This window comes from Rhinatrema bivittatum, chromosome 7, assembly GCF_901001135.1.
Source record: "Rhinatrema bivittatum chromosome 7, aRhiBiv1.1, whole genome shotgun sequence".
Taxonomy (NCBI): Eukaryota; Metazoa; Chordata; class Amphibia; order Gymnophiona; family Rhinatrematidae; genus Rhinatrema; species Rhinatrema bivittatum.
In genome coordinates, this window is record NC_042621.1 from 80,520,668 (window position 1) to 80,592,756 (window position 72,089).

General features: G+C 44.2%; 1 long non-coding RNA gene across 1 annotated transcript; it reads right to left on the bottom strand.

The window, feature by feature from the left end:
- Window positions 1-13,135: 13,135 nt before the first annotated feature.
- Window positions 13,136-33,113, bottom strand: LOC115095199. The gene is made up of 3 exons (XR_003857718.1): window positions 33,020-33,113; window positions 15,461-15,522; window positions 13,136-14,468 (listed from the first exon to the last, which is right to left on the bottom strand). It is a non-coding gene; the product is annotated as an uncharacterized LOC115095199 (long non-coding RNA).
- Between the last annotated feature and the right edge of the window lie 38,976 nt (window positions 33,114-72,089).

The window sequence follows — 72,089 nt, forward strand, 5'->3', positions numbered from 1 at the left end:
ATGCGGGTTACCATAAGGCTTCTTCAGTGATATGCTTGGGCGAACAGCCATGTTTTCAATTTTTTTCTGAAGGTGCGATGACAATGTTCCTGGCGTAGATCTGGCGGGAGAGAATTCCAGTGATGCGGTCCAGCAGTTGATAGCGCTCGTTTTTCAATGTTGTGTATAGCGGATTTGCTAGGGGAACCTGGAGAGAGTCTCTGTATTTATTTATTTATTTATTTATGGATTTTTATATACCGGGAGTTCCTGTATACAATACATATCGCTCCGGTTCACAGTTAAACGGTAATAACTACTGCCGTGTGGCAGTTTACATGGAACAAATCAGAACTTGATCTAATAAGAGTAAGCGAACCAACTAACTAGTTTCAACTTTTAAACAAAAAAAAAAAAAAAAAGGCAATATAAATCTTAATTAAAATAAATAGTGCTGAGAATAATACATTAGAACCAAAGGACAGGGTTGTTATGGGTTGTTATATAAGTTAGTTCTTAGCTCTCTGGGAATGCTTGCAGGAAGAGCCAAGTCTTTAATTTTGCCTTAAAAGTGGTATGGCACGACTCCAGGCGGAGGTCTGGTGGTAGGGAATTCCAGAGGGACGGTCCCGCGGTTGATAGAGCGCGTTTTCTCAGCGAGGATTTTGCGGGCTGAGTAATCATTCTGTTTTGGTATGCACTTCTAGTCGGCTTGTCCGAAGTATGTAGTTGCAGCTTGAAGGTTAAGTTGAGTGGGGATATGCTATGAAGGGCCTTATGCATCATCATGCTGCTTTTGAACTGTATCCTGTATTTAATGGGGAGCCAGTGAAGGTGCTGGAGGATCGGGGTGATGTGGTCTCTTTTTTTTGGCGTTGGTGAGAATTCTTGCTGTGGCATTCAGCACCATCTGGAGGGGTTTGGTAGAGCATGCAGGAAGTCCCAGCAGAAGTGAATTGCAATAGTCTAGTTTCGGGAGAATGATGGCTTGGAGTACTGTGCGGAAGTCTCTGTAGCGTAGAAGTGGCTTTAGTTTCTTTAAAACTTGTAATTTAAAGAAGCATTCTTTGGTGGTGTTGTTGACGAATTTATTGAGGTTGAATCTGTCATCTAATATCACACCCAGATCTCTGACTTGTGGTGAGGTGGTGTATCCTGAGATGTCTGGAGAATTGCTTGAGGTCTGCGCGGTGTGTTTTTCCGGTGCTATTATCAGGATTTCTGTTTTGTTGGTGTTCAGAACCAGGTTGAGGCTGCTTAACAGCTCGTTGATGGATGAGAGGCATTTATTCCAGAAGGCCATGGTCTTGTGTAAGGTGTCCGTTATGGGGATGATAATCTGAATGTCATCCGCGTATAGGAAATGGGTAAGCTTGAGGTTGGAGAGTAGGTGACAGAGTGGGAGAAGATAAATGTTGAAGAGGGTGGGGGAGAGTGAGGATCCTTGTGGTACTCCCATATTGGCTTGGATGGGATGAGATTCCTTGTTATTTATTTTGACTCTGTATGTTCTGTTCTCTAGGAAGGATTTAAACCAGTTGAACGCTGCTCCTGTGATGCCGATATCTGTGAGTCGTTGTAGTAAGCTGGTGTGATTCACGGTGTCGAACGCCGCTGACAGATCCAGGAGTGCGAGGAGGCAAGGATGGCCTTTTTCAAGATTGAAGATGATGGTGTCAGCTAGAGTAGTTAATAGTGATTCGGTGTTCTTATTCTTCCGGAATCCAAATTGGTTATTGGTGAGGATATTGTTGTCATCGAGGAATTCCGAAAGTTGTCGGTTAACCACTTTCTCCATAATTTTGGCTAACATAGGAAGGTTTGCTATTGGTCTGTAGTTAGCCGGATCTGTTGTGGGAAGGTTGGGTTTTTTGAGGAGAGGTTTGAGCCTTGCAGGCTTGAGTTGATTGGGAACTTGGCCTTGGGCGAGAGAGCGATTAATGATATCTGCTAGTGGCTTGGCTACGATGTCAGGGATGGAGCTCAGCAGGTTTGATGGGATATGGTCCAGGGGGTGAGAAGATGGTTTTATCTTCTTGAGAATGTTTGCTATTTCCAAGGTGGACGTGGGTTCAAGGGATGTGAGCTCTGGTGTGTGAGTGTTGGGTTGAAGAGCGGGTGCTGTAGATGCTTGCGAGCTATGGAAGCTGGTGATGTTGGTGTGCGGGGGTGTCCCTTTGAGAGGGGCAACGAGAGTGGTAATGTTGTTGTCAAAGTAGTTGGCCAGCTCGTCAGCTTTTTTAAGAGCTTGGTCGTCTGGGATGCACGGACCAGGAGGTTTTGTGAGGGCTGAAACATAGGCGAAGAGTGCTCTTGAATCAAATGAGAAATGGTGTATTTTTTTGGAAAAGAATTCTTTCTTGGTTTTGTTGATTTCGGTTCTGTATGTGTTAAGACATGATTTGTAGTTGAGGAGGGATGTTTTAGTTGGGTTTTTTCGCCATTGGTTTTCTTTGCTTCTAAGCTCGTGTTTGCGAGACTTCAGCTCTGTAGTGAACCATGGCTTCCTGTTGTCTTTGTCTGGGTTGATGGTCTTTGTTTTCATGGGACATACTTGATCGGCGACCTTGTTGGTGATGTTGAACCAAGAAGCTGTGGCTGAGTTGATGTCTGTGAGGTCTAGGTTCTTTAGTTCCTTAGTCAGATGTTTGCTTAGGTGGTCTCCTGAGCACTGTTTTCTAACCGAAATGGAGATAGTTTGAGTTGTGTGGGGGGGAGGTTCAGATATCTCTAAAATAGATGTGATGATGCTGTGATCAGACCAAGGTACTGTGGAACAGGTAGGAGTGGAGTGAGATGAGAGACCTTCGTTAATAAAGATGAGGTCTAAGGTGTGACCTGCTTTGTGGGTGGGATCTTTTACTATTTGTCTGAATCCCATATGGTTGAGGGAGGAGAGAAGAGTTTTACAGTTAGAGGATTGAGGTTGGGCATCCACATGGAGGTTGAAATCTCCCAACAAGATGGCTGGTTTTCCGGAGTTCAAGTGTTTTGCTGTTAGCTCTATGATAGTGGAAGGGTTTGATTCAAGAATGCCGGGGGGAGCGTAGATTAGTGCAATGATCAGATGTTTAGAGTTAAATAGCGCGAATTCTATGTTTGCTATGGAACTGGATGTCTGTAAAGTCATCCAGTATGCAGATCTGATTGGCCTTGATGAGGAGTGTAGTTCGAGGGGTATGGTAAGTTGGAGAGAGGATTGCTGATATATGGTTTTGTGAATGATGGTCAGTGTCTTGAAGAGTATTCTGTAGTGGATGGGTAGCCAGTGCATTATTTTTAGAATCGGTGTGATGTGGTCCATACGGCGAGAGTTTGTGAGGATTCTGGCTGCAGCGCTTTGCAGCATCTGAAGAGGTTTGGTAGAGGAGGCAGGGAGACCAAGCAGAAGTGCATTGCAATAATCAATCTTTGAGAATAGTATGGCTTGAAGGACAGAGCCGTAGTCATGGAAGTGTAGGAGAGGTCTTAACTGTTTTAGGACCTGTAGTTTATAAAAGCCTTCTTTAGTGGTGGTGTTGATGAATTTTTTAAGGTTCATTCTGGAGTCTAGGGTGGCTCCAAGGTCTCTCACTTGGCTTATTAATGGTATATTTGTGGTGCTGGCTAGGGGGTTATTATCATTGGGGGAGATGACCAGAAGTTCGGTTTTGGACATATTGAGAACCAGGCTGAGGCTCATGAGAAGGAGATTGATAGTGTGAAGGCAGCTATTCCAATAGTTTAGAGTGTTGGAGATGGGATTCTTGATGGGGATTAGGATCTGCACGTCGTCCACATAAATAAAGTAGGTGAGGTTGAGGTTATTGAGTAATTGGCATAAGGGGAGAAGATAGATGTTAAATAGGGTCGGGGAAAGAGAGGAACCCTGGGGTACTCCTTGTTTGGAAACTACGGGGGGAGATTCTTTGTTGATTATTTTTACTTAGTAATACCTGTCGCTTAGAAAGGATTTTAACCAGAGGAGTGCAGAGCCTGAGATGCCTATTTCCATCAGATGGTTGATGAGGATTGTGTGGTTAACTGTGTCGAACGCTGCGGAAATGTCTAGAAGAGCTAGCAGGTAGGATTGACCTTTGTCAAGGCCCATCAGGATGTTGTGGGAGTCGAGATAGTCTGTGAGTCGAGTGTTGACCAGTTTTTCCATTAGCTTGGCTATGAAGGGTAAGTTGGCAATGGGGTGTAAATTTATAGGGTTGGATAGGTCCAAGTTAGGTTTTTTTAGTAAGGGTTTCAGAGAGGCTGTTTTTATTTATTTATTTATTTATTTCGAGGCTTTTTTATACCGAAGTATAGCGGGATGCCTTCACTCCGGTTTACAGGATAAACAACTTATACATAGTGGTGACCAATTGGTAACTTATACAAATATGAATATAACATCTTATATAACTTAAATAACTTGGTAAACAGGTTGGTGACAACAGTCACTGGGGCACTCTAGCAGGGAGCTGAGATAGGGTGGGGGGGGGCTAGGGGGAATCAGCTGAGGCGGGCTGGATAGAGGGCTGTGTAGCAAAAATTGAAGAACAAGAGACAAGGAGGAGAGGGCGGGAGGGGGGGTGAAGGAGGATGGGATGCCATAGGGGTGGTAGGGAGAGGGGAGGGGTGGGAGGTCAGGGAGGGGGTGGGGGAGGGGAGGACGGGGGAAGAAGGTGGCGGTGTTTGGGTATTAGTTAGGGAGGGGGGGTGGTAGAAGGAAAGGAGGGGGGAAGAGGTGGGAAGAGGGATGTGGATGGCTTAGCCGACTCCGTCGCGGAAGGTTAGGTTGAAATACCAGGTTTTGAGTTCTTTTTTGAACGATTTGCTGTCATTGAGTGATCTTAAGTAATGGGGAAGGGTGTTCCATAATTTGGGTCCTGCGACGGAGAATGCTCTGTTCCTCGTGGCTGTTAGTTTGGCTATGCTGGGGGAAGGTATGTCTAGGGTCATTTTGCCTTCTGTTCTGGTGGTCCGTTGTGCTTTGTGAAGGTGAATCATGTCAATTAGGGCGGGGTTGGCTGCATTGTAGATTGAGTTGTGGACAGTTGTTAGCGTTTTAAATTCAATCCTTTGAGCTATGGGAAGCCAGTGTAGGCTTTTCAGGGCGGGAGTGATATGATCTGATTTTTTCTTGCCAGTTAGAATTCTTGCAGCGGCGTTTTGCAGCATTTGGAGTGGCTTTATGGTGGATTTTGTGAGGCCGATCATCAGGGAGTTGCAATAGTCAAGGCTGTTGAAGATTAGAGATTGCAGAACTGTGCGGAAATCTTGCTGGTGGATAAGTGGTTTCAAGTGTTTCAGGAGGTGGAGTTTCAGAAAGCCTTCTTTCGTTTTCATGGCGATGTTCTTTTTTAGGTTGAGGTCGCTGTCAATCCAGATTCCAAGGTCTTTTGTTGCGTTTTTGAGTTGGATGCTGTGGTTGTCAATTTGAAGGAAGTGTGGTGCGGTAGTTGATCCAGGGTTGTGTTTGCCTATGAGGATGCATTCGGTTTTATTCATATTGAGACAGAGTTTCATCTGGCTTAGTTTGTCTCTGATGTCGATTAGGTGCTTGGCTGTTGATTTCAGAGCATCTTCGATGGTGTTTGATATGGGGATGATAAGTTGAATGTCATCTGCATACATAAAATATGTTATGCCCAGACTTGAGATGAAGTGACAGAGTGGGAGTAAGTATATATTAAAGAGGGTTGCAGATAAGGCGGAGCCTTGTGGTACCCCGGTGTCTAGTGGTAGGGGGCTAGAAGAGTTGTTGTTAATGGCGACCTTGAAGAGTCTATCTTTTAGGAAGGATGTGAACCATTTTAGTGTATTGTCGGTCAGGCCGATGTGTGCTAGGCTGTCAATCAGGGTCTTGTGGTCCACCGTGTCGAAAGCCGCAGAGAGGTCTAGAAGGATAAGTAGATGATTTAGCTTGTTGTCTAGACCTCTAATTAATGTGTTTGAAAGGTTGATTAGTAGGGTTTCGGTGCTTCTGTTTTTTCTGAATCCGTGTTGTGAAGTATGGAGGATATTGTTGTCCTCTAGATGCTCGTTCAGCTGAATCAAGGCCGCTTTTTCGGTCAGCTTGGCTAGGAGTGGGAGGTTTGAGATGGGGCGGTAGTTATTTAGATCAGACGGGTCGAGGTTTTTCTTTTTCAAGATAGGGGTGATGGTTGCTGTTTTTAGTTGTGCGGGGAGTATCCCTTCTTCGAGTGATTTGTTAATGATGGCTGCTATAGTCGGGGCGATGGTGTGTGCCAGTTCTTTCAGGTATCGGGTGGGGATTGAGTCCAGGTCGTGGCGTGCTGGGTTGATTTTTTTAATTAAGTTTTCGGCGGCTTTGTTGGAAATAGGAGTGAAGTTTGTCCAGGGTGTATTGGTGTGTTTGATGTTTTGATCTGCTGTGTTTGAGGGGGTGCTGAAGGAGTTGGTGATCTTGTTTGTTTTGTTCCAGAAGAACATTGCTAGGTCTTGACTTAGGTTGTTTTCATTAGGTGAGGTGGTGCAGTGGTTGTTGTTGTTTTCTTCAATCAGGTTTCTTACAATGTTGAATAAAGCGTTGGAGCTGTTTGCGGAGTTCTTTATCTTAAGACTGTAGTAGTCCCGTTTGGTGTTCAAGATTTCCTTTTTATATGAGGCGAGTAGGGTGCGGTAACGCTGAGTGGTTACTGGGCATTTGGATTTTTTCCATTCTTTTTCTAGTTTCCTTAGGTTGCTGTTTATTGATCTGAGGTGAGAGTTAAACCAGGGGTTGTTTTGATGGTTGGTTTCTTTGATGATTTTGATTTTTAGGGGGTTTATGTTGTTGGCGGTTTGCTCCGTGAGGTTGATCCATGATTGAATAGCGTTGTTAGAGTTTGAGAGATCTAGGTTGCTGAGTTGCTTAGAAAGTTCTTCTTGAAGTTGGTCAAGTTGAAAGGGGGGTCGGTATTTGAAGGATGGTCTGTCAGAGGTGTTCTTTAAGATGTTGCTCAGTAGTTGTGTCTGGCATTGTATGATGAAGTGGTCTGACCATGGGACGGGATTCGATGATATTTGTGGGTTGGTGAAGTGTTGGTTGGTGAAGATTAGGTCTAGCGTGTGACCTGCTTTGTGTGTAGGGAGGTTTACAAGTTGGTGCAGGTTGAAGCTGGAGAGCATATCGAGAAGAGTTTGGCAGCTTTGAGATTGAGGGATGGCATCTGCGTGGAGGTTGAAGTCTCCTAGTATAATGGTGGGTTTTTTTGTGTTAATGTTTGAGATCAGGTATTCTAAGAGAGGGGATAGATCGTTTTCTAGTAGCTTGGGGGGGCAGTATATTAGACAGATTTGTAGAGTCTCAGCGTCGAAGAGGGCAACTTCGTACTTCTTTGGTAAGTTGTTTGGTATCAATTTCATGTTGAACTTCTTTTTTATGGTGAGGAGAAGGCCACCTCCCCTGCGGGCCTTGCGGGGGATGGAGAATAAGTCATAGTCGGGGTGGGTTATTTGGTTTGATATTACGTGATCAGTGTTTTGGAGCCAGGTTTCTGTAATTGCGATGAAATCAGGTTTTTTATCTTGGATGAGATCGGCTAGTAGCATGAATTTTTTGGTGAGTGATTGAGCGTTGATAAGGAGGAAGGTGAGGAAGACGAGGTTTTTGGCGTGTTTCTTAAAGGGGATGTTGATCAGATGCCTGTATCCGGGCTGGAGGGGGGATTTGCAAGGTGGATTCATGGTGGGGATGAGTTGAGGATGAGGGGTTGCTGTGTCTTCTCGTGGGATTGATGTCGGGGAGGAAGTGTGGTAACTGTGTGAGGAGGAGATGAGGTTTGGTTGAGGATTGAGGCTGAGCAGCTTGAGGCTGAGCAGGTGATGAGGTTATCTGGGTGTGGGTCTTTTGGAGAGCTGACAAAGTTTGGCTGTGGGGTAGAACTACAGAGAGGAGATAGGACTTGGGAAGTAGGTAAGGATTGGAAGGGTGAGGTCAGGGGGTGAGGGATTTTTGCCAGTACGCTGTGGTTGGTGTACAGGTAAGGGCACTGGGCGGGGTTGGGTCTCTCCGGCGGGGGGGGGGGAGGGGACGTACACCGATGTGTGAGGTGAAGGAAATTGGTCAGGGGCGGCGGAGTCGGAGGATACTGCGGCCAGCGACAGTGTGTCACACTTGTGTGGTTCGTAGGCAAGGTAGAGGGGGGTTACGGATAAGGTGGGGTCTTATGGCCGCACTAGGGGCTGCACGAAGGGGCGCACAAAGGGGCAGGCCCCTTTGTTGCGCTCCTTCGGCGCGCGACGCCAGGCGCGCGATGCCCGAGGAGTGAGCAGGGATTTAAATCCCCTTGGCGTCGCAGGCTCGATGACGTCGTTCGTGCGCCTCTGGTCTTCGGGGGGGTCGTGAGCGGCGTGCAGCGAAGTCGGCGAGGGACGTCTGTGGTGAGTCAAAGCGGCCTCGTGGCCGGCGGTGGACAGTTGGCGGTAGGGCGAGGAAAAGAGGCCTTACCCCGATGGGTCCTTGCGCCGGCTGCGCGGCCCTCCTCCCAGCTCTTCCGGATGGTGCGGCTGTCTTCGGGTTCCGTCGGTCGCGGTGGGAAGGAACGCCCGGGGAGTGAGCAGGGATTTAAATCCCCTTGGCGTCGCAGGCTCGATGACGTCGTTCGTGCGCCTCTGGTCTTCGGGGGGGTCGTGAGCGGCGTGCAGCGAAGTCGGCGAGGGACGTCTGTGGTGAGTCAAAGCGGCCTCGTGGCCGGCGGTGGACAGTCGGCGGTAGGGCGAGGAAAAGAGGCCTTACCCCGATGGGTCCTTGCGCCGGCTGCGCGGCCCTCCTCCCAGCTCTTCCGGACAGTGCGGCTGTCTTCGGGTTCCGTCGGTCGCGGTGGGAAGGAACGCCCGGGGAGTGAGCAGGGATTTAAATCCCCTTGGCGTCGCAGGCTCGATGACGTCGTTCGTGCGCCTCTGGTCTTCGGGGGGGTCGTGAGCGGCGTGCAGCGAAGTCGGCGAGGGACGTCTGTGGTGAGTCAAAGCGGCCTCGTGGCCGGCGGTGGACAGTCGGCGGTAGGGCGAGGAAAAGAGGCCTTACCCCGATGGGTCCTTGCACCGGCTGCGCGGCCCTCCTCCCAGCTCTTCCGGACGGTGCGGCTGTCTTCGGGTTCCGTCGGTCGCGGAGGGAAGGAACGCCCGGGGAGTGAGCAGGGATTTAAATCCCCTTGGTGTCGCAGGCTCGATGACGTCGTTCGTGCGCCTCTGGTCTTCGGGGGGGTCGTGAGCGGCGTGCAGCGAAGTCGGCGAGGGACGTCTGTGGTGAGTCAAAGCGGCCTCGTGGCCGGCGGTGGACAGTCGGCGGTAGGGCGAGGAAAAGAGGCCTTACCCCGATGGGTCCTTGCGCCGGCTGCTCGGCCCTCCTCCCAGCTCTTCCGGACGGTGCGGCTGTCTTTGGGTTCCGTCGGTCGCGGTGGGAAGGAACGCCCGGGGAGTGAGCAGGGATTTAAATCCCCTTGGCGTCGCAGGCTCGATGACGTCGTTCGTGCGCCTCTGGTCTTCGGGGGGGTCGTGAGCGGCGTGCAGCGAAGTCGGCGAGGGACGTCTGTGGTGAGTCAAAGCGGCCTCGTGGCCGGCGGTGGACAGTCGGCGGTAGGGCGAGGAAAAGAGGCCTTACCCCGATGGGTCCTTGCGCCGGCTGCTCGGCCCTCCTCCCAGCTCTTCCGGACGGTGCGGCTGTCTTTTGGTTCCGTCGGTCGCGGTGGGAAGGAACGCCCGGGGAGTGAGCAGGGATTTAAATCCCCTTGGCGTCGCAGGCTCGATGACGTCGTTCGTGCGCCTCTGGTCTTCGGGGGGGTCGTGAGCGGCGTGCAGCGAAGTCGGCGAGGGACGTCTGTGGTGAGTCAAAGCGGCCTCGTGGCCGGCGGTGGACAGTCAGCGGTAGGGCGAGGAAAAGAGGCCTTACCCCGATGGGTCCTTGCGCCGGCTGCGCGGCCCTCCTCCCAGCTCTTCCGGACGGTGCGGCTGTCTTCGGGTTCCGTCGGTCGCGGGACTGTTCCTTGAGTGAGGGAACAGTTTATGATGTCGGCCAGAGGTTTGGCGATGGTGTTCGGGATTGTGAGAAGGAGTTTGGTCGGAATTTGGTCTATTGGGTGCTATGAGGGCTTCATTTTCTTGATGATAGATTTGATTTCCAAGGATGATGTAAGATCAAAAGATTCTAGAGACTATTTGTGTATCATTGGGGAGTAGTTTTGGCTAGGTGGAGGCTGGGAGTTTGGAGTAGAGTTGGAAGATGTCAGCGGAATAAGTAAATTTTTGATTTTGTTGTCAAAGAAAACTGCCAGCTCTGTGGATTTGTTTTGGGCCTTTTCTTCTGGGATGATAGGAGGAATAGGGGTGGTGAGTGCTGCAACATATGAGAATAGTGTTTTTGGGTCGTATAGGAAGCCGTGTATTCTTTTGGCATAGAAATCCCTTTTGGTACGAATAATGGTGGCCCTATAATAGATCATTGCGGTTTTGTAGGAGGCCAGTGTGGTAGGGGAGGGATCCTTCCACCAACATTGGGATTTAAGGACAGAAGGAAAGTTTTATGGTGGAAAGGTTGGGCCTTTATCCTATTGTATGCTGAATGTACCCTGGTGGTAGAAACCCAGTTGGAGAATAGGATGGCGAGCAATGTGTGCCTACCATACATTCAATCTGGCACCTTTCACTCTCTCTGGCACAAATTTAAAGACTCTGAGATAATGTATATAATGTAATATTTTGCTGATTTGTATAGGTGAATATGTATTTTATTATATGTTCAATACCCCATACCATATGATATATGGAAACAGTGCTCTCTATCCAGTTTCCTTCCTTTCTTACTGCTCTTGAAGTGAAGTATCTTGTAATATGACCAGGAGTCCATGTTGCCTCTGCATGTCTCCTTGAAGGTCTGAGGCCCAGCTTTGGCATGGTCTGGTCTCTCTCTTTCTAGTCACATCTGTGGCTCGGCTGACTGGATGCCCATATGCCAAAGATCTGGCTACATCTGCTTTGCTATGGATCTTTATAATGATCTATCTCCTTCTGGTCACATTTACACTGGGACCTGGTTGGATGCCCAAATTGCAATAGGGCTGATGCCAAATTCTGGTCTTAGCCTTACCTCTTTTTATGGTGTGTTCTCATATAATAAAACAAGAAGATTGTTTGTCTCTCATTTCATTGGTTGGATCTAAATATGAATCCACACCCCTTAAATGTCATGGTGTCTAGGTTAATTCGGCCAAAATGGTCCTTTATAGTTTACCTCTCTTTTTCATGTGGTAGGAGGTGTAGAAAGACTGTAGATAATATAAGGCCTTTCCCTGACTGGATATTTTTTCTTTTATAGAATACACATGATGCTTTTTTGAAACACTGTTCTGCAACTTCATCTGTCAACCAATATCTGGCATTTATTCCAACTTTAGGCTCGCATATCCAGCTTAGCTCTCTGCTTCAACGGCAGGGGAGAAGAAAAACTGATACTACACGCATATCCAGCATAACTCCCTGCTTCAACAGCAGGGGAGAAGAAAAACAACCAATAAGGGCTGAATAACACAGTCTGGGTAAAACAAATAAGCATGGGTGTAGCTTGCTTATTGCGGCAGTTACTTCCCCTACTACCCGTAACTAATCAAGCTTGATATTTCACTTGGTTGCAGCTCCATCACTGCTCTCTACATTAATGGTGGGGGTGGAAGGGAAATAGAACCAAAGAACTAAGAGAAACAGATAAGTATGAGAAAAAAAAATGTGTGAAGCTTGCTGTGCAGACTGGATGGGCCGTTTGGTCTTCTTCTGCCGTCATTTCTATATGTTTCTATGTTTTTCCAAACACAGTCTCAGTCCATAGGTAATAGCCAAGCGCCAACAAGGCTTCCGTTTGCTTTCTAGTGCAAGATCCAATCTTTTCTGCAGCTGAATCTTCTCTCTCTTAATATCACAGCTTTGACTTTTAAATATTGCAAAATATTCTGGATCAGCAGAAGACCCCAAATGCTGAAAAAAGTGTCTGGATGAAGTATTTCTTGTGGTTTAGTTACTGTATATGTTTAAATGTCCATTTTCTTTAATGTCCATTTTATCCTTAGTATGCCCATTGAAGAATCTGTTTTGAGTTTTAAATGTCCATTGTTCCATGCATTTTAAGAGGCTTATGTGGTAGGCCAGAGTAAAAATGTCCATATGAGAGGCTAATAGTAAACAAACAGGATAAGCTCCCAAAGAATATCCTAACTTCCTATCTCCAGTCCTATATGTAATTTCTCTATAACAGTTCTAATCATAACAGAGAGGCAGATGCTGAAGAACAAAGAAGAGAGAAAGAAGACCTTTATTGCTGAATCAAAAAGAAGGGTCTGAGTGCAGTTGGCTAAATTGGCTCAAGCCATTTGCAGAAGTACATGCAGGCAGCGGATATTTCACCCGATGACAACACTGCCGGGGTTATGGGAGACAGATGAGTTCAAGATGTATAAACTGAGCTCCAGGACAATTATCAGAGATGATATTTATTCATGTATTTATTTATTTAGATTTTTTAATATTCCATTTTTTGGCATTTCAAAGCGGGTTACATTCAGGTACTGAAGTTCTTTACCTATTCCCAGAGGGCTCACAATCTTTGGGCTAGATTCATCAAAAAACTATAAATAATGCAGAAATATGGCACATTTGCATCTGCGATAAAAAATTGGCATTATGTAGGTAAATTGTGATGCATTTACGCATCACACTCATTTTACGTGTCACATGTCATTTTATGTCTGGCACATTATTTTCTTTGTTTATATATACCTGCTTCCTGCAGCTGCCTCTTTCAGGGTGTGTCAGGCGTAGGAGAGTGAGAGAGAGGAGAGGAGGTGAGTTGGAGTTTAACGGAGTTGGAGTAGGATTTAGTGATTTCTGATTGACTTGCCCTGTTTTGTGATCTCATTTGTTTACCTTTACCTTTGTCTCATGTCTTTATCTGTGTGTGGACATTTTTGTGTGTTTGTTTGTCTTTGTATGGTGGAGGAGTGGTGATGGGGAGGAGGAGTGGTGATATGAGGAGCAGTTAGGAGCCGGAGGGGATGGAGTGTGGAAGGCATGGGGAGAAGGGGGAGGAGGAAGAGGAGGAGGAGGATATAGAGTAGGGACAGGGACAGGAGTAGAGATAGGGAGAAAGGAAGAGATAGAAGGAGGCAGGAGGCAGACAAGTGTGGTGGGAGGAGGACAGCAGGGTAGGGCTAGACAGAGAGTACAGGGGGGATGTTGGCATGCAAGTGCAGGAGGGAAGAAGGAAGGGATGGGAGCAGTGAGCGCAAGAGTGAGAAAAGTTACGCCTCTTTGGAAGGAGAAGTGGCACCCCGTTCATCTGGAAGCCAGGCAGCAGGGCAGCCTCATCTTTGCATGCACAAGTTCACCATCAAGGACAATGAGATGCTGATCACAGGGGTCCCTGAGAACTATAGATTACTGTTTGGGAACCATGCGGCGAAGACATCCAGGGCAGCCAAGGGCCAGATATAGTGCACCATCGCCCAGGCCATATCCTGACGCAGTAGAATAAAGAGGACCGGAGAGCAGTAGCCCACCACTATCATGACATCAAGGCACGGCTGAATACCAAAGTGGCAAGCCACAATAAATATCTGTGCCAGATTGGGGGAACTGCTGGGACCGGAAGTCTTCGAGGGAATGGACAAGACCATGGAACCAGTAAGTTCACGTCACCTATAAATGTCAAGGCTGCTACAGATATCCTTATATTTTCAATGTTCAGTCGTACAACAAAATGGCACCATCCGCTCTGGAGAATGGCACCACAGAACTGTCACTGTGTCTCATCTTCCTGACAGAAGATATCATTTTTATTTGCCAGATGAAGATAGTGGTCACGGGACATGGGGACTCGCCATCAGTGGGAGCCATGGCATTAGACCTGGGCTAGACCTTATGGCTGTGCCTAGGCCTGAGTCTCATTGTCGGGATCTGACCTCTGCTGGTCTCTGACATTGGTTCTGGGCCTAAGCCTCGGTGACTGGGATCCAACCTCAGGTGTATTTTTGCATATTATCCTGGTGTCAAGGGAGTAGGCTGGCGAAAACAACAAAGTTGCAAATTCAACATCATTAGGCTGTTCTCTTTCCAGCCAGATCCAGTTTATTTATTTATTTAAAAGCTTTTATTAATTGCCAAACAGATTATATCTTCCTAAGCGATTTACAACATAAATTCAAACAATTTAAAAATACATTTTCGAAGTAAAAAAACCCAAAACAACTTGGTTCAATCAACCCTGCTAAGCAATTCCTTTCATCAGTCCAGCAGGACAAATTCTTTCATCAAGCAAGTTTTTAAAGTTTCTATTGGTATTATTAAACTATGTTTTAGACATACAAGCCTAGTTCCCTAATAATAAATTCTGAGATTAGGTAGAGCAAGGCCTTCCATTCCCCTAGCGAGAGCTTCTTTAGCTTAATTCTTACTTCTTGTGTTGCCATATTAAGCGTATGAATCCAGCTATGGTGCTCATTGAAAATGTTTGCTGGCACCGCACATAGAACCTGTTGGTATAGATAGAGCAGTTTAGGTAGAATAGACATTTGAAGCAAATTTATCATACCCATCCAAGGAATCATTACATTTCTTGACTCCTGCAACTGAGTTTTGATTTTATAATTATTATAATTATTGTGAAAACATTTTAAAATCAAAAGTAACACAAATACCCAGGTCCTTTGAGGACCACCCTAAAATTAGACTATTATGTTGTAATTTTTTTTTTTTTTTGTATATGTAAACTTTTTTTATTGAACAATAAGGAAAATATAAAATTTCCAGTAACTTGATAACAATGTTTTCAATTCAAATAATAAGGATCAAGCTATATATCCATATCCATGGCCGATGTCCATTTCATTTTAAACTCTTTTCCATCCCAAATCTGACAGATAAATCTAATCATTATGCCAATTACTAATATATAAGTTGGCACAGGGAACATTGTTTCGTATATTCCCTATAGTAAGATAGTACTGCACGAGATTAATTCCAAAACCTTATCCCTTTTCCCTTAGACTTAAGTGATACCTTGGCCAGCAAAGAAAATAGTTCTGACTTATCATAATTTACTTTGTAGCCAGATAAGACATCGTAAACTACAGGAAGCTTCATTAACTTTGGCCTGGAGCTGAGAAGGTCAGTGAAAGCGTCCCCACATCATTGAGCTGCGAGGGAGGTCTACCATAACCTCGGCAGTGAGAGTATGCTGTAGTATGGTTCATATAAATGCTTGCATTTTTAAGGTAAACCTACTACTAAATGTCCTACACACAGAGAATAAATATCCAATGTTCCAACCTTTCCTCTTTGAATTTCAGAAAAATGCTAAAATTCAGACCTTCTTATGTATGGGCTGTGCACTCACACACACATGTTTCTTTGCATAATAATCGGTCCTTTTAGTCTTTCATTATCATCGTATTTTTATCTCTTTTTTTTTCATGCAAGCAATAATATATTGTCCAACTTAGCTTTCATGATGGAAAATACTGACATGATCTGTATATCAGAGTGGTGATTCCCTGAGTCAGGGGGAAATATTTTCATCCAGCATTTCTGTAAAGAAAGCAAATACTGCCATTATGTAAATATCAACACTCCAGTTATATCGCTCTACATGGTTTGTCACTATTGGCTGAGGCACTACTGTATCCTTTGGCCAAAGACCAGCTCAATATAAAACATTTAAAAGGTGAATTTTAAAAGCCCTGCATGTGCCAAAACCAGCAGATATTCGCACCAGTCGGGCTGGTGCATGCCAAGTGGATTTTAAAAGCTGCCCAAGCATGATGTATCTCCCACTGTGCGCACAAGTAAAACGTTTAAAAAAGAGGTCACTTAAATATGCGGTCCTTGCACACCTTTTTTTAATGCATAATGTGCAAATGATTGTTATTATCCCTAAGTAGAGTATATGCTAATTTAGAAGGAGAAGGTACATTTTATCTAGGTATCTAAGGTGTCCACGGGACTCATCCAAATGTTTAACCTTTGCATCTGCTTCTTTTAGTTTTTTTCCCCTTTTTAAAGTTATGTGCTACTGCAGTAGTTTTACTTATTGTTCTTCCTCCAGTAACTATGTCAAATTTGATTTCATTATGATTGTCATTTCTTAGCAGCCCTCCTATAAAGAGAAAATAGGAAATCAGGCCACTGACCATGTACTATAATAATGCAGATAAAAGCAAGATGGGAAGCCAAATCACCATAACAGAGCAAAAAGAGAAAGACTTGGCAATAGATATTATTGTCCACACAAATTTCAGATAATTCATGTGTTAATTATTTAATTACTAGCTTGTATAGCAATAGCAGTGGTATAATGATTCACGGTCCCCCGACATGGGCCGTTTTTCGTAAACTGTGTTGAGAGGGACCCTATCTTATAGGTGGCAGTCAAGTAATATACAGTGCAGTTATTAAAGGGCCCATGACAGTTTGTTGCCTGTCCATTGAAACTTGGGACAACTCCAATTTACAGCATCATACCTTCAGTGCTTTTCTACCAGTACTGGAGGGACAGGAAGTAGCTGGAAGTTAGGACCAAGGCTGACACTGATAGCTGTTCTGTCACCAAATGTCCTTTAGACAACTACTTTTCTCAAATATCAATTTTCACCTAATATTAGAATTGTTGCACAGTATCTGCCTGCATAATAATAATTTCTAAAATATCTTCAACCTCAATATTAAGTATTTATTTAGAAACAAATGCAAAAGCTTAAGTGATCTGTCCATTAAAATAAATGTATTCTGTCCAATTATTTTAGTAGAAAAAAAAATGTCTACTATATCAAGAAATTTCCTTAGCAGGGTTCTCATTGCACAAGTGAAAAAGTATCTCAGTGAGAAAAGCTTAAATGATCACATGGGGCCTGAATAAAACCTTGTCTGTTAGACTTTATTTATAGGAAAAGGTTGAATTGGCCAATCATGCATGAGGTTTTGGATAGGATCCATTAAATTTAGGAAATTTCATACTTGTAATATGACTTCCTCCCAGAGAACATGTTCCAAAATACTATGTTTTATTCATTTGAGAAATGGCAAAATATTACATGTTTTGAAAACCAATCCATATTTAAAGAAAACTCAGATCACTTTACAATATAATAATTATGACTACATTCATTAGATTGGGCATTTCAGCACGTGCAATCTTAAACAGTTTTAAATGTTAGGTTTAAAACATCACCAAGCAATGTCAGGCATTATTTTACATTATATTTTTTCCCTTTGATTGTAATGCAGAGTTTTTCCATAGTAAATCAAGCAAAGATGTAAACTAATACCCGGAAACAAAATTAATTTGTTATACAAGGCATGTGCATTATTCCCATAATTATTGATTATTTTACATACATTAATGCCTACTGTTAAATTAGTATTAAAGCAGAGTACTTTATTAATCTTGAATATTTTGCTGAATAATAAATATGGTCTCAGAGGATCATATGGCTCTCTGAAGTTCAGCGCTATTGTAAGCGGCAATGCCTTGACTCGCTTATTTTAACTATAAAAAGATCACTGTCATTTTTTCATATCTGGGATTCTTTGTTTAAATAGTCTGCTTTTATTGAATTTGTACTGCATTATACTGAGACAAAGGAAGGGAAGCATATGATCATTCTCAAAGGGTGAATAACTTGCATTATTAACCAGGCAGGAAAAAAAAAGACATTTTCTACTGTACTAATGCACTGCACAGCTCATTTTACACGTTCTTATCCCTACTGTAAGGAAGAAGCAGGATCTATTTAAACCGCAGAACTGTGTGAAACCCTGGGAAACACAATTACAGATCCCTTCTACTCCCAAATATTTTGAACGTGGGAAAATCACCTTACCTTCCAGTGCTTTAGCTTATCTGATTGTAGCAAATTGGTAGGGAACTTCGCTTACAGTTTTATTTTTCTCGGGAATTTATCACTCTTATAACAAGAACAAAAATGCAGCAAATCGGTGGAAATAAAAGACTCATAAGATTTCCTGGTAAATGTAATTTGTTCTTATTGTAATAAACATTGATACATTTCTGGGCAAAATAAAATCTGAAAATGAAGATTTCTACAAATTGAATAATATTTATTTAGACATTTATATGGGATGTTTTACATAACCTACAATACTTTATAAGTTGTCATAGTAGATATATGTATTTCTGATAATGGCTGTGTAATATCCTTTTGGAAAATGGAAATGCTTAATAAAAAAAAACAACCCTACAATAGTAAAAAGATATTAGGCAATTGCGATGACTAGACATTAGGCTGATAATTAATGCCAGTTGTAATGGAACTGTTTTAACTGGGATATGGACATCTTTACACTGAAAAATGAACTGAAGCTGCCAGCTCAATCATCACAGTTTGTAAATGGTAATGATGTTCGTGACTACCAATTCAAGCCAAACTTGGACATGGTAATCTAGAGATGAACGACAGTCCCCCTGTGCCAATCTACTGAGCCATCCTGTCCCCAACAACAATCATACTAATATTGAGCTTGTTCCTTACTTTACTTTGAAAGTATCCATGAATGCCAGGTTATCTAACTTAGGCCTAGATTTTCTAACACCGCAGAGCTCTATGAATTTGGCGGTAACGGTGGTAACGCGTCCAATAGCACCACCGTGAAAGGTGGTGCTATTGGACGCGTTACTGGCAGCAATAAGGTGTCCTACCTTTTCGCCGTCAGCGAAGTCGTCGCGGAGTCCGCCCCGACACCGCCCCGGCTCCTCCCCTTCCGGTGCAGACTCCATACCGACTCCACCCCAGTTTAGGTATCACATGCGAAAAGTCCCTTTTCACGTGCGATCCCTTTAGAAAATGACCCCCTTAGAGGTATCGTTTTTGAAATGTTAAATTATAAACTGCATTGGGATACTTTATAAATTTAAGTCACATATAAATAAAAATTATATCTTTTATTAATATGGATGCCCACATGGGATGAAGTAGTTATATAATTATACAAATAGATCAAACTATTAACAGATGTTTAGTACATTGGTCTAAAAATTTCAGATCTATTAACAAGGCAGAAAGGACTTCCTGGCATCACCTGCTATTTCCCCTCCATTTGAAAACATGAGACAAACACAATGCCACAGTTTATTAACAATCAACAATCCAAGCTCCAAAATACATCTTTGACATCCCTCCAAATGCCCCAACCTTAGGACAACCAACCACCATGACTCAGCAGCAATCAGCCTACAGCCTACCTAAGCTTGGAATGCCAATCCAGTGGACTACTGCCACATGTCAAGCCCTCTCTGTCACAGCCTAATGAATGTGGTCCTACAGCCCAGACGTTGACCTCATCACCCCAGAGCTGCTCCCAATGTAACAGCCCTAACCATCCCTACTTAAATGCAGTAACATCAATCAGCAAACATATGAACCTACCCATTGGAATACCTACAAATAACCTGGGCTTGGATTAACCACCACTGTGACGATACAGCATACTCTTACAATAGCTCATTTGGGGAGGGGGAGGGCTGCTGATTCTGATGAGAAAAGGGTAGAAAAGGTAGAAGCAGCTCTATATAACCATTCTAAACAGGCAGCACAAAGCCCTACCCAAATATCATCTAGCAGTGAGGTCATGAACCAATCTGGAGCCCTCCTGTTCCCTGCACGATTCTAATCACAGGAGCAGGTAGGTGGGGGGATGGAGAGAGGCCGTCCAGCTGCCTCCTCCCAACTCCAAATGCTCGAGGCCTAATCACCATACCACTAAACTTCCCAAGGGCCAAGTAACCCTAACACCAGGAGAACCACAGAGGAGTTGGGCCAAGTCTACCGCCAATTTAATCATGACAAATCTGGATTGGCCCCTCCCACTGTTTCATATCTGTAATCCCTGGGTGGAATGGAACCCTGATGCTGCCCCAAATGTGCATAAAAATAAAATAGAGCCTTTCTGCAACCAGTTCTCCATGAGTAGCTTTTCGCTTCCGAGGTTCAGGGCTCCCTGTGAGGGGACATATAGCTTCAGTACACAGTTCCTTTTTCCAGTTTATGTAAACAACACTGATTATCTCCACAGTCTACAGCAACAATAATCACACTCAGAAGCAAGGTGGTTTCCAACTTCTTTAATGATAGTTGATAAAATTGACTGAAGATTATTTACAGTACTTAGATATTAAATAAAATTGATGAACAATAATGAAGAACAAAGATTAATACATTTGTGACCTCACTTTTCTAGTAAAGTCTTTAAATTTATGAAAGCCAATTCCTTAACAATTGATTTCCTTCTCCTTTTCAATTACGCAGATTGAAGAAGGTGAAAGTGACTTTAAAGCAGGAAATAAATATCAAACATAATCCTTCTTTCAGCTCCCCACTGTAAAATGGTTAGAATTTAATCCCAAAGTACTAATCAGAACGCAGCAAGTCCCAATTCTCATACCTTTGCCGTAGTCTATCTTAGATCTCCTCCTGAAAGCACCAGTGGGCAAGCTCCTCTCGTGCAGCACACTTGAGTCAGTAGAAAAGGTAAAAACCGAATGCTATCTTCATCTATGGTAATGCTCAGGAATCCCATTTCTTTCTGATGAAAGCTCCACTTCTCAGGGTCTTCCGAGGTGAAAGACGCTTCTCCTAATGGATTGGGACCTGATTTCCTGGTACCAAGGGCACTCAGATTCAAAGAAACCAAAAAGGGAATAACAAAACAAGAGACAGCAAGGGTGGAAAAACATCCTTGTCTTCCAAAACGAAAGGATAGTCACTGAAAGAAAAAAAGAACTCATAGTTGAAACCTCCTCTGCCTCGGGTCACTGACTGATCTATCCCCTGCAGGTGGGATAGAAAGCAACAGAATCTTCCCTACCCCTTGATCTAGCCTTATGCAGGGACTCCCCAAATTCTGGGAAGAGGTATCAAGGCATTCACAGGGAAGGTTTAAAAAAAAAATGGATCAAAAGATTAAATAAGCCAAAAATAGATCAGACAAAAGGCTGATCCCATAAGAGCAATTCAGGAGTCCCAAAAGACTTTGGAAATAACAAGAGACATAAACTTCCTGCACATTGAACACAACTAAAAATTCACCCCCTAAGATTGCGGCAGGGGTTTATATACTACTAGGGCACACCATCTGCATCTCCCTCATGGGGGAGCAAAACCCAGACCTCTCTTTACTAAATCTCTCTGAAGGTCCCCAGCTAGTTGGTACAGTCTTTCTGGTAAGGAAACCAGGGGTTCCTTAAACATATTGAGGTGAATTTTAAAAGCCCGGCGCACACTTTATTTATTTATTTATAAAACATACTTTTCCGCACATTACCAGCCAGACAAATCATTCGAGGTGGATTACAACAATAATACATACAGTTTACAAATAAACCAAACATTAAAACAGGAAAATACAATAATTAGGAGATGCGTGGAAAACGTTTGGCTTGTGCAAGCCAAGCAGATTTTAAAAGCCGCTCAGATATATGCATATCTCCTGCGGCACACACATGTCCAAAGATTTTAAAAAGGGGATGGCATGGTATGGTCTGGGTGGGCATGGGGCATTTTGGGGTATGAACCAGAAATGTCCACTTAAATACTTATGCACGCCAGCGCTCACCGAGGTCTCCTACTTCCGCTATGGATGACATGCAAGTTAAAAATTAATGAAAACTAGGCAGATCTACGGGGTTTTAAAATCAGTCCTAATTGGGGGTACTGAAGGCTATTAAAGTAGCATGTTTTGGAGGATTGATCGCTTAACTGGGAAAACTGGGGATGAACTGGTAAAACTGGGAATGGCATCGGAGTGTGCGCCTTTTAAAATCCCCCGATTTATGTAACGGGAGTGGGATTTGCTCATACATGCATGCGCCAACTTGAAATTCAGCACAGGTGTGCACAGCAAGACTATTTTATAGCGTGCACATAGGTGTAGAGTATGTTATAAAATGCCTGCGCTCCTGGGTGCAAGCCGACGTATGCACGCAAATGTGAGCCTGCACGCCAGTTTGAAAGTTACCATCATTTTGTTTAAAACATGAAGAGTAAGTAAAATAATATAGCCCTCTGACCATTCTAAAATATTATTATTTTTTCTAAGTCTGTTCTTTACTGCTGTTTAATATTATTTTATCTTAATGATCCTAAATAACTACATATACTTTTCTCCACAGTATTCACTTTTGTCTGTTCTCCAAGGACAATCAGGACAGCATCCTTCTCACATGTGTGGCGTCATCAGATGGAGCATGGCCTTTAACTCTGATGTTTCGAGCATGCCCTACTAGGCATGTACAGCTCTGGCCATGCCTCTGCAACCTATGCAGAGCCCTGAAGTCTCATCTTTTCCAATGAGCCTGCAGGTTGTGGTTCCTCTCTCTTTCTTATAGCTGCTGTGGTGAAAGTTTCTGGAGTCGCAGGAGCTATTCTTGCAGGACTCTGCACGGTTTTTTCTACCCGCTGTTCCTCTAGGTAGGCTTTTTCATTTGTATTTTCATTATTTTTCTGTCAGCTATGTGGTGCACTATATTCTGGTGTTTCTGGATGGCTCCAGTTGTTTTTTTTGTACAGCCTTTGAGTCGTTTGTTAGCATCATTTATTTTTCATCTAATACTTGACTTATGGCTTAGTCTCTGCTGCCAGTGTGACCAGGTTTGGTCTACTTTCCCCATGATAGATGGGTGCTTTGGAGGAAAGTATCTTGGACTGATACCTGTGAGACTATGACCCTGAGAGAATGTTGCTCCCAGTGGAAGCTCTTAGAAGTTTTCAAGAGATTTACATAGTAACATAGTAACAATTGATAGAAGAAGACCAAAATGTCCATCCATACTGGCCAGCAAGCTGTATATGGTGGCACCTTCCACTTCTTGCAGTCTTCCCCAAGACTTAAATTAAGGATAGTAATTGCTGCTCTTTTCCAATTTTTCTTGATAATTCAAGCAATGTTGCTTGAGCATACTTTGCTTTTGTACTTGGCCATAGCAGAAGTTCTATACTACATAATGCTTTTTCCCAAATGTCTACGTATCAGTACCATAAGCCAAAAAAGTCGAGGCCTGGTTCACCTTAAGCCTCAGGGAATTCAGGTTCAGGCGGAGGCCCATGGGACAGGGTAAATCTAGCCCATGGGACAGTGTAAATCTAGCCGAGCCAGGAGGGAACAGAATGCCTATGGAAGCCTAGAGAATGAACACACTACTGAACTGTAAATTGTGAGTCTACTTTTTGTGTTGTTAAACTGCCGAGATGAGCAGAGCTGCATTTGTTTAATTTTGTCACTCATAAAAGAGTTTATGGAAGGATTTCTAGCAGAGTCCAGCCTGAATTTACCCTCTGAGACTGCTCACAGTGCCACACATGGTTTTAGAAGTAGGATTTTTGCATTAAGCCTTGCATACACAGAAGAACCACACCAACAGGAAAAAAAAAAGTAGAACTTATTTTTCTTCTCCCCTTTTCTAAGGCCTTGCAGCAACCGTAGCTGGAGTTAAGGAGGCGAGGTCCACCTGGAGACAAGGTGTTATATTCAGTGAGCTAGAACCAAACGGGCAGGGTTTTATTTGTTTGTTGGGGTGTTCTTGAATAGGACAAACTCTTTAAGAAAACCTGTGATTGGAGCACAGTAGGACAACATGGACTATATGATACAAATGCTGGCAGAAGGCCAGCATCAGCTCTAGAAAGCTATTCAAGGATTGTATGAACAGCTCACCCAGATGTGAGCTACAGCAGCAGCCCAGGGGACCTTGTGAAGTGAATGACAGATGCCATGCCATCATGGCTGAACAAGAACCAGTTTACGGTTCCTTCCATGGATATCACAGTAATTTATATCCATGAGATCCTCCAGAAGACTCAGTAAATGATGTGCGGGTCTCCTCTTTCTGTGGCTCTTGTTAATAATGAGGTGGATGCAACTGCACCCCCACTTCTTGGGATGCAGTGAATTTAGGGGTCACGATGTATGCCAGGCAGTTCTTCTATGTACCGGACCTCGCCCTTCCTCACACATGCTTCACAAGAGTCCTGGAAACACTGGGATTTATCCGGTGTGGGGAAGAATTAACCTGCTGGGCTTCTGGTGGAGTCATAGAGCAGTTATCAAAATCTCACTCACCCCACTCCTGCAGATCACTTTTCAGTGCTATTACTAGGAAGGAAGTATATCCACTGGGGACTGAAGTAGCAAATAACCATGGAGTCCAAGAAAATTTACTTAAAGTTTGAAAATAAGAAACCTGGCCTGTTGAGTGTCCTGGCCACGGAAGGCCCGCGACCAGCCCAACTCACTCCCAACGCCCGGGTCCCGGACCTGGCCCTCCCGCTTTGGCAGCGGTACGCAGCTGCCTACGGGCTCGCGCTCCTACCATGTCCCCAGGTTCCTCCGCTGTCCTGCGGCTTCCTCTGGTCCCAGTCGGGTCTCCCCATGTGCATGGATGGGAGATGCTGCCACCACGTAGTTCCCTGACTTTAAAGGGGCCATGGCAGGAAACCTTTCTGCGGCCCGGCTTGGTGACATCACCGAGCCCTGCTATTTAAGGCAGGTCCCACCATCCGGTCTTTGACTTGGCAACAGGACTCCATGCTTGTCGTGTGCTTAGTTGCTACTCCTTCATATTCCTGTTCCTGCTCCTGTGCTTGTCTGTTCCAGTCCTGCATTCCTATCCTAGTTCCTGAGTTCCAGTACAAGTTTCCTGTTCCTGACCTTTGCCTGTTCCTGATTACCTTTTGGATGGATTCCTGGCTTCGACACTTGCTTGTTCCTGACCGCACTTTGGACGGATTCCTGGCTCTGACCCATTCTCATACCTGACCTTGTCTCCAGCCGCCTGCCCTGACCTCAGCCTATACTCGACCTTGTCTTCAGCTGCCTGCCCTGACCTCAGCCTGAACTTGACTTTGCCTCCAGCTTTCTGTTGGACTTGGCCTTTCTTAAGCTTTCGCCTACTTACAAGCCGGACTTAACTTGTTCCTGTTCTCCAGCCTGTCTCAGTCTGTCTCAGTTTCTGGATCCAGGTCCTGTCTTGAACTCAGCTCCTTCAGACCCTGTGTTTCTGTTGCTTCCTGGCTCCCTGCCCTGAACATCTTCATTGGGATCAACCATGCGGAGGCCCACCTAAGACCAGTCGGTACCGGCACCCAAGGGCTCAACTTGCAGGGAACGAGGGCTGGTATTGGTGAAGCTCCAGTCGGCCTCTGCTTCCCGTTTGGTTCCACCTTCCGATGGTGGAGACCCGTGGGGACCTCCCCACGGGTAGCATCAATTCCACCTCAGGCCAAGGGTCCACCTCTGCAACATGGCCAATATAGAAAAAATTAGGAACAGCATAAGAAAAATCATAATAAAAAAAAGCATTAGTCTCTTTATTCATGGTAAATCCCTTACTTGCTGTTTCAACTAAATCCAACTAGAATTCCTTTCCCTTGGAGGGTAAGATAAGCTTTTGAAGGGATGGAAGGATGACAATACCTTTGTTCAAAAAGAGATGTTCCCAAACAGATAACTTAAACATTCTCTAGTAAAAGTCTCAAATTCTCAAATCTCCAGAATCTCCAACCTCTGAAGTAAACTGTTTGCAAAGGTAAAAGATTCAAAACCCAGCCTTCAAGATACCAGGGTATGCCCTTCTAGCAGGAAACTGGTTCAAAATCCAAATCTTCAAAAAATCTTCTGAAACTTCTTCTCCAAATCTCCACACTCCTTGGGTACAATCAACCAGGTTAGAGAAAGACCCCTCCTGATTGGTCCTCTGGTTGGGAGGAAATACCATGAATATTGCAAAATCCTCACTCTCTGGCTCTGAGCATGCTCACAGGGCAATTTATACCTCTGAGCCACTTCCCACAAAATGGGCAGGGGATTATAAAAGGGGAAGACCCCCCAAAATGAAAAATATTAGTGACAAGCAAACCCTGGTCACACGATTATTGTGTCTGGGTTCCAGGCAGGCTCAGCATCACTAACATGCAATTCCACAGGGCGGCATATCTGGGAGGCAGCATTGGGAGCACAGAGAGTTCTGTGCTACCACCGGTGGAAGAGGCCTGTGTACCTACTGGTGGTCCCTGCTATCAACTAGGGCAGCAGTGGGCCAAAAAGCCCAGTTCAGCTACTGGTGCCATTGGACAGCCTCTGTCACATGGTAGGGGAAAGAAAGGCTGGCCCTCTTTTGATTAATGGAAGCTTCCGGCTTGGGAGTGGGAGGTGACTCCCAGGCCCCCTGCTAGACCACCAGGCATTTTTGGTGAGTCCTGGAGGAGACGGTTGGGAGGGTGGGTTAGGGTGGGGGGATCTGCATGTGTGTGTGTGGCTCTATATTTTCATAAATGGGAAGGGTTGGGGCAGATTCTGGTTTTTGTATTTTTTTTTTAAATAAAACTGGCTAAACAATAAATAAATAAATAAATAAACAAGGAAAGAAAAAGATCCGGGGTGGACACAAAATGGCCCATCTCCGAACCAAGAATGAAACTCCCAACAACATTTTTTAAATGTTCCAAACCTATTGATGAGTGAGAACATAGACATAATAGGCAAGATGGAAAGATGACAGCCATTGGACTACAACTGTCAGCCATTGGACTACAACTGACAGCCATTGGACTACAACTGTCAGATCCCAATAGGCAGGTCTTGCTGGTGGCCATCTTGTTGCCACTCTGGATATACAGTATGTTGACAAAAGAAACCAGAAATGTCTTGCCATAAAATGGACTTTAGAAAAGTGGAGACATCAGTTGGAGGTAACTACCTTTCCAGTCAGAATCCTTATTGATAAGAACCTACTTTACTTAGAGATTGCTAGATGAGTGAATCCCTGGCAAGCTCTATGACTGATGTTCTTTTCCCAATTCCCATTTATTATTTCTTACCATCCTGATTTAAAGAATGTCAAGATTGATGGCTTTTTGTGACAGCTCTCTTCAGAAGAAGTCCCCAGACCTCATGGGCCTTTTTTTTTTTTTTTTACCAGCTTCTCAAATTGTTACAAATAACATAAAGAGTGGCTTCTTGGAAAAGATCCTTCAAGAATCCACTGCTCAGGAACCCCCAGCATTAAGTCCTACCGGCCGTACCTTCATTCTCGCTAACTGTCATCCAGATTGTTTTAAATGGGACATGACTCCAAAATCTCTGGACATCCAGGAAATAAGAAACCACTGACTTGATTTCTAGAACCTTTATAAAGACTGTAAGATTTATATTTTGGAATGACCAGTGTGTGCCAGAAGCAAGTTCTCTGTGAAAGCCTCTCTGGCTACTTCCAATTCTTTCAATGACTTGGATCCTTTTCTCAATGGATTTTATTGCTGATCTTCTGACCTCATCCAAATGTACAGTGATCCTGGAGGTAGTGGATCATTTTTCATGGATAACACATTTCATTTCTGTGCTTAAGCTGTCATCAGCTTCTCAACTTGCCATCATTTTCATAAGAGAAATTGTTTACTTAGTGGGATTCCAAACTCCAACATTTCAGATCATTTCAGTTCGTTGCCAAGTTTTGGAGGCATTTGAATATTAAACTCTAGTTCAGGATATCATCCCCAGACTATTGACCTGATGGACAGGGTTAAGACTTTGAGCAGTTCCTGTGATGCTTTGTTTCTGCTCATCAGGATGACTGAGTGAAGTTACTTTCCTGAGATAAGTTTGCCCACAATAACCATGGCAGTGATTCTACAGGAATGTTACCATTCTATAGGGCCTATAGTTGGCATCCTATTTGTTTGCCTTCTTCTGCTTCTGTTACTGAAATTCCTGAGGTTGATGATCTGGCTGGCATTTCCAGGGAACCTGGAGCTGACTATCATGGTAGATGTAGGTATCAATGACATAGGAAGGAACAAGAGGGATGATTTGGAGGCTAAATTTAGGCTCTTAGGTAGGAAATTGAAATCCGGAACTTCCAGGGTTGCATTCTCAGAAATGTTTCTGACTCCACGTGTAGGACCCTAGAGACAGGCTGAACTCCAGCCTCAATGCATGGCTGAGATAATGGTGCAGGGATGAGGGTTCTAGATTTGTCAGGAACTGTGGAACATTCTAGGGAAGGTAGAGTCTTTCCCAGCAGGATGGGCTTTATCTTAATCAGAGTGGAACCAGGCTGTGGGCACTAACCTTTAAAATGGAGATAGAGCAGCTTTTAAACTAGATAATGGGAGATGGCTGACAGTCACTTAGAAGTGCATAGTGAGTAATGATGTACTGTATCCTTGAAGGATTCTAATAAAACAAGGATATTATGGCATCCCGATAGAGAGATTACATAAATGCTAAAATAGCACAGGTGCCTTTAAATAAAGAGCAGACAGAGCAGAAAGATTCCAAATTACCCATGTTAACTGATAAGCAGATTGTTAATACAAATAAAATACATACTTTGAAATTGTTGCATCTGGAGGAGGACCCTTGTTCTGGAGCAGGGTTGGTAGGCTCCCTGGTCAGGCCCAGGAAGTGCCTTACACCAGAAGGTGGAGCACAAGAGGTTAGCTGGAGCTTCACCACTGGAAGCCCGAGGTTCCCCCGGGTTGAGCCCTTGGGGACTTGGGCCACTTGGACTTAGGTGGGCCTCACAGGGTCTCCCAGAAAAGAAGTTCAGTGGGTGCCCACCAGGATCAAAGGTGCACAGTCGATGTCAAGGCTAGGGGTCCGAGGGACCAGAGAAGGTCAGAACAGTGTTTTTGATGACAAGACTAGGATCAAGGCCAGAATCAAGGAAGCAAGGTCAGTAGTAGCAGAGGTCAAGTTCCAAAGGTCAGTCTGAGAGTAGTCAGCCAAAGCAGAGGTCAAGTTCCAGAGGTCAGACGTGGTCAAGTAGATAGGCAGGGGTCAGTATCCGGGCAGCGATCAGCGTAGTCACAAGCAGGCAGAGGTCAGTATCTGGGCGGTGATCAACATAGTCAAGAACAGGCAGAGGTCAGTACCAGAGAGTCAGTCCAAAAGATACTACCTGGGGAGACATAGGAACAGAAGGATGCTGGAACAGGATTGGAACAAGACTGGAACAAGCGATAAGACGTGGAGGCAAACTAGCACACGGTGTTGACCTGATTGCCAAGGCAAGGAAGTGAAGGCAGGCACTTTCTCTTGTACTGCGCTCAATCAGGGCACACCACGGAGCTAGGACTCGCCCCGGCCCTTTAAGGGATGGGCGGTCCGAGCGCGCACACCTAGGGGCGGGGCCAACGCCACAGAGGATGCCGAGCCCCGCCGTGAGGCCTGGTGCCGTGGGATGCCGAAGCTTGGAGGAGCTTGCAGCTGCTGCTGGAGAGGCCGACCCAGGACCTGTGGAGGAGTTGGAGAAGTGAGCAAGCCCATGCGCGGGCCGAGCGCGGACGGGGCGCGCAACAGAAATGTCTGTATACAAATTCCAGAAGTCTAAAAAATAAGAAGGGAGAGTTAAAAATGCATAGCACTGAATGAAGAGGTAGATATAATTGGTAGGGATGTGCATTCGTCTAGGATGAATTAGGCAATTTCAAAGAAATTGCCTAATTCATCCTGATTCGGGGAGACCGAAACCCAAACGAGTTTTTCCTGAAATTTCAGGAAACATTTATTTTCGGGTTTAGTGTACACTCACATAATTGGTAGAAGGAGGTTAACCAATGGGATACTGTCATACTAGGGTACTAATTATGTCACAATGTTAGGATGGATCAAATTGGAGGAGGGGTGGTGCTACATGTTAAAGAGGGCATAGAGTCAAACAGGATAAAAGTTGTACAGGAAACAAAATGTACTGTAGAATCTTTATGGATAGAAATTCCATGTGATAAGGGGAATAGAAAAGCAGTGGAGATGTGCTACAATTCCCCTGGCCAGAATGAACAGACAGATAATGAAATGCTAACAGAAATTAGGGAAGACAGCAAAAATAGCAAAACAATAATAATGGCTGATTTGAACCACTCTAGTATTGACTGGGTAAATGTCACATCAGGGCTTGCTAAGGAGGTAAGTTTCTAGATGAAATAAATGACTGCTTTACGTAGCAGCTGGCATAAGAACCAACAAAGGGGGGGGGGGGGAGGGAGGGCTATTTTAGACCTAATCCTTAGTGGAACACATGATTTGAGGAAAGTGCTAATGGTGTTAAGGCCCCTTGGCAATAGTGATCATAACATGATCAAATTTGACTTGATAACTGGAGGGAGGACACTAAGGAAATCTGCTATAGCATTTAGCTTTCAAACGGGAAATTATGGGAAAATGAGAAAATAGTTAGGAAAAAACTGAAAGGTGCAGTTGAAAAGATCAAGAGTTTACATCAGGCATGGACATTGTTTAAAAATACCATCTTGGAAGCGAAGACCAGATATGTTCCATGCATTAAAGAAGGTAGAAGGAAGGCTAAACGACTGCCAACATGGTTAAAGGGTGATGTGAATGAGGCTAATCTAACCTAAAGAACATCCTTCAAAAAATGGAAAAGGGATCTGAATGAAAAAAACAGGAAACAGCATAAGCACTGGCAAGTTAGATGCAAAGCATTGATAAGGAAGCCAAAGACAGAATTTGAAAAGAAGTTTGCTGTGGAAGCAAAAACTCAAAAACAACCAACCCTAACCTCTTAATATTTTCATCATAGGTAAGCCGATCCATCCCACTTATCATTTTAGTCTCCCTTCTCTGACTTTTTCAAGTTCAACTATATTATTTTTGAGATGAAGTGACCAGAATTGTACCCCCTAAAATTTTCAGATTGGTTTTTGAATCATTTCAGGGGTGAGCCATTTCGGATCCACCCCCAGATCATTTTTTATTTCTCTTTTTATTAAGAACATAAGAACATAAGAAAATGCCATACTGGGTCAGACCAAGGGTCCATCAAGCCCAGCATCCTGTTTCCAACAGTGGCCAATCCAGGCCATAAGAACCTGGCAAGTACCCAAAAACTATGTCTATTCCATGTAACCATTAAAAATATAAACCCAGAATCTGCTCCAACCCTACTCATTTGTTGCGTCTGTCAGTCTCAGACGGCTTTGCCCAACATGCCTCACCTCTATTTCAGCCTTCTCTACCAGCCTCGGGAGAATGGCATCCGTAGCGTCTCCTTGCCGCACCCTCTGGTGTCCCCGGAGCAGCTTTGGTGCGGCGTCCCGCCATGTTAACCTGAGGCCTCCTAGGTCGCGCACGCGCACGCCTCACATCTTATAGCAGTGTTGGCACGAACCTTGGGGGTGTCCCCCTTGAGTGACGTCACTGCTTCCAACTACAAAAGGTTGCCCATTTGCTGACTCTCGCCAAGTTAGCAACGGATTGGATTTGTTCCGATCTGAAGCTGCTCTGTCGCTTCTGCTGCTGCTGGAAGCTATCTTCACCCTTCGAGGTTCTACTAACTTGGGTACCCGCACCTTGGGGCCCTTTGCTTATTTCCAGGTGCCTATCCTGAATCCAGGTACTCGCTCCTCGAGGGCCTGTGTGTCTATCCTGGTGCCTTCTACCAATTCTTCTACCAACTGGAACACCACCTATCAGCTACAGAGAATGAGTACTACTTCTCCCAGTCTGTTCATCTATAGTTCCTCATTGTCTATCTGCATCGGGCCCTACACCACCATTGTGGAACGGGACTCCTCTGCCGAGGATCACAGACTGTTGTTACCTATCCTCTTTCTACTGCTTATTGGGAACTCTATCTACTCAGCGTAATTCAGGTGCCCACGATGAACAGGTAAGAGCAGTTCATGTTTGCTGAAAGCATTTTCTAGGTAATTCAGATTGCTGTCTAGGAAGTAAAGTATCCGTCTCACATTGCTTTATTGCTTTAAAGTGCACGCAAATGGGAAAAAAATGTGTACAGAATATTTACACAGTACATTTTCTTCTTTCTTTCATTACCCAGCTCCCTTCTCTTGTCACATTTGACAGGATCCTATAAGAATGTTGTAGCTTTTCACCGATTGCTTCTTTTGTTTCGACTGGGTAAAATGGGATGGAAAGGAGGTGGGTAATGGGTATAGAACATGTTTTTTACACTTTAAATACAATCAGATAGAAAAAGAATATAAAGTGAATAGTACAATAGACTTTGTGGGAAATAGTTCTTATTACCAGAACATTTTTTGGTCAATAGACAGCTCCTTCCACAAATGTTCCCCAATCTCCTTTGTTTATTGGGTGGGCACCTGCTGTCAACGTGCCTGTATACAGGAAAAAGACAGACATTGCAAAGGAAAACAAAAGCAACATAATTCTATAGCATCTATGTGCGGGCTTTCCAGATCTATCCTGGGAGACTCAGCATATGCAAATCTATCCTATATTTTTTCCATTTATTTAAATGTTTATATTCTGCAAAATATTTTGATAGTTTGTGGTGGAGTACGATATTATACATCCATAATCAAGAACATAAAACACATTCTTGAAAACCTGACTAACTATGGGGGTCCCCAGGACAGGTTTGGGAAACCAAGTCATGGTCTATGTGTCTGTACCCAGCATCCAGAGGCCAATGTACTATGGGAAGCAACATCTTGCATAGTCCATGCCACGTGCAAAAAAAGTCAAATAGTAAATTGACCTTTTAGGCAGACTTTGTGAGATTTTCTGCCTTTTCAAATGCTTGTGAAATGTTATATTACATTAAATTAATAGTTGATAGAAGCATAGAAATTTAGAAATACAATGTCGTACGGCCTATCTGGTCTGTCCACCCACACCAGTTATTCAATCCCTGCCACTCCCTCGGACAGCATGTGTTTATCCCATGCTTCCTTTAAATCCAGATATTGTCCCTAAGTCCACCACCCCCATGGGGAAGCTGTTCCATGCATTCACTGCTCTCATGAGTGACTGTAATGCAAAATAATGCAAAGCATCTCTATAACTATTATACATAGTAAACATATATGCAAAATTTGATTCACAAACTGCACTTTGGGATTTAAAAACAATCCCTACACCTCACTGAGGGGTAGTTAGCTTTTCTGACCTGAAATTTTCTATAGCAAAACTACACATGCTATTTTTCGAGCAGGCTTATTTCAGTATAAGTACAGGTAGAAAAATAGCACCGCTATTTCACAAAGGGTTCACACAATTCTGTGCAGCTTAGTACCTGAGCCTCTAAATTTATGAATTTCCCATTGGTTCAGGAAAGATCGCACAGCCTGATGCAAAATGCTGTTGAGATAGTCGTCTGTATTCTGCAGTCTCATAATGAAGATGCATTTAAATGGTATGAAATATTTTTTTTCTTTTACTTACCTACCCTGCCTTCAATTGATTCAGGTGTGTTTTGTTTTGGATTTTCTGTGACTGTTGAATAGGGAGCACCAAGGGAACTATTTGTTTACACCTGCTGTCTGATTATTTAAGATGAAGTGTTTGTTGGCTTTGGAATCATTCACATCACTGTCAATATTCAACTTGATTCTGTTTCGGTTTTCTGCATTTTATAGAATGGTTTGTAAAGCCACTGTTAAGTAAGGAAAGCCTGGTTTTCAGAGCATATCACACAAGAAAGGACATCATGGGAAATGAGGGATGGTAGATAAGGATTTAAAAGTAACAGAAACATTTTGTTATGGCGACATAACTTTGGCAGCTGGCTTGTCCACTTCCTATCATGCATAGCTCTCTGTTCCCCTATGAAGCCCACAAATGCAGTCAGGACCCAAAATATGGAAAAAGAGGGTGACAACTAAAAAAATACAAAAGGAAGGCCTTTGCAAATCAACCAGTATATTACCTGTGTCAATAAAGAGTTCAAAGAATTGCATTGGTGATTTGATAAACAGTATCTGTAAGCACCTTGAAATTATATCTTGCGTGTGGTGCAGGTCAGTTCCCCCAGCCAAGAAACTGGCGAGCTGCAGCACTCTTTCCTAACAAGGAAAACTGGAAGCACAGGTAGCAGGACACACCAGTTGTTGACTCTGGAAAGTGGAGGTTCGAGGTGGACCTAGAGGGCTGCTGGTTGACAATTTGTAGATGATGCTGTTCACTTTTGTGGCAACCATTAGCTCCCTTAATTTTTGGAGCTTGTTTTCTAGACGTGTGGATCTTATGGCAGTGGTATCTAGTGTGATCCCTAAAAAGGTCAGATGTGTATTTGGGACCTCTGTTTCTCTACTGCCAAAGATATGCCAACATTTTCCAAAACTGATTTTAAAGTTGCTAATAGATTAACATTTATAGGAGTGTTGATAGGGCCGATAAACACAGGAAGTCATAGGTATTGTACTTTCCCATGCAATGGCATGCACACATGTACAAACATGTCAATCATTTTGAAATAAGCGTTAAGCCCATGAAATGGAGCAATTAGCAGAGATACACTTGTTAAAGTTGTATTTTCCTTGGAACTGAAATCTTAGCAAGGGGAAGCTATCTGGATGAAATAGGAGCAATCAAAAAGTCAACTTGATATCATATTTTTTCCAGTAAGGCACCTCTTTCACAGCTCCTGAGCAGGATTATACTATCAAAGGAAGCACCCTGAACTGAAAAGCCATGAGGTGGCAACCGATCATTCACAGAGCTGCCTTCTGGAGGTGGATCTTCTGGTTCCTTTATGGGAACCACATCTACGGGAGATATCTGCATCCATGGAAAACACCCGTCCACGAATGTGCCCTTTATCCTGCCATCGCTAAACCTCTGAGCAACCACAGCAGAAAATTGAAGTCATGGTCAAAGGATAAAGAAAAAGGTCTTGGTAAGGGATAACAAAGTTATACTTAAGCCAATATAAAGCACATCAACCTCTTTACCCTAAGGATATTTAGCAAGTTAAGAAACCAAATTATCAACTTTTATTGGTTTAGGGACTCTTGAGAAAGGGAACACTTCATCTGCCCTTTTTTGTGGCATGAAGCCTATCTGTGAATTTACTATGGTGTTTTGGTCATGGAATAATGGTTTCCACAGTCAGAATAGAGGTGCTTGTGCTTGCAATTCTCAAAGGACAGGAGATGCTTTTAAAAAGTCAGAACAAATCCTTTTTCGCTGAGATTGAGTGGGCCTGGGTTGTACACCCTGCTGCCGAAGCAGCTGCTGGATCAGTATGAAAAGCTGAAGATGTGACTCCCACTACCCCTGCTTATGCTCGATCCTTCAGCCTGGCTCTTTGATATTCAAAAGTGGTTTTATGATATAGGATATGCTATTGTTCTCTATCTTGTTTCTGAATTTCTCATCATAGGTTAACTAAGCCCAGCCTTTCACTGTTCTATAAGAAGTTAGAGGGTAATTAAAAAAACCCCATTTCCCTATGTAAATGGCTGCTTATTGGGGTTAAAGGGCAATCTGAAAACTGTCCAAATTGTATGCAGATAAAGTATGTGCAGTGATCAACAACATGAATTCTTTTACCTTTGGGACAAGTGGGTGGGGTCAAAGGTGAAGTTAGGCTGGGGGAGGTAACAGTGCATACTATTTTTACATTTGCAAAACTAATAATAAACAACTTAATAATTTTGAGGTTAGCATTGAGAGTTAATAATATTCAGTCATACTCTATGAGGTAGATATTCAAAGACCCACTGGATGGGTAAGACAGTCAACTAATTTTAGCAAAATTCAACAGAACTTAAGCGGCAGGGTCTTTAGCTGAATATTCTCCGGAAGATATCCAAACTTTCACCACATAGGTTTAGTGAAGCAGAGTTCCCTGTCTATCAGTGAACGTCAATACCGGTCGGCTCTCTAGGATACTGGCACTTATTATTCAGCCAAAGCAGGAGGGGGGTGAGTCTGCGACTCTGCGTACTTCTTTTACTACAATGGGGAAGAATTTCCAGAGGTTCTGTGCGGTTCTGGGTGGAGAGAGTGAGGGTCACTAGGGAAATGGGGATCGGGGACCCCGTTAAGGTTTTCCTTCAGCCTGAAAAAAGGGTCTGGGTGCTGTTGCAAGAAACCCCTTCTTTTAGATCTGAAGGAAGGGGTGGATCAGGGCCCTGCCGTGGGAGTCAGCTTTATATCTGAAAAGGGTACCGGAGGGAATGATGCCATGCAGAAACAGTTTTTTAAATTTTTGATAAGGGGATCAGAATCGAGAAGGAATCTGGTGCTGGAGATGATTTTTTTTTAATGATTGGAGGGAGTGTGCTTGGCCATATTTAGCCTGTTATTGCAGCACCCAGATTTGGCCAGATTGGGGGGGGGGGGGGGTCATTTATTAAGCACAATGGGAGAAAACCTTTAGTAAATAAGACCCCCAAGTTAGTTGTCTAGCAATAAAAATCAGTGCTGGCTGCCAACTTTCTCCCCCAATCTAAGGCCACCTCCATGGAAGAATTTAGCTGCTCAGTGAAACTCAGGAGTCTAAATTTTGTTACTCAGCCCGGTCAGTTTCAAAGGCTGTCATCTAGCTAGCTAGGTCCTTACTTAGCCTAGCCGGATTGCTTTGAATATTGATCTCGATGTGTATTACATAAAGAATGTACGTAAGGAAGAATGATATTAAGTATGTATGTAATGTCAGAAACCTGCAGTGGGAGCTGGGGCCGGTGGAGGCTGGTTGGGTTTTGTTGGCCTCCCTTAACCAAAAAAGCATCCCACAGCTCCTTTTTTTGTGGACTGGGATACTGGAACCATTGATAAATATCAAGAGCCATTATTTACCTAGGAGTGTCTCTTTAGCAGACATCTGAAACAGTGCACTCACATTTTTTTTTTCCCCAAATAATGAATCCACTCTTCTGCGACCTCTCTCTAGTTGTACTGAATCAAGAACAGACACTATAGCTTCGGGTGACCCTGAAACATTTAGTTACATTAATCAAAGAATGTTTTTGGACTTTGAGCATACCGAATGAAAGACATTTTTTTCATGAGACATTGATCAAATAGTCTACAGGTATCTGTACATCAGAGCACATTAATCATCTTGTACTTTATCAGTTCTACCAGTAGAATATGTAAATGTGATATCTGTCAAAGATAAGAGGAAGTGGAATTATTCTTAAATCTGTGCTTTCTGGAGCTCTTGATACAATCTTACCTAAGACAATAGGTTAGAAAGGTACATTTCAACATTAGTAGTGAAGTTTTGGCAATGCCCACACGGTATACTTGCTATCATTCATAGTTTTCAATTCTAACAATACATTGTGCAGAGAATATTCTCTGCTTAATAAAACATTGCACACATGAAGGCTCTTATAAATGTTCTCTAACTAGAAAAGCATTGCTTGAGAGTTGTGCCAGCCTCCTTCGTGCTTCGCTCTCTTCTTACTCTGCAATATACCTTTGCTATCCTTGCCCCGTGACGGAGGATGCAGCGCTCCTACTCGGGTGGGGCTTCCCAGACCAGTCCTGGGGACCCCACAGCCAGCCGGGTGATCAGGATGTGCACAACGAATATGCATGAGATGACATTTGCACATCATGGCAGATGTGCAAATGACAAGTTTTTTCATTTGATACAAACATCTCAATTTTTCAGTACTTTGTAATCTATCAACAGCATACAGTGATTTGAACTGCTGCAATTCTGAAACAGCTGAAAATACAGATTGTATTTGTATCCCAGAATTTCAAGCTCTACAACACATAAACTACATTTCCGACTCCCAGTGATTTGTAATTAGGACTGTTACTGCCATGAATTTTAAAGCTGTTTCTGCGGGTTGTGATCCAATTGTTCCAGAGTCCTACCCTATTTAGTAAGCTAAAATTACAATCGGATGTTTTGATGAATTGACTTTTTAAAAATTAGGCGTAGGCATAGTTTGATGGCTTAGTTTAGGAAAGTTAGATTGATGTGTGTGGGGGGGAGGGGAACAACTCCCCCTTTCTCTCCCATGGATTGGCAGGAGTGACCCACTTTCTCTCACCCCCTAACTCACTTACTCTTTCCCTTTTCTCATCCTCATATATGCTCTTGCACTCTCATGTAGGCAGGTTCTTTAGTTGCTCCAGGATTGTATGTGTGTGTCTTTTGCAGCTTCTCCTGGAGTGAAGAGGTAGGTGTCACAGGGCTTATTCTACATTTATGGTGTGTGTGTGTGTGTGTGTGTATGTATGTGTGTGTGTGTGTGTGTAAGGGATGTGGATATGTGAGGCATGAATGACTGTGCGTGTGAGGGGTATGCTGTCAATATATGCAGGAGAAGAAAGGACAATATGGATGGGTGAGGAAGTTTGCGTGGCACACGTAATCCCTTTACACCCTATCCTTTCCACTCCACTTCCCACATGCTCTCCTCTTCCCCACTGCCCCTTCCCTCTTCTCTCCCCCTCTCCTTCTCCCATTCCCCCCCTCTAACTCTTGTCCCTCATATCCTTCCCTTCCCTTTTCTCTGTTCCATACTTTGATAGCCTCTTACTTGGCTGCCATGTGCCAACCTCTTCTTTGGTGACGGAACCTGGGAAACCCTGCCGGTTCTGTTCCTCCAGTCAATGGCAGGACCTGGGAAATGAAAATAAAGCTTAGCGGTTTTGTTCCTTTCAGCGGCCCCACCAGGCTTTGGGAGAGATGATTTGTTCCCTTCATCCATTCGGCTTGGGCTGGATCAGCAGTTTAGCCAAATGGGGGAGATGTGAAGAAGAGCAGTAGGTGGTGGCAAACAAACACAGGGATGTTTTAGTGTGCCGGTTTTCCCGCCCTCCCCCGATTTACGATTTACACGATATTTACAAAAACAAAACCGCGACGATCCGATTCCCTCCCCCCCCAGCCGAAATCGATCGTTAAGATGATCGATCACACGATTCACATCTCTATTATTTACTCTTTTAGATAATAGAAGGACTAGGGTGACTCCATGAAGTTAGCAATGCACAATTAAGCTCTGGAATTTATTGCCAGAGGAGGTGGTTAGGGCAGTTGGTGAAGCTGGGTTTAAAAAAAGGTTGGATAAGTTCTTGGAGGAGAAGTCCATTAACAGTTATTAATCAAGATGCCTTAGACTTCAACCCTGGCTACTGTCCATTCCCAGACCTTTCATATAAATGCCTTAGAGAATAACCACTGCTATTACTGGCAATAGAAGCATGGGGTCTACTTAATGTTTTGAGTACTTGCCAGGTACTTGTAGCGTGGATTAGTCACTGTTGGAAACAGGATGCTGGCCTTGATTGACCCTTGGTCTGACCCAGTATGGCAACTTCTTGTGTTCTTATGTTCTTATGCACCATTTTCCATTAAAAAATGCTCCGACTCATATCCCTGGGTTACAAAAATACTTGCACCAGGGCCGACCTTAGGAGGGTGACAGGCCCAGGGCACATCAACTGCAGGAGGTCCCTGCAGTACTGAAACAGTGTTAGGTAATGGACTTACCATGAGAGTGCTGGTCCTCCAAAGTGCAGGTTCCAAGGCAGTTGCCCCTATTCACCTCCTCCCCCCGAACCTTGGCCCTGCGAAACGCATACCAAGAAGTGTACATTGTGATATAAAAATGAAATCACTGTGCTTAATTTTTCGCACCAGACCTATCAGCATCCCCTTTTACTTGTTGTGAAACTGCACAGATTCTTTTAGCCACTTTAAGGAGACAATTTAAAAAAAAACCTTTTATATGCAGATAAACAAGTTCACCCATTCATAAACATTTGAAAATTGTCATCTTAGGGGTAATTTTCAAACTACCTGCATATCTGCAGGCAAACTTGAAGCACAAAATTTGCACTCATTTTCAAATTGAAATTATGGTCTCCACTTCGACGGCAGGGGGAAACAGGGGAACTGGATTAAGACGACAGCCAGTGCTGGGCCATGATTTATATGGTATGGGGTACTGATACGCAGACATTAGGGAAAAAAAGCACAGGACTACTTCTATGGCGAAGACCAAAAGCAAAGCACATTCAAGCTGCATTGTCTGATTGTGAATATTACTACCCTTAACATAAGGCTTGGGGGTGACCTGCACGGAGTGGCAGGAAACTTGCTGGGCAGACTGGATGGACCGTTTGGTATTTTTCTGCTGTCATTACCATGTCATTACCATGTATGTTGCTTTGAAAATTGCCTAAGGTACATTTTTTTGCTTGCATTTACACCTTCTTAATTCCATGCCCTCGCCCACAAGAATGCCTCCTCACTACTGCAGGTGACAATATGCTCTTAGTGGCACTATGTGCACATTTTTACCTGCGTTTGCCTGCATTTACCTAGTGGAAAATTTTTATAAAAGCACACTTCTATTTTGAAGCACTGTTTTGTCCATAAAATGACTTTGAAAATGACCCTCTCGTGGCCGCAGACTAGACAGGAAATGGGTTTCAGGTCTTACCTGAAAAACCGCACCCATAAGTCTATAGAGCCCCTAAAATCATGTTGGAAGCTTGACTTATTACAGGCTGAATGAGAAGAGTGCCCCCAACTGGAACCACTTACACCGTTCCCCGCAGCATCCAGTGCTCTAGGGAGATTCTGCATCCAAGCGCAGGCCAGGCCTAACTGTGAAATGGTTGCAGGCTGTTTAAAAAAAAAACAGGAATAGCAGCTGAGAGCGTTTATCAGTCCCTACAGTAGAACAAGGTGTACTATCTTATCAGTCATTTTATTTGCAATAATCAGCTAAGCTGTTAAAAAAAAGGTTATTAACAAAGCTTCTGTCAGATAGTTGTCAGTAAATTGAGCAATAATTACATTACAAGCAATAAAATTGTAGTTCCCAGTTCGGAAACAGCACGTGCTAGTATATGCTCTGTGATAAGGCAAGCAGCTGTTCCTTAAAAGAACATTTAATTTGTGACTTCTTAAAAGAAGAACTGAAAGCATAAAACTATAAAATCTACATAATATTTACACTTGATTAGCAACTTGCATAAGGTTACATAAAGTTTAACACTTTGCTGTTAGATTGGTTGGACATGAAGGTATCTATATATTTACATGGGTTCATACCAATGAAGTGTTAAAATGTGTTAAACATGCTTTGGTACATAAATCCACATTAATGTTAGCAATGACTTAACATACATTTTATCAATGATCTCTGTTGTGTTGAAATTCATCCAAAGCAACTCAATAATGTTAGGATTTGTCTGTTATGTAGCCTCATCCTACCCTGCCTCAGATGACTATAACGCCTTCTCACTGGCAGAGGCCTCCAGTGAACTCTGCTCCTAGCCGCTGAAGCCATCTCCTCTCTGGTCTTCCTATCCAGCCTGTGGTGCAGTCTCCTAGCCACCAGGAGTCCTCGGTGAACCCAGTCTCCAGCCTTGCCAAGCTCCTCCTCCTTGGCTGCATCACACCTAAACTACAGCCCTATTTAATCCAGCCTTGTCAAGACCTCCTTGCTTTCACATAGAATTGCATTTGGCTCCTTGCCCTAGCCTTGTGGCCTACCCAGGCCTATCCTTGCTTTGTCTTGTGGCCTCCAGGACTTCTCGCTCCTTGCCTTGCCTTGTGGCCTCCAGGACTTCTTGCTGCTTTGTGGCCTTCTGGCCTTCTTGCTACTTGCCTTGCTGTGTGGCCTTCAGGCCTTCTTGCTGCAGTCTATCCAGGCCTACCTTTGCTCTGTGGCCTATCTAGGCCTCCCTTACTTCTTGAGGTTTTGGGCCTCTCTTTTCAGTGTTCTTGTTCTGTGTGTCCTGTCCCTGTCAGTCCTGTCCTTGTTCTGTCTTGCCTGTCTCCAGTCCCATATCTGTATCCAGAATCCAGCCTTGTGCCTGTATCCAGTTCCAGTCCTTGCCTGCAATCTGTTTCTGTACAAACTCCAGTCCTTACCTGTACTCTGTTTCTGTTCCTGTACAAGCTCCAGACCATGCCTGCACTGCGTTTTAGAATGAGCTCCAATCCTTGCCAGCACTCACCAAGATGTACAGACGCCATAGCCAAGCCCTACTGGACCCCACATCCCAAGGGCTCAACCTGCAGGGGAGGGGGCTGGCTAGGCAGAAGACTGGCACAAGCCCTGACCTGCTGTCTTGTGCCACTCCCTAAATGGTGTACCTTGAGTCCAGTCCAGCCAAGCCTGACAATTAATATTAAAATGGGTTGAGCGATACGATTTTCACTGCAGGAAGTGTAGTAAATGGTACCATTAGCTTCCAGCAGCTAATGGAAGATCCCTGTGGTCAGATGGAAGTCACCATTCACCATTTTGCATGTTGGGATCAGCAGGGTAGGAGGGATTCATGTACTTTCCTTTTCCCAGTCCCATCTTCATTTAGCAACCTACAGAAAGGGATAGATGGAACGTTATATATCTGAGAGGGTGGGAAGAAAGAAAATCGGTCCAGGCACCTAGATCTTCACTGAGTGTGTACGAGGTGGAAGTGGTCCCGGATCCTTGGTAGGGGATAGAGGGACTTTGGTCCATGGCTCATAAGAACATAAGAAATTGCCATACTGGGTCAGACCAAGGGTCCATCAAGCCCAGCATCCTGTTTCCAACAGAGGCCAAACCAGGCCACAAGAACCTGGCAATTACCCAAACACTAAGAAGATCCCATGCTACTGATGCAATTTATAGCAGTGGCTATTCCCTAAGTAAACTTGATTAATAGCCATTAATGGATAGACTTATTCAGCTGGGGGATGGAGGGAATTTGGAGCCATCCATTGGCAGTTAAACATTGGTATTATCTGCTGCAAAATGTAAATTTAATGATTATTGTGTAAACCTCTGATGTGAGACCCCTCCTCTAGTGGCATTTATGGTTGTGACCGATGGTAGGGTGGGGTATGTAAGTGACGGTTTCACGTTGTTCGCTTCTTGTTACCCACAGAAATACCCCTCTTCTTTTTGGGTTTTGTGAGATGGGTACAGATACCAACTCAAAAGATTGTCTCCCAGGGTTAGGGAGGGAGAGCAGGTTAAAAACGGAAAGGGCACTAGAATATAATCAAAGTTATATAATAAGTTCTATTCTTTTTTTTTTTTTATAAATTTACAGATTTTATTTTAACAAGTCATTTGAAATTAATCACCACAATAACTCTGTATTTTCTCATTTCTAATTTTGTCAGTTTCTGATACTTTTTCTCTTTTCTTATACTTTAGAAAAGGCTCATCTACTTTAAGCTGACTATGACAGAACCGTATTAGATAATATACTTCTTTACTGCGCTAATGTATTAATGTAACCCCATCTCCGGGATGTATTATGCTCCGATAGGGCCATAAAAGTATTTGCTTCTCTCTTTGGGCCTGGAACCTTACCGGACTAGTTTTTGCACAGTCCCTCTTTCCCCCAGGGTCGAGATCCTCTGTTGATGAGGGGGAAAGGTCCACTTTCAGGGCCCAGAGTGCTAAAGGTGACTTTAATTTTATCTTGTCTTTCCTGGGAAAAGGGTAAATTATCTCTTTCACTCACTGTGTTGCTGTAGTGCCAAAAAAACACTGAGGACGAGTTATTAGTGCCCAACATCAAAGTCTTTACTGTAGCAAAAATCAGTTGGAATACAGCACAAACGTATCCCTCAGTGCAACAGAATTTTCTGTTTTACAGTCTAGAACTAGGGAACAGTCTACCCTTCAGGGCTTGAAAAAAAAAAAGGGGGATACCCTGCCCATCTAATGGATATCCAGGTGGGCAGGGTATCCCTTAGATGGGCAGGAAATCCCTTTCAAACTGGTAAAAGTGTAATAATCACTTTCTCTGTACAGAGAGCCCAAACCAACATCTGAGTGTGGTAAAGTTGAAAGTGTGCACTCCAACAAATATTTATAGAAGATCATAAAACCAGATCTTCGGACTCAAAGAACAATTTTTATTGTACTCTTTGTCTTTATAGAAAAGAAGTCACAATTGATAAAACTCATACTATGCAAACAAAATCTCATCTGCCAATGGAAATCCTTCTGTACTTTTCAACATTGTCAAATCTTTGACAATCTCTCTTCAAAACCTTGACAAAATTATCGATCAACCGTTTTGCAATTATTTTTAAAATAAAATTGAAATGGTATCCAGGGAATTTTCACACCTTCCTTTCCCAAAACCTTCAAACCCCTCCCCCCCCCCCTCCAGACTGCAACTGGTCTTCTTCTTTAGTCTCATCTGTTACAATGCTATTTGTATTAAAAAAAACAAAACAGAAAATATCCAGTTCCCCATTAAACCCCTGTTCTGGACTCCTTTTTAAATCTAGCGGAGAAATCGCTAGTGATTATCTTTGTAAACTGGTCAATATATCTCTAGAATCTGGATCATTTCCTGATATTTTAAAACAGACATCAATTCTCCCAAATTGAAAAACAAATCTCAAAATTTCACCACTCTCAACAACTTAAGACCTATCGCTTCTCTCACATCTTTTGCCAAACTCATAGAATTCATTGTTCTGCATCAACTGACAGACTTTCTTTCCGATCATGATATTCTCCATCCCAATCAACATGGCTTCCACCAAGGTCATTCCACTGAAACATTACTGCTATCCTCCTTCGATACATTCCTATGTGGTTTCGACACAAACACAGATTTCATCTTAGCATTTTTAGACATTTCTGCTGCTTTTGACACCCTGGATCACTGTATTTTTTTTTTATCTAGCCTGCAATCCATTGGAATTACTTTGACCATTCTTGACTGGTTTCATTCTTATCTATCCATTCATACTCAACAAATTAACATTAGTATGCACTCTTCTAATCGTTATACAGTTCATTCTGGTGTTCCCCATGGCTACTCCTTGTCCCCCATTCTCTTTAACATCTACTTACTCCCTCTTTGTCACTTACTCTCTGCTCTCAATATTCAATTCAAAATATATGCTGATGATATCCAGTTTTTTGTTCCATACAAATCATCTTGGTCTGATACACTTTCCACCATTGCTCTATACATAAATACAATCAATATCTGGCTGTCTCATAATCGTCTAAAGCTGAACCCTAATAAAATGGAAATTATTTACTTATCATTGATCACTAATCCCTCCAATGGACCTCCATCCCACATGTTGCTCAACGGTACCTCCATTCCCATCTTAACTCAAGCCCATAGCCTGTCTTATTAAATTCAGATCTCTCACTATCACAACACATCTCTGCAACAGTCAAGAATTCTTTCTTTAAATTGCAAATGTTTAAACGTTTATGTCCCCTCCTATTTTTTTGTGATTTTTGTACAGTATTACAATCCCTAATTTTCTCTGGGATCGACTACTTTAATGCCTTGTATCTTGGCCTTCCTGATACTGCTATCCGACCCTTACAATTAATACAAAATTCAGCTGCTCGTATTCTATTAGGTTTGTCTCTAAAAATCCATATCTCACCAATCTTGTTTTCTCTTCACTTGGTCCCAATTACATTAGAATCCAATACAAAATACTTTCATTATCCATAATTCTCCATTGCTCTGGCTATGTTCCATTCTCCAAATCTATAAACCAACAAGACATCTGAGATCACTAAACAAAAATCTTCTTGACATACCTTCAATCTGAGTTGCCAAACTTGGGGGGTCATTTTCCAAGGAGTTAATTCTACTAACAGCCATTAATGCAATTTGGGGGGGGGGGGGGAGAGAGAGAGAGAGAGAGAGAGAGAGAGAGAGAGAGAGAGAGAGAGAGAGAGAGAGACTTGCTATAATGTCTACTCCCTAGACAGGTATTTGTATCCCTATGGGAGGCCCACCTAGTAACTCGAGGTGGGGATTAGGTATGAGTGTAGGGGGTTGGGGCCACTTTCACATTCAACATGAGACGTACGAACAGAACAGTGGTCTCTTGTGAAGATTTGATGGCCTTTGGAGTAAGAAAACTCACTCCAAGATGAGATTTGGGCAATGTTCTCTCAAACTAGCTTGTTGTTGCCCAGGTAGAGTGTCCATCAAGCTAGTGTACGCAGGAACACTGGGAACAGGCAAGGAACAAGGAACGCAGGAACACAGGATGGCAACTAGATTCTCAAGAAAGAGGCGACCTGTTTGCCAAGGCAAGGAACTGGAGCCTGAGCCCTGCCTTATATACAGGGCACAGGTGATGTCATTGTCACGCGCCGCGGAGGAGTTCCCCACGCTTGGCCCTTTAAAAGGTCAGGTGTTCCGCGCGCACATGCCCAGGGACGGACTGATGCCAGCGAGGACGCTGAGCCCCAACATGAGGAGCAGTGCGAGGTTGAAGGCTAAGTATCAGATAATGGCCACTTTAAAATTGGCCATCAATGCGTGTTAACAGATGACTTTAATGTGACTTATTACAAAAGTCCCTTAATTTTGACATAAATCTGTGACACTCAGAGGTCTACAAAACCATTGTACATGTTATACTTTGTGTATTTTCTACTTGCCCCACATCTTTATCCCAGGCTTTTTTATATGATGGTATGATAATTGTTGGGGCACACCTGGTAACCAATACCACAGAGAAAACTACTTGGAAAGGTGGAAATTGGGAGGAGGGACTGGAGATGTGAATGGTTATTCACCTTTTCAATGATCTGCAAAAATCAATTCTGTTTTTCCAGTCTTGAATTACTCTTGTTGAGCTTGATTGGTGTGGTTTAACCCAATATTGTTTCATCAGCATGCAACACCACTACCGTAGCATGAAAAAGAAAACAGAGAGGAAAATGAGAGTTGAAGACACAGAGGGGGCAGTGAGAGGAAAAGAACATGCTTCATGTTTGTGTATATCCTCTTTATCAGTATACAGTTTAATATTCATGTCAAAATATCCAATTTCAGATGCAAGAGGCATAAAGTAAAACAAGTGAATGAAAAACAGTTATCAAAGATAAAATCCTAGTTTGTCTCTGTGAAGATCACAGTTTAAAGTGAAAGTGTTGCTGAAAAAAAACAACCCCGAAATAAATTATGCAGCATAGGAGCACCTTGGTTCTTGCTCTTTTGATTACATAGCTCTCAAGTTCTATTTTAATCCTGGTTATTCTAATAATCAAGAATTGGTTAGAACTGTCAGTGTATAAGTTTTCAAATCCTATACGTGTGAATTTCAGACCACAAATAGAGATTGCAAGGTAAAGAACTAAGAGGTCCATATTCAGCTGTTGACTGGCTAGGAAAGTTAGTCAGACATACCTGGCTATCTTAAACTTATCTGGATAAGTTTATTTGGTTAACTTTAGAGCTACTGTTTGGCATTTGTCTTGATAATTTAGCTGAAAAAATGGGCCTTGCATGGAGCACCCCTACCCTTCCTGTTACGCTTGGGCTCCGGACAGGAGTCGTGCACACCACCCAGCAGGGTGGCTCCAGGTGGAGAGAGACAGGAAGCTCGAACAGAGTCAGGTACCAGGCTGGGTCAGGGCAGGCAGCAAGAATCAGTGTCAAGTACAGGCTGGGTCAGGGCAGGCGGCAGTCAGCAGTGTCTGGGTCCAGGCTGGGTCAGGGCACAGTAAGCAGGGCAGGGCAGGTCAGAAGGCCCGTAGGCCACACACACACACACACGGAAGGCCCGTAGGCCACACACCAATAGCGGGGCAAGGCAGGTCAGAAGGCCCGTAGGCCACACACACACACACGGAAGGCCCGTAGGCCACACACCAATAGCGGGGCAAGGCAGGTCAGAAGGCCCGTAGGCCACACACACACACACACGGAAGGCCCGTAGGCCACACACCAATAGCGGGGCAAGGCAGGTCAGAAGGCCCGTAGGCCACACACACACACACACACGGAAGGCCCGTAGGCCACACACCAATAGCGGGGCAAGGCAGGTCAGAAGGCCCGTAGGCCACACACACACACACGGAAGGCCCGTAGGCCACACACCAATAGCGGGGCAAGGCAGGTCAGAAGGCCCGTAGGCCACACACACACACACGGAAGGCCCGTAGGCCCGGTATGGAAATCAAGGAAGAGGGCCCAAAGGCCACGCAAGGCAAGGATAGGCCCGAAGGCCGCACAAGGCAAGGCAAGGCAAGGATAGGCCCGAAGGCCGCGCAAGGCAAGGCAAGGCAAGGATAGGCCCGAAGGCCGCGCAAGGCAAGGCAAGGCAAGGATAGGCCCGAAGGCCACGCAAGGCAGGCTAGAGCAGGGAGCCCAGGTGAGTTCGATGCCGAAGCCCCGAGGCAACTGTCAGGCAGGGTTAAGAGGGCACACCCAGAGCATAGAGTGGACATGGGAGATGGACTGGGCCTGTCAGGAAAGCCAGCACTAGAGGGACCCCTGGTGGTGAGGCGGTAGCACAGCAGCCACAGCCGTAACACTTCCCCAGAATTATCTGAGTAGTTTTGGAGCTGGATAAAAAGTTAGCCGGCTAAATCCAATATAGTCACTGGTGAGATTTTTAATTCCTGGCATTTGTTTGGTTTAAGTGCCAAACCTAGCTGGACGAAAACACAGAATATGGACCTCTAATAGTTTTAGTGGTCTGTGTACTAAAGCATGTCAAAATTGGCATAGAAACACAAATTACTCAACCATGTCAGGTGTGTAATCACCTCCTCCCTTATATAATTGCCAACTCTACCCCCCTCCCCAAACTCCCTTCCTTCCCAGTTTCCTATTACTGGAGCTACAAATGAAGCTCTAGGTCACATTATTTGATAAAGAGGATCTTTTTTGGATGGATATGGCCAAATTATATTGCCATTAATCATATTCTGGAATCCCTATCAGGGGACCATGCCCTTGCCTGCAGTTCGTAATGGCTCGATATGTATGATACTATTGAAAGATTCTGTTGTTAGGGTCACAGGGCCATTGAAGACTTGCCCCTATGGTGATGCTGCAATTTGATCCTTGCTTACTGGGTTGACAGTCTCTTTGGTGCATCAATGTCCTGGTCTGTGTTATGAATTGGCTCCTGTAAAGGGAGGAGTTAGCGATCTGTTATGAATCGGCTCCTGTGGAGTGAGGAGTTAGCAATCTGTTATGCTTTACTCCTGCGGAAGAAGGTTAGCAGTCTGTTGTGATCTACTCCTCAAGAAGGGAGGAGTTAGCAATCTGCAATGAATCTGCTCCTGTGGAAGGAGGAGTTAGCAAACTGATATGCTCAGCTCCTGTAGAGGGAGTAGTAAACAATCTGTTAGGGTTTAGACTGCAGAAGCTGTTGCTGAAGAATCCTGATGGGAATGGAGTAGCAATCTGTTACCAGTGGAGTGCTTGGAGAGGGCACTCAGCTGTAGAGGAATGTAGATAGGTGGATCCTTGGGCCGATGGCAGATGACTGTGCCCCCAGGAGGATATCCTGAGAGGGACCACCGGCTAGGCTTGAGTACGGAGACAGACACAGATAATTCTTTTATTAGACAGGTTAGTAGAACCACCAGAGGTGGCAGTAGTGAGCTGATATGCCCGGCAGGGTTGAAGTCCCTCAGGTACTAGAACAGCAATCCCAGGGTTGCTGAGCTGTAGAGAAACTATAGGTAGTGAGTAGACAGGGTGTGCTGTGTACATAGCCAGAACTGGATAAAACTCACATAAGGTCTTTAGGAAGCTCAATAGCTGGAATGGGTTAGGCCCTCGAGGAGTGAGTACCTGGTTCCAGGGAAAGCTCTGAGAGAGCAATGGTAACTCACAATTGTCTGTATCTGCGATAGCTTCCAGGCAGTAGAGGATCTTCAGAGTGTCCAGGAACATGGGCCCTCAAGGAGCGAGGACCGGTTCCTATCTGCAATCTATATAAATAAAAATGTTAGTTTGTACGTCGTCGCTAATCTCGCCAACCGCTTAACCAAATGCGTTCAAATTTGCACACAACATTCACTTCCCATACGGGAAGGATCTTATACACTTACATTACATATAGGTCACACCTGTGACAGGTAATACAAGTTTAAAACTTGCTTACACAAAACAGCGACATCTGGTGGCCGTCAGCGCAAGCGCAACCTCTTACACCTTTCACACACACTCACACACCACCCCCCACCCCCACACAGGGCTATTGTCTTTCATTCACACTCCCTCATAACACACAGAAATCCACACTCATCACACCACACACCCCCACCCACATGCCTGCCAATGTCACTTACTTCACCCACCCTCCCAAAACACACCAAAACACAAATTCCTGGCTGCTACATTGGGAAGCCACGCATTTCACACACCCTCCGAATTTAAATTAAAGTACCCTCTTCCACCCACCCACGCACTGCACTCCGATCACACACTACACCTGAAACAAGTCCGTGCTTCTCTGCCGGCACCACAGGAACGGTCCGGGCCACATCGCATTCAGTAGGGCCGTCGGATGCCAGCAAGCAAAATGGCGCCGGCGGACCTTGCCCTTACTATGCTATATGGAGACAACAACGACGTCGGTACACCATGTGACATAGTAAGGGCAAGAGCCCATTGGCGCCATATCCTCAGTGGACATTTGCCCTTACTAGGTCAGGAATCCTGATGCACCACTTTCACCGGTGAAGTTTTGCGACATGGCAGCCGGCAGAACAAACCCTAGCACACACCCTCGCCACCGGCTGGCAGTTTACACTGGTAGCCGGGGAGGAGCACGGTGGGGGACCGTTCTTATTTTCCGCCGCATGATTTTCACAGGGGGGGGGGCACTGATTTTCCACATCTCCCGCGAGGGGGGCTGTAGCGTGGGTTGCTCTATTTCACCGGTTTTGGGGGGGGGGGCCAGGAAGGTGTGCATGCATATTTAAACTATTCTTTGCTGGTGCTATTCATTTGGGGTAAAAAAAAACAACACACTAACTGTAACCTTTACTGCTCTGTTCTGTTTTTTCAACTTAACCAGGCTCAGCCACAGCAACACGTGGCAGGATTCAGCCAGTCTGAAATAAAGAAAGAGCGAGGCCCCCGAGGAGCGGGTACCCCTGGTAAGTCCGAGGAGGCAGAGTAGCTTGGGAGAAAAACCGAAGCAATCCCCTTGCTAACTCGATTCGTTAGCGAATACTGAGACCTTTTATATTGGAAGCGGATGATGTCAACTCAGGGGGACGCCCCAGAGATTCATGCCCTTGCTGGTACATCAATCGGAGCGCACGCACGCCCTATGTCATCAGGAACATGGTGGATCCGCAGCGTTGTGCTGGTCTGGGGACGCCGGAGGGAGACAGGAAGACGCCGTGGCAGCAAACCGTCCATCAGACCCAGAGGGAGTCGCCACAGAGGTAAAGAGGGCGAAGTGAGGGCATTGAGCAGCGACGGATGCAACAGTACCCCCCTTCAAAGGGCGATCTCCGGGTACCAGGCTTAAGTTTCAAAGGATGTGCGAGGTGAAACTGATGAAGCATCTCTTTGTCCAAGATATAGGTCTGAGGCTCCAAAGTGAACAAATCGGGGCCAAAGCCTTCCCAAACAGAAGGTATTCAAAATCTTGCCTCTGTTACGAACATCCATAATCTCGTTGATCTTGATTTCTAATCGTCTTCTGCAAAGGTGACAGATGGATCTTGAGATTTGGAAGAATCTTTCAGTGTATTGATGATATCAGCAGCAATGGATAGCGCTGCTGTGGATGTCACTGAGGAATTCAGTGGAAGTGTCCAAAATCCAAAATCCACTTTCTAAAGATGACTCTCCAGTAGATGATGCTGGATGAGAGATGGTAGTATTTAGCAGCAATAGCTAAACTGCTATAAACTTCAAGGGAAGTGGCGATGTTAGGGTACGTCCAATCCCACTTCTAAATGTAACTCTTCAGTAATATTCCTGATGACATAAAGGCACGCGCGCACTCCAGACTTTGTACCGGCAAGGGCGCGAACCTCTGGGGCGTCCCCCCTTAGTGATGTCATTCGCTTCCACTTTAAAAGGTCTTTACTTGCAACTACGAATCGAGTTAGCAAGGGGAATTCTTTCTCCGCTGCTCTGCCTCCACCACCTTACCAGGGGTACCCGCTCCTCGGGGGCCCCGCTCTCTCTCTTCTTGATTTCAGATTACTAAGACGGGATCCGGTACTCGCTCCTCGAGGGCTTACATTCTCGAATGCTCAGAAGACTCCTGAATACCTGGAAGCGATCGCAGATGTGAACACAGTGAGTTCTATTACAGATAGGACCCGATACTCGCTCCACAAAGGCCTATGTTCCTAATCTCCAAGACTCCCTTCTGTCTAAGACGTTATCGCAGGTACGGAGATCATGAGTCATTATTGTGGATTACAGATAGGAACTGGTAGTCGCTCCACGAGGGCCTATGATCCTAATCTCCAAGACTCCCTTCTGTCTAAGACGTTATCGCAGGTATGGAGATCGTGAGTCATTATTGTGGATTACAGATAGGAATCGGTACTCGCTCCATGAGGGCCCATGTTCCTAAATCCTTTCTTCTATTTCAGAAGCTATTATATATCTATATCTTGTACATTACTATTATAGATTGCAGATAGGAACCGGTACTCGCTCCACGAGGGCCTATGTTCCTAAAACCCTCCAAAAGACTCTCTTCTATTCCATAAGCCATCTCCTACACAGATATTGTGAGTTCTCATTTCAGACTGCTTATAGGAACCGGCACCCGCCTACGGCTCCTGTTCCTGAATATACTGAAGACTGTGTTGCAGAGAAGCCATTACAGATCTCTACTATTGTGAGTGTATCATCTACTACTGGTTATGTATCCAGTATACCCTGTCTACTCACTACCTATAGTCTCTCTCTACAGCTTAGCAACCCAGAGACCACAATTCCAGCCCTGCAGGTCATATCAGCTTACTACAGCCACCTCTGGTGGTTCTACTTCCTGTCTAAATAAAGATCTGTGTCTCTATACTCCAGCCTAGCCTAGCCGGTGGTCCTTCTCAGGATATCCTCCTGGGGGCACTGTCATCTGCCATCGGCCCAGGGATTCACCAATTTCCTCAAGTGTTTATTCATTACACTACTATTGCGGTATTATACGACTGCCACTCTGTGGGAAGCCAAACCACCACAGATCATTAACTTTGCCTATGGAGTATTACAATTGTTAGCTCTTCTCTTGACAGGGTGTTCCATAACCGATTGCTAACTCCCTGGCTGACTTATAACAGATAGCTAACTCTGAGCAGCAGAATTATAATAGAGTGCTAACTCTTCCCCTCAGGAGGAGCAAATCTACAACAGTCTAGTCTACAACAGAGTGCTGGCTCCTCCCCTCTTGAGGAGTAGATCATCACAGTTGGCTCAGTGTGGCTGGTGGTCAAGAAAGCAAACAGAATTTTAGGAATTATTAGAAAGGGAATGGTGGTGAATAAAACATAGAATGTCATAATGCCTCTGTATTGTTAACCTTGAATATTATGTGCAATTCTGGTCACTGGATCTCAAAAAATATATAGTGTACTGGAGAAGGCACAGAGAAGGGTGACCAAAATGATAAAGGGATGGAACGGTTCCCCTATGAGGAAAGGCTAAGATGTTAGGGCTGTTCAGCTTGGAAAAGAGATGACTGAGAGGGGATATGATAGAGGTGTTTAAAATCATGAAAGGATGTCATGGTTGTAAGCCCTTATTCTATAGCATGGTTGATGCAAACTAGTAGGCGAACCTACTAAGTGCATGCCGACAGCTGCTGTCATGCCCTTGCAGGGAGTGGAACTGGAGCTTCACCTGTACCAGCCCTGTTTCCCCTCAGGTTGAATGTTTGGGGTCTAGAGGTCGGCAGGGCTTAGGTGAGTGATCCACAAGGAGGAGTCAGAGAGAGTCTAGGGTTGACAGTGAGCAAATGAAATCAGTCGAGGCCAAGGTTCAGAGCAGGCAGTGAGCAAATGAAGTCTGGGTCTAAGCAAAGGTCAGAAACAGGGAATCATGTAAAGACACATAAGATAGACAGAGATGAGACACTGAGCAACAAGACAAAGCAAGACAAGGCTCCAAGGAAAAGGGCAAGGAGAATGAAAAGAGGGCAGAGCAGGGACACGAACAAGGCAAGGCAGGACAGCAGGAACACAGGCAAGAACAGCGAGAGATGGCACAGGAATGAGCAACATGCACTGTAATGCAGGAGGACCTGTTGCTGAGGTGCTGGTTGGGAGCATGTCCTAGGTTAAAGTACCCAGCTGGCTATGATGTCATTGCTGTGTGCCTCTGCCTGTTTCCCACCTGGAAATTTAAGTGCCCATAAGGCATGCGCGCACCTAAGGTGGCCTACAATGGGCTGGGTGGTGGAGTTGGGGAAGGAGCATCAGTGATATGCAGCAGGCTTGGTGGCATTGGGGTGAGTGCGGTTGGTCACAGGGCCATCCGTGACTGGCCAAACATTACAAAGGACTTGAATGAGTATATATGAATTAATTATTTACTCTTTCAGATAATACAAGGACTAGGGGACACTCCATGAGGTTGGTAAGTAAAACATTTAAAACAAATTAGAGAACATTCTTTTTCACTCAGGATATGATTAAGCACTGGAATTCATTGTCAGAGGATGTGGTTAAGGCAGTTAGTGTAGCTAGGTTTCAAAAAGGTTTGGATACGCTCCTGGGGGAGAAATCCATAAATTGCTATTAATCAAGTTGACTTAGGGAACAACCATTGCTTATTACTGGCTTTAGTAGCATGAATCTATTTAATGTATGGGTACTTGTCAAGTACTTGAATCCTGGATTGGCCACTGTTGGAAACAGGATGCTGGTTGATGGACCCTCAGTCTGATCCAATATGGTAACTTCTTAAATTGTGTTGTGCAGGGATATAATTTCCAGGAGCCAAACAATGAGTCAGCAGTAATAAATATTATCACTCTAGTGTGAGGTTGCCTGGATTGCAGAAGACTGAGGGAAGATATCCTAGCTATATGGCTGATGCATATAGACTGGAATGCATGGTGTAAGACCTGAACTGCATTGATGCATCTGAAATGCAACTGTTTTGCATACAGGGATCCTCTAGCTCCTGCCAATGCCCAAGAATTGTGGGAAGATATTAAAACTGTATAGCTCAAAGCATAGAGCTTGGAATGCACATTAGAAAGACCACAAGATGGTAACACATCCACGTTATTTTGTTGTTTTTCATACTCCTCTAGTGCTTGCCTATATACACTAGATGCTATACCAGAAGTGACAACTAACTCAGTCTGGATTCACCAACAGAAATAAGTAACTGATGGCATTAAGAAAGAAGTCATGAAATGAGGTAATTCACTGCTAACCAAGATACGGAGTCAATACGGTGAGTTGGAGTAGAGCTGTTGCACCTGAAAACCACTGCTTATTAGCTAAGGCAGGAGCCCATGGAAGACAAAGCAAATCTGGCCAATGGAAATATGTTCCATAGCATGGAGAAAGAATGTAAGATTTACTATTGCTGGAGGCTGTGATAGAATATGCAAGAAACAAATGCCCTGTATGGACCAGTTCTGGACAAGTTTGATTTGAGAAAGGGGGCAAATTCATAGGCACAAAGAGAGCAGGAGGAATATCAACCAAAGACGAGAGAGCTTATCAATTCACTCATTTCATGCAAACAAAACAGAACATGAACCTGAGAGCCCAATGCCCAAGCTGCCATAGACTCTCTCACCAACAACGGGAGGGCAATGGATTTCTGGATGTTGCCATTGGTTGGGGCAATACATAGGTATGTGCCTCCTGAAAGCCAATCGATAGACTGAACAGCTGAGCACGTTTGTAGGAAGTAACAAATGTCTGGATGCCATAAATGGCCTGCTGAAGAAAGAAAATGACATCTAAGCAAAAATTTGGCCTACCAGTGCTGAAGCGATACCCTTAAATGCTGTCTAATGTGGACATTTGATTACCATCCCTCATTTGCTGAGAGAAGAGTGGCAAAAATCTCCTAAGGCAAAACAATGCTAAAGACAGAACTACAAGCTGCATGCAATAAGTGAGATGTTGAATAAGCATAAGATAACTGCTTTGAGATGAATGCCCAGTGCAAAATGCTGATGTACGTGCACAGCCAGCACAGCAAGATCATACACGTACCACTGCTGGGAGAGCTCTAGTACAGCAAGCAGGTGACTAGGGCTAAAACACAATGAAATGCAAGGGTTAAATTAAATTAGGGCCTCCCTGTGTAAATCACCATATTGTGTTTATTCCATGAAACATTGGGAGTGATACTCAACAGCTCAGAGGACATCCATAGAGTGACAGCTTCCAGGATTGATCTAACAATGCAATAACAATATGCTTGACTCCAATGTGAAAGCAAAAATAAACACAAAATAACCTCCATTGATCTGAAACTTCCTCTCACATTGGAGGGTGATCATTGGTTGCGGCTTGCAAGTTGTAACACTCCAGATCTCTCCAGTGGCTCCCCCGGCATAGCTCCTGGCACCATGCTCTATCCAGTGGTTCTGACTAGGAAGTAGACTGCAGCTCCTACACTCGGAACGTCCTGTGGGTGCTGGATAATGACCTCTTCACTCTCCCTGGATATAAGGGAGATCTGCACAGTGAGCCAGCGCCTCAGCAGCAGGTCCTTCAGGATACCTCTGCCTAGGTCTCGTCTTTGCTCCTGATCCTGGCTCCTCTTCCTGCTGGTCTTCTTGCCTGTTTTCCGGTTACTGCCTCTGTTCCAGTGCTGCCTTTATTTGGTCTGGATTTTCTCCTGCCCGCCCTGTTTGTCCTTGCTTTTGGATTGTCCTCTCATTGCTAAACTAGCCTGATCTTTGACGTTGCTTTGCATGAAGCCTGTTAGCCCTGACCATAGCCTGCCCTTGTCTCCACCTGATCTCTGCCAGTCCTGACCTAAGACCGCACTGTAGAACCATCCTGAAATCTTCCATATGATGTAGAGGTTTTAAATGTTTCCGCATCTGTGACTTCATATAACCATTACTTATTACAGCATTAATTAATATGGTTTTCATGGAGAGGTTAGTATCCAGTACACTCCCACGTTAAAATTGTGTTTTGTGGAGTATAGAATGATTCCCAAATGCAAATTTAACATAGTCTGGTACACTTTTTTTGTCCTTAATAACATAATAATTTCTGTCTTCTGAATATTTAATGCCAAATGGTTATGAGACATCCATTGATCAATGGCGCTCAAATATATCTTTAGACATTGCAAAGTATTAGGTATAGTGTCATTAATTGGTATATAAAACTGAATATCATCAGCGTAAATAAAAAAAATTAAGACCTAATCCAGCTAAGAGTCTGCATATTGGAAGTATCAATGCTCTAAACCGACCTGTCTTCCCCAAATAAGCCTGCTAGCCGGATAACTGGATATTCAGTGGCTGCTAGATAGCTGGATAACTCCTACTTATTCACCTATCTGGGGTATATCGGGCCCCATACTTTAAAATATTAAAATTTGTTTTGCAAAATATATGTTTCAGAAATCATGACACAGTCTAATGAATATGGGCCGGATTTAAAAAGCTCTATGCACGTAAATCTAGTGGCTTATGCACATCGGGCCTATTTTATAAAGGCCCGGCGACGCGCATAAAGCCCCGGAATGCGTCTGTCATGGGGCTTTACTAAAGGGGTAGTCTGGGGAAGGGCGGGGATGGGGTGGTCCAGGGGCAGGGACGGGGGCGGGGTCAGAGGCCTCCGGCACAGCGGCCATTTGCTACTGCGCCGGAGGATTATGTGCCGGCAGGCACATAAGGTATGATAAGAATTTGGGGGAGTTAGAGTAGGGCTGGGGGGGGGGGGGAAGGAATGGAGGAAGCCTGCGAGCGTCGGTGCACACAAGGTGCGCTAGTGTGCATCCCCTTGCGCATGCTGACCATCAATTTTATAACATGCCCATGCCTACGCGCACATGTTATAAAATCGGGTGTACATGTGTGCGCGCCGGGTAGCGTGCACATGTACACCCGCATATACATTTGAAAATCTACCACTAAGTGTTCTCTGAATTTTGGAAATAGACTGCAACAAGAAAAGATCCCAAGAAATATTTAAATTTATCAATTAAAATATATTCATACTACATTAGTTGAAGGTAATCTCTGACATGGCTGTCTTGGCTTGGCTGAACTGGAATTTTTTTCCAGTCACATACACATTCTCATATGCTCACTGACTCACACACACAAATGGTTAGTCACACAAACTATCACACGCTTGCTGATTTACACAGAAACACTTAAGGGCAAATTTTCAAAGGGCCGCGCACGTAAAAATCGGGACTTGCGTGTGTGGCTGGGCCCTGCATGCTCTGCACGCATTTTCAAAAAGGCCTGGCCACACGTGTAAGTTTTAATATGCGCATATGTGCCGGGCCCTGGAAAAAGGGGTGTGCCGGGGGCAGGGTCTGGGCGGCGAAGGGTGGGGTTGGGAGGGATAGAGGCCGGCTGGGTCAGCAGCCATTAGCTGCTGTCCCGAGGAAGCATGCACTGGCAGCCATTTTTCTACTTACTGCTCCTCCTGAGCAGTAAGTAGAAAAATAAAAGGTTTTTGGGTATCTAGGTAGGGGTTAGAGGTCGGGATGGAGACGGGAAAGGGAAGTAAGGTTAGGCAGGGGGGTAGGGAACTGTGGGAGGCCCAATTGAATCGCCATGCATAATTTGCTAGAATTCATCCCTTCTGCATGCGCTGCCCGCACATGCGTGCATGGATTTTAAAATCTGGCGAGCATGTGTGCACGGCCAATGGATTTGATAACATGCGCATGCCTGTGCGCACATGTTATAAAATCAGTGTGTCCATGTGCGCGCACCGGGAACTGCGAACACATGGACGTGCGCGCGTGCTCCTTTTAAAATCTACCCCTTAGTCACAAACACTTGCGCAGTCACATTTTCTAAAAATAAAGCAAATAAATGCAAAAAAGGTGCCAGAAAAATCAGTAATATTCTCAATCTTATAAAAGACAGGAACTTGGTATATCATTAATCTTTGTGCTCTAAGATTTAATCCCCAGTCTCTTGCCTACAATGGACTTCAAACTGTATCATGCAAAAGCACTCACATTCACATTTTGTACTGTAGTATTCTCCATGAGGAGTTAGCAATCTGATATGTTCTCCGTGAGGAGTTAGCAATCTGTTCTGGATTTGCTAGGAAGTTAGCAATCTGATATAAATCTGCTGTTATTTGGACTGTGGAGTTAGCAATCTGATGTTATTGGCTCCTAAAGAAGGGAGGGGTCAGCAGTCTTGTAGTGTCTCAGATATCGTCTTGCTAAGGAGTTAGCAATCTGTAATGAATCTGATATAGTTGTGGGTGGATCCCTGGGCCGGTGGCAGATGACCATGCCCCCGGGAGGATATCCCACCGGCTAGGCTTGAGTATGGAGACAGATACACATTAGTTCTTTTATTAAACAGGTTTTAGAAACCACCAGAGGTGGCAGTAGTGAGCTGGCATACCCAGCAAGGCTGTAGTCCCTCAGGTACTGGAACAGTGATCCCAGGATGGCTGAGCTGTTGAGAAACTGTAGACAGTGAGTAAGCAGAGTAGGCAGAGTTCATGAATAGAACTAGATGACAAAACTCACATAAAGTCTCAAGGAAGCTCAGGAGCTGGAAATGTTTAGGCCCTCGAGGAGCGAGTACCTGTTTCCAGGGAAAGCTCTGAGAGAGTGATGGTAACTTACAATTGTTTGTAGCAGCGATAGCTTCCAAGCAGTAGAGAATCTTCAGAGTGTCTAGGAACATGGGCCCTCGAGGAGCGAGTACCGGTTCCTATCTATATCTGAAATAAAGAGAGTGAGGCCCCCAAGGAGCGGGTACCTCTGGTAAGTCTGAGGAGGCAGAGTAGCTTGGGAGAAAAGCCGAAGCAATCCCCCCCTTGCTAACTCAGTTAGATAGCGAAATAAAGACCTTTAAATATTGGAAGCGGATGACGTCATCTCAGGGGAACGCCCCTGAGGTTCGCGCCCTTGCTGGTACTTCAATCAGAGTGCGCACACGGTCTTCAGGCAACATGGCAGATCTGCAACATCGAGCCAGTCCGGGGATGCCAGAGGGAGACGGCATGGAGACGCCGGGGCAGCCAGCCATCCATCAGACCCGGAGGAAGTCGCCACAGGGGTAAAGAGGGCGGAGTGAGGACGTCGAGCAGTGACAGTCGCAACATGTACCAATTCCACCTACCAACCTATTTTTTATTTTTATATTCAGTAACTTATTTTATTTTAATTAATTATTCACATTTATCAAAAAACTGATTGTTCATTAAATAGAAAAATAAACGTATCTGGTAATATGCCTGATCATTTTATATGAATAAAATCATCTATTAGTGCTTCCACTCTGTTCAACACACTGGGAGCACTTACAGTTTGTGCTCAGTGAGCAGAAGGTTCCCGCGATACAAGAAGCATAGCTGGTGACCAGTTCCAACCAAGTGATTGGCCATAGCAGCCCATCGAGGCATGCCCAAAGTCACGATAGGCCAATCCACCCCTGATTAAGGAAATAGGGAGGGAGACATAGAGGGGAAAATTACAAAAATTACACTCAGTGGTTCAACGGCATTTTAATCCAATGGAGAAGTGCCAATGGGTTCCGTAGACTCAATCCAATTGAAAGGAAATGCTTTGTTTCATGTCAACAAGGCTTTTCTGTGAAATCCTTATGTATATGATGGGTTTTACAGGTCAAAGGTTTCACAGTAGCCATATGTACAGTGAAAACAAACATTCTGGTTCAAGAGTTGTTCACATTCCAGTGTGGCACTCACTAATCTTCCTTTGCGAACATAGTTTATCCAATGACTACTCTTTGGCCTTGCAAAAACAAAAGAACATGAAAATAAAAATTGTGGTGTTGTATTCAATAATATAAACCATTTCTTAAAGACAGGATGCAATTTGAGGCATTTGCTTTCTGAAAATATGCAAGATAACATCCATTGCTCCTCAAATATATGTCATGTTATCAAAAAAGGTTGTTTGAATAACACATCTTTCCAAGCGTGATCTGAGTTTCATTCTTTACAACATTTAAGACTCCATGTGTTCCAGGAAAACACTGAATACCACATGTAACTCTGACTTTATCATTCTTTAATCTCAATTTAATTACTGTGGTCAAGTTACCCCATACTTAATAACCATGGCTTGGCATATTATCTAATACGGTTAACACATACTTTGCTTAAGTGTCATTTCTGGTAAAGCTTTACAGTTGGCAGAGCTTTGCATGAGAAATGACAGCAGAAAGGGATCATCTGTACTTGTATAGTTGATATGCTGCTTTTGGGGGGAGGGCTGTTCACTTTAATGCTGTATTTTGGGCCAAACCAAACGTGATAAGTGGTAGAATTGTCACTTGGATTTGTTTGTATTCAGGCAATTGTCTCATTTTAATAACGCTTTAAAAAAATGAATTTGAAATTGCTATGCATCTACAGTTAAATATTGATTTAATTTTGTCTTTGATCAGTTAATAAAAATATACTCTGGTGAAACCATGTTTTATATTTAGCCACTTTTATTTGAATCAAAAATACCTTAATTAAGGAAAAATATCACACTTCTACTCATCATCAGCATGACTGTCTTCTGAATTAATCCCTCTGCATGTGACATGCTAGCCTGATAAGCCTTAAAAGGGAACTCAGATCCTTGCAATAATGAAAATGATTGCCATAATTCAACTAGTGTCTGCCCTTCAGGAATGTAATTATCACTTCCAACCAGTCAGAAACCAGTGTGGGGTGAAGTTAGATTAGAGTAAGATGGGAGCACCATATTTCCAAATCAAGTTCCTGGTTAGCAAAGGGCAGTAGGGTCCCATTGGCATTTACAGGGTTTATCAGATCTGGATCCCCTTTGACATGAGTGACGCAATAAGGTGGGAGGACAATCACTTTTCAAAATTCCAAAACACATTTGTCAAAAGGAAATTAACTCTTTGAAGAAAATTTGCAGACGTTTTGATGTCAACCAATAGTCTTTACCATTTCATGTGATTCTGGAATTCCTTGAACTGTCTATTCATATTAAGGAGATAATTTTATAACATTCTGCAAATATGTGTACAAGCCACACCAGTTGTGAAAGTGGGTTTACATGCATAAGTCTGCTTTGAAAATTATCCTGGCAAAGCTATGCACACACAGTTACAGGTGCAGTTTGGTGGTACTGTTTTGCTGAGAGATTTTAAGTGCATACTTTTGAAAATCAAAAAGTATGCATGCAAATCTCAACCTCCCCCTCCTCCAGACTCCATTTCCTACAGCACCTCTCCCCTTTGCATATAAAAGTATTCAAAGTGTGTAGGCATCTATAATATATTGGGCTTGGTAGTGTGTCCGTCAGTGCTCGTGCATGTTCCCCAACCCACTGATAGATGGCGCTATAATATATCGGGCTTGGTAGTGCGTCCGTCAGTGCTCGCGCATGTTCCCCAGCCCGCTGATAGATGGCGCAGGCAGCTCCCTGGCCGCCTTGGAGGCTCAAACACACCATACAGCGGCCACATGACAGCACCAGCTACAACAGGTATGAAGGACAGCGGCCATCGCGGTCAGACAGAATATAGCAGCGGAGACCCCGGCATGCCATGACTGGAGCGCGTCCTGCGGCACACGCTCCGTTCACGGCGAGGATGAAGGCCTGGTGTGCCGTTCGCGATGAAAAGGGAAGGCCCCCATGTGCCGTGATCGGCGTGCCCAGGCCTTCATCTTCACCGCGAACGGAGCGTGTGCCGCGGGACGTGCTCCATTCGCGGCATGCTTGGGTCTCCTCTGCTATTTTCTGCTCAAGGCGAAAATGGAAGGCCCCTGTGTGCCGCGAACGGCACGCCGGGCCTTCATCTTCACCACAAAACAGCGCACCAGGTCTTCATCTTCGCCGTGAACGGCATGGGTCCCGCAGCATGCTGGTGAGAGAATGTGTGTTGGGGAGGGGAGGGTGAGAGAGAGCAGGAAAGTGTGAGAGAGAGCATGGGAGGGAGGGAGGGATGCCGGTGAGAGAGAATATGTGTGTGAGAGAGGAGAGGGGGTGTGGGGGAGTGCGAGAGACAGCTTGGTTGGTAAGAGGTGGAGTGCGTGGGATGCTTGAGTGTGGGTTTCAGAGAGGGAACCTATATGAGGGGATGTGTGTGTGTGCCAGATAGTGAGGGAGCCTGTATGAGGGTGGGTGTATGTGGAAGGGACACTCTTACAGTGAATTTCTAGGGAAATTCTGCTCAAAACAAGAGCATATGTGCCAATAAAAAGGCTCACCGCAGTTGCTAGTATATATATATTATATATAAATATATAAAACCCCTGTGTGGTGGTTGCCTTAGAAGACAGGGGCACATGGGAGTCTCAGGGCACTTTCCATGAATCTCTCCCACTCTCACTGAGTTTAGTAGGGCTCCAAGTCAGGGTTTTTTTTTCAAGTGGGAAGGGGAAACCTCCAAGGTCCAATGTGTTAGGGGGGGGGGGGGCTTGCATTTTGCTGTCCTAGGGAGGTATCAGTTCACTTTCACTTTTAAGCGGTGTGAGTGCCAAACAAATACTCTGGAGGCTCAACTTAAGTGTCCAAATTAAATCTTTATTGCAAAAGTTTTAGAGGGCAAAAATGGCACTGTATACATTAGATCTTTGCATAAATGGCTTGAAATCACAGTTCTCCAGACATATTTTTATCTGTGCAAGAGTCGTTCAGTAATGGGCAAAGGAAACTCACCTTCTAGGGCCTAGCAAAGTATTTCTTTTACTGTTCCTAATTCTAATAATGTTTCTTTACCTGGTCAGGCTACTTGGGTAGCCTTTATTCCTGTAGTGATTACGGGGATTGAAAACATTTTAAATTCTATGAACAATTCAACATCACAACTTGATCCATTACCAGCATCATCATTAATGAGTTAGGTCTTGCAAAACCATTGATGACCATAGTTAACACGTAACTCTCAGAAAGTTCTATTCCTCCTTCATTGAAACTATCTTTGGTTCAGCCCATTTTAAAGAAAAAAATCGCTAGATCCTCCTGAATTTTCACCCCCATCTCTAATTTACATAAGAACATAAGATATGTCATACTGGGTCAGACCAAGGGTCCATCAAGCCCAGTATCCTGTTTCCAACAGTGGCCAATCCAAGTTACAAGTACATGGCAAGTACCCAAACATTAGATAGATCAAAGGCTACTATTGCTTATTAATTACCGACATAGCAGTTTATGGATTTATCCTTTAGGAACTTATCCAAACCTTTTTTTAAACCCAGTTACACTAACTGCTGTAACCACATCCTCTGGCAATGAATTCCAGAGCTTAACTATGCACTGAGTGAAAAATAATATCTTCAATTTGTTTTAAATGAGCTACTTGCTATCTTCATGGAGAACCCCCGGTCCTTCTATTATCTGAGAGAGTAAATAACCAATTTATATTAACTTGTTCAAGTCCTTTCATGATTTTGTAGACTTCTCTCATATCCCCCCTCATTCATCTATTCTCTAAACTGAACAGCCCTAACTTCTTTAGCCTTTCTCATAGGGCAGCCATTCTATGCCCCTTATCATTTTGGTCGCCCTTCTCTGTACTTTCTCCAGTGCAGCTATATCCTTTTTGAAATGCGGTGACCAGAACTGCACACAACATTCAAGGTATGGTCTCACTATGGAGCGATATGAAATCCTCCGTTTTATTTTCCATTCTCTTCTTAATAATTCCTAACATTCTGCTTGCTTTTTTGATCGCCACAGCACACTGGGCCAGCAATTTCAATGTATTATCCACTATATTGCCAACAAACCAGAAGTGGATCAATGCCAGAAGATTTTATTAATAATTTAATAGATTGCCTGACTCGGGCCGAGTTTTGCCCATAAACCTAGTAACAATCTGGTAACATCAAGCTAGGTTGAGAGAACATTGTACAAATCTCATCGTGTGAGTTTCCTCACTCCGAAGGTCATCAAATCTTAATAAGAGAAAACTGTTCTGTTTGTACGTCTCACTCTGCATGTCAAAGTGGCCCCTAACCTCTTCTCTACTACCTAAACCTCACCTCGAGTTACTAGGTGGGCCTCCTATAGAGGTATAAGTACCTAACTACTAGAAGGGCCTTATAGCTAGTCTCTCTCTCTCTCTTTCTCTCTCTCTCTCTCTCTCTGTGATCTGCCCATATCATAATGCAAAAGGTGTAGCTAAAACTGTGCAATATGGCTTTGCAAACTGTTAAACCTGCTCCTAACTCCTCCCTCTTTTCCAAATTAGCATAGCACCACGCATTATGGTGCTTTTCGCATGCAAAAAGGCCATAACATGAGTTGGAAAATAACCACCTTAGTCTGCAGGCACCTATTCATTAAGTGGCAGCAGTGACTGTTTTGTTAGCATCAGGAAGGTGCTCACAATGCAGATAAAATTGCTGTCAATATAATGCTGACAACATTGAACACATAGAAAAATATTAATAATGGTAGATAATAAATTAAAAAAAATTAAAACTTAAACCTTGAAAAAAATAAGTAATGAAAATAAAACTCCTGTTTATAATTATTGGCTACAAAAGTGCATTGTTATTACAGTGTGGGCTACAAGAAGACCAAGAGATCTGTATCTTGGTTCAGGCCATATGGCACCATGGTATTGAATTCATAGATGTACTTCTGTTCCAATCTCAACAATATGTTATCTAAATTTAGGGATGTGAATCGTTTTAGGACGATTAAAATTATCGTCCGATAATTTTAATATCGTCTTAAACCGTTATGGAACACAATACAATACAGATTCTAACGATTTATCGTTATAAATCGTTAGAATCGTGAGCCGGCACACTAAAACCCCCTAAAACCCACCCCCGACCCTTTAAATTAAATCCCCCACCCTCCCGAACCCCCCCCAAATAACTTAAATAACCTGCGGGTCCAGCGGCGGTCCGGAACGGCAGCGGTCCGGAACGGGCTCCTGCTCTGAATCTTGTCGTCTTCAGCCGGCGCCATTTTCCAAAATGGCGCCGAAAAATGGCGGCGGCCATAGACGAAAAAGATTGGACGGCAGGAGGTCCTTCTGGACCCCCGCTGGACTTTTGGCAAGTCTCGTGGGGGTCAGGAGGCCCCCCACAAGCTGGCCAAAAGTTCCTGGAGGTCCAGCGGGGGTCAGGGAGCGATTTCCCGCCGCGAATCGTTTTCGTACGGAAAATGGCGCCGGCAGGAGATCGACTGCAGGAGGTCGTTCAGCGAGGGTTCCGGCGCCTCGCTGAACGACCTCCTGCAGTCGATCTCCTGCCGGCGCCATTTTCCGTACGAAAACGATTCGCGGCGGGAAATCGCTCCCTGACCCCCGCTGGACCTCCAGGAACTTTTGGCCAGCTTGTGGGGGGCCTCCTGACCCCCACGAGACTTGCCAAAAGTCCAGCGGGGGTCCGGAAGGACCTCCTGCCGTCCAATCTTTTTCGTCTATGGCCGCCGCCATTTTTCGGCGCCATTTTGGAAAATGGCGCCGGCTGAAGACGACAAGATTCAGAGCAGGAGCCCGTTCCGGACCGCTGCCGTTCCGGACCGCCGCTGGACCCGCAGGTTATTTAAGTTATTTGGGGGGGGTTCGGGAGGGTGGGGGATTTAATTTAAAGGGTCGGGGGTGGGTTTTAGGGGGTTTTAATGTGCCGGTTTTTCGATTTTTTGATTTTTCGATTTTTTCACGATTTTTAACGATTTTTCACGATATTTTACCCCCCCAAACGGCAACAATACGATTCCCTCCCCCTCCCAGCCGAAATCGATCGTTAAGACGATCGAGGACACGATTCACATCCCTATCTAAATTGCCACCTCTCCATTTCGTTTTTGGTTTATGGATCACACCGAATCTGTAATCATCAAACTTATGGTGGGCTGCAATGGAATGTGCTATTAGTGGTTTGCCTTCCTTTTTATGGATCACAGCACTTTTATGCTCTATTATTCTTTTGTTTAAGGCTCTGATAGTTTTACCAATGTAAAGCTTGTTGCATGGGCAAACTGCTGTGTAAATGACACCTTCACCTTTACAATTAGTGAAATCAATCAACTTATATGTTTTGTTAATAGTTACAATATTTATGCCAACATTCTTCATGTTGACATTGCAGACTATACAGTGTCCGCAAGGTCTGTGTCCTGCTGGCTTAATGTCTCGATTAGGTGCAAAAGGTAAATCCGAAGGTGATAGCAAATCCTTGAGATTTCTATCTCTCTTACGGGTTATCATAAATTCTTTATCCCTAAAGGCCAGTAAGGATTGCATAATGTGCCAATGCTTTTTTAAAATCTTAGCAATATCTTTTGACATGTGGTTTGTATGTAATCGGACATATTATTTTTGAATTCTTCGATCTAGTTTTGGTAACTAGTAGTTCCACTCTTTTTTGTTGTTTAGCACGTGTGAGCCCACTATTAATATATGTTTCAGGATAATTTCTATCATGGAAGCATTTCATCAGTTCAGTAGCCCTTACTTGGAAGGTGGGTTCATCAGTACAAAGTCTGCATATCCGCAAAAATTGAGAATAAGGGAGATTTCTGATCAGTGACCTGCTATGGCAGCTATTAAAGTCCAGGGGTTTATTAATATCTGTAGGTTTGCGATAAATGTTTGTTTTGAACACTCCATCTTTGAATGTTATTAGGATATCCAGGAATGAGATAGAACTATTGTCTGAGGTCAAGCTAAATCTCAGATTGCCATCTAAACTAGGGGTGTGCATTCGTTTTGAACTTATATGTAAAACGCTACTTTTTTTTTTTTTAACTTAAAAAAGTGATGAGGCGAAAACGATCGGATTTCCAACTTATTCAACATAGCTATGTTGAATACGTTGGAAATCGCGATCGTTGATCCTAAATAAAAATTTAAACCCCTCACCCTCCTTAATCCCCCCCAAGACTTACCAAAACTCCCTGGTGGTCCAGCGGGGAGTCAGGAAGCCATTCCTCTATTCCTTTGCGAGGAGCACGTGACGTCCGCGTCACGTCGGAGTGACGCGGCCATCACGTGGTCCACCGCGGTTCCGCTCCTGGACCCCTCGTTGGAACCAGCTTGGGGGGGGGTCAGGAGCACGTGACGGCCGCGTCACGTGGTCCACCGCGGTTCCGCTCCCGGACCCCTCGTTGGACACAAACGGAACTTTTGGCCAGCTTGGGGGGGCCTCCTGACCTATATATATTAATAGTGGGCTCACACGTGCTAAACAACAAAAAAGAGTGGAACTACTAGTTACCAAAACTAGATCGAAGAATTCAAAAATAATATGTCCGATTACATACAAACCACATGTCAAAAGATATTGCTAAGATTTTAAAAAAGCATTGGCACATTATGCAATCCTTACTGGCCTTTAGGGATAAAGAATTTATGATAACCCGTAAGAGAGACACAAACGGAACTTTTGGCCAGCTTGGGGGGGCCTCCTGACCTCCCCAAGCTGGCCAAAAGTTCCGTTTGTGTCCAACGAGGGGTCCGGGAGCGGAACCAGCTTGAGGGGGGCAGGAGCACGTGACGGCCGCGTCACGAGTGACGCGGCCGTCATGTGGTCCACCGCGGTTCCGCTCCCGGACCCCTCGTTGTGTCCAACGAGGGGTCCGGGAGCGGAACCGCGGTGGACCACGTGACGGCCGCGTCACTCCGACGTGACGCGGACGTCACGTGCTCCTCGCAAAGGAATAGAGGAATGGCTTCCTGACTCCCCGCTGGACCACCAGGGAATTTTGGTAAGTCTTGGGGGGGGATTAAGGAGGGTGAGGGGTTTAAATTTTTATTTAGGGAACCGGTGCACGTATGGACATAGACTCAACTTATGGAATTCTTCATATGTACATATTGACCAAAATTGACCCCCCTTTTCGACTTATGGACTTATGAACATAAACTTTTTGTCTGCACATCCCTAATCTAAACTATTCAACCAAGTATGGAATAATTCTAATTCTTTATTATCGCCTTTCCAAACCATAAAACGTCATCTATATACCATTTCCATAATAGAATATTACCTGCATAAGCATGAGTGCTAAGAAATCTTTCTTCAAATTTGGCCATATATAAATTTGTAATAGAGGGGTCCAGGTAGCCCCCAAGGCCACACCTTTGACTTGCATGAATATCTTTTTGTTGAAAAAGAAGTAGTTTTTGGTAAGTGTATGAGATGTAAATACATATGTGTGTATTTCTTCTATATATGTTTTTTTAGTCTTATATTTTTAAGTTATTTATACATGTGACTTTTTATGTATCTATTATTTTTTTTAATTATGTACTATTTATTTATTTACTATTGATATAGCCCCTGAAGCAGCCCCTGTTTATGGGCAAAACTCGGCCTGAGTCAGGCAATAAAATCTTCTTCTGACACTGATCCACTTCTGGTTTGTTGGCGTCTCTGCTGCATTGGATCGGCTTCCATGTTGTTTTTTGGGATTATCCACAATAATGCCTAAATCTATTTCCTGGATGGTAACTCCAAAGGCAGAACCTAACATTGTGTAACTACAGCAAGGGTTATTTTTCCCTATATGTATCACTTTGCACTTGTCCATGTTACATTTCATCTGCCATTTGGATGCCCAATCATCCAGTCTCATAAGGTCCTCCTGCAATTCATCACAATCTGCTTGAGATGTAACTACTCTGCATAATTTTGTGTCATCTGCAAATTTGATCTCCTCACTCATCGTACCCCTTTCCAGATCATTTATAAATATATTATAAAGCACCGGTCCAAGTACAGATCCCTGAGGCATTCCACTGTTTATTTTTTTCCACTGTGAAAACTTACCGTTTATTCTTATTCTTTATTTCCTGTCTGTTAACCAACTTGCAATCCACAAAAGGACATCGCCTCCTATCCCATAACTTTTTAGTTTTCTCATGCGGGACTTTTGTGTCAAAGGTTATTGAAAAAGTGTTTCTCTCAATTAAGTAATTTTGCCAAAAAAGTTAATGCTCTCCATTCCAAGCAATCACTGGTTATAATACAAAGATTACTTTATTGATGATAATCAATGAAGTTAGGATGAACTTTGATGGAGGAAAAGATGCTCTACTTGTCTCTATAGATATGAGTTCTACTGAATCACCTACAAGAATTAGGAATTACAAGTGTGCTTATGAATTGGTTCATATCTTTTTTTAGAAGACAGTTGCTTTTTCGTTTCATGTGAAAACGAATCATCATCTTTAAAGACTGTAAATAGTGGGGTACCTCAGAGCTCATTTTACCTTCTTTTCTTTCTAATCTGTTTTATCCCCATTTCCTGAGTTAATTTATGGTTTAGGTTTTAGCTGCTGCATTTATGCAGACAGCATTCAGGTTTTAGTGGCCTTTTACTCAGATTCTGTCCAGGATATGGAAATATTCAGTCAATGTCTAGATAAAATTGCCAGATGACTTTCAGCCCATAAATTTAGACAAGCCCCAAAAGAACGACACCATCTGGTTTGGAAGGAGTAAACTGAATGTAAAATTTGCTCTTTGCATTCAAATACTATCATTCCTTTTTTAGATATAGTTAAAATTCTGGGCATGAACCTGGATAACATACTTTCAATGTCAAAGTAGATATCTCTATTATCCATATCTTTTATAATTTATAAATGATTTGTAGAATAGCTAGTTAATAACAAAAAATGACTTGAAAATGTTATCCAGTGCATTAATACCTTCCAAAACCGACAACTGTAATTCATTTTATTTAGGTATTTGCAGAGGTTAATTTAAGACATATTCAACATTTAGAAAATACTGCTTCCAGCCATAATTATTTTTGGTGCATCAAAATATGACCATGTATCCCCTGTTTATGTAAATTGCATTGACTTCCAGTTCTCTGTAGATTAATTTTCAAAATACTTTGCCTCACATACAGAGGCAAACCAGATTATTTAGCAAACCACTTGTTGCCCTAATGACCCACAAGAGTGTTACTCCCATCGGTCGCAGTCAGCTCTAACCGTTGTTGCTTACTTCACTCTGCACAGCATTGACTCCGTTGGGAAGACTTGAGGTATCCGCCAGCTATCGCAGGCCTGCCTACCACTCCCAGGCCTTCCTGGAAGGCACGGACACTGCCGATCGCCATCTTGCCCTCAGAATCCCTTAGGCTCGTGCTCGCATGGGCCAGAAGCACGTCATGGCGGGAACCTTGGGGGCGTTCCCTCCGGATGATGTCATTCTTCCAGGACACTTAAGCCGGCTAGCCCTGCCTACCTAAGACTTGGCAACGAGTTCCCTCATTGCTGAATCTGCCTCACTCTCAGAGGACCCTTCTTTCCAGCTCCTGCTTCCTTGGCATGAGACGTCTCGGGTACCCATTCCTCAGGGGCCCTCTCCTCATCTCTGGCTATCCGCTCCTCAGAGGGCCTGACGCCCATATCCTGCCTGCCCCATTCCCCTGGGCTTCGCTGGAACCATCACTACTCCTGCTATGCGTACCCCACTCTGAGGACCATTACATCTCTACTGAAGACCTCTTCGGTGTACCCCGCTCTGTGGACCATTACTGTCTCTACTTAGGACCCTCTTCAGTGCATCCCGCTCCGCGGACCATTCCATCTCTACTGAAGATCTCTTCGGTGTATCCCACGCTGTTGACCATTACCATCTCTATGGAGGACCCTCATTGGTAAACTCCGTGGACCACCACCATCTCTTCAGTACTGAAGAACTCTTGTTGGTGTACCCCACTCTGCAGACCTTTGCAGCATTCTATGTGGAGGTATCCTCCTTGGGTATCCCCCATTCCTCAAGACCCCTGGCACCTCCATGCCTGTGTGACTTTACTCTTGCACTCCCCACTCTGTGGGAAGTGCTACTCTACCTCTTTAATAAGGACTAGACTTGAACTGTGTCTGACGTCAGCTGAGAACTTGCCTCCCGACGGTGAGGCTCAGGGGCTCCCCCTTGGGCAGTACCATCTCTCACCTCAGCCCAGGGCCCACACACCTACAAATTCTAACAGATTGCCAAGTCCATGGACCCGGAACAGGTCTCGGCAATTCAGGCCATCCCTGGCCTGGCCCAGCGAATAACAGAACAGCAAAAGATTCTAGAGACTTTGGCTAGCACCATAAATCAACCAAGCAATCGGCTGGACTCCATCCCGACGCCTGCCAAGTCTAACTTTGCTTCACATGCGCCACCATTCCAGCCTCCAGTTCCATTGTTGGCACCTCTTTGTTTCGCAAGTGACCCCTTGTAATGTAGGGATTTCTTAAACCAGTGCAATTTGCACTTTTCCTTACAACCTGCATATTTCCCTGATGTGGTTTCCAAAACTACGTACATTTTGTCCCTTTTGGTGGGAAAGCATTGGCCTGGGCGTCATCTGTTTGGGAGTGAATGGATCCGATCCTCAACGACCCGCTGGGCTTCCTCCCCCTATTTCACTCCATTTTCGATGATGCAGGTCGAAAGGCCATCTCTGGGGCTATGCTCCTATGCCTGCAACAAGGTTCCAGATCACTGACTGGAGAGAGTTTAGGACTCTCGTCCAAATTGTACTAGGACTTGGGCTGCCTGCGTGCTATATTCCTTGAAGGTCTCAGTCTGCGT